This window comes from Salvelinus fontinalis, chromosome 14 (genome assembly GCF_029448725.1).
Source record: "Salvelinus fontinalis isolate EN_2023a chromosome 14, ASM2944872v1, whole genome shotgun sequence".
NCBI lineage: Eukaryota > Metazoa > Chordata > Actinopteri > Salmoniformes > Salmonidae > Salvelinus > Salvelinus fontinalis.
In genome coordinates, this window is record NC_074678.1 from 55979356 (window position 1) to 56051444 (window position 72089).

Here is a 72089-nt window from a genome sequence, read left to right on the forward strand (position 1 = left end):
CCGGGAGCACCCCCCACCTCCCCCACCAGTAAAAAAGCTGAATAGCATAGCTAGCATAGCGTCACAAGTAAATAGTAGCATCTAAATATCATTCAATCACAAGTCCAAGATACCAGATGAAAGATCCACTTCTTGTGAATCCAGGGAAGACACAATATGTAAATCTATTAGCTAACCACGTTAGCAAAAGACACCATTTTTCTTTGTCCGCCATTTTTTCTCTCCACCAGTAGCTATCACCAATTCGGCCAAATAAAGATATTGATAGCCACTAACCAAGAAAAAACCTCATCAGATGACAGTCTGATAACATATTGATTGTATAGAATAGGTTTTGTTAGAAAAATTTGCATATTTCAGGTAGAAATCATAGTTTACAATTGCACTCACCATCACAACTCGACTGGAATAAATACAGAGAGCAACGTGTATTACCTAATTACTAATCATAAAACATTTCTTAAAAATACACAGCGTACACTAATTGAAAGACACAGATCCTGTGAATCCAGACAATATTTCAGATTTTCTAAGTGTCTTACAGAGAAAACACAATAAATCGTTATATTAGCATACCACATGTGCAAACATTACCCCAGCATTGATTCACGGCAAAAAGAGCAATAGCATTATCACCACCAAAATGTATAAATTTTTTCACTAACCTTCTCAGAATTCTTCAGATGACACTCCTGTAACATCATATTACAACATACATATAGACATACTCCAAAAAGTTCTGGGATACTGTAAAGTCCATGGAAAACAAGAGCACCTCCTCCCAGCTGCCCACTGCACTGAGGCTAGGTAACACGGTCACCACTGATAAGTCCGTGATAATCGAAAACTTCAACAAACATTTCTCAATGGCTGGCCATGCCTTCCTCCTGGCGACTCCAACCTTGGCCAACAGCCCCGCCCCCCCCCCGCTGCTACTCGCCCAAGCCTCCCCAGCTTCTCCTTTACTCATATCCAGATAGCAGATGTTCTGAAAGAGCTGGAAAACCTGGACCCATACAAATCAGCTGGGCTTGACAATCTGGACCCCCTATTTCTGAAACTGAAACTGTCTTTCGACTCTGTCAATCACCATATTCTTATCGGCAGACTCAATAGCCTCGGTTTTTCTAATGACTGCCTTGCCTGGTTCACCAACTACTTTGCAGACAGAGTTCAGTGTGTCAAATCGGAGGGCATGTTGTCCGGTCCTCTGGCAGTCTCTATGGGGGTACCACAGGGTTCAATTCTCAGGCCGAGTCTTTTCTCTGTATACATCAATGATGTTGCTCTTTCTGCGGGCGATTCCCTGATCCACCTCTACGCAGACGACACCATTCTGTATACTTCCGGCCCTTCCTTGGACACTGTGCTATCTAACCTCCAAACGAGCTTCAATGCCATACAACACTCCTTCCGTGGCCTCCAACTGCTCTTAAACGCTAGTAAAACCAAATGCATGCTTTTCAACCGTTCGCTGCCTGCACCCGCACGCCCGACTAGCATCACCACCCTGGACGGTTCCGACCTAGAATATGTGGACATCTATAAGTACCTAGGTGTCTGGCTAGACTGCACACTCTCCTTCCAGACTCATATCAAACATCTCCAATCCAAAATCAAATCTAGAGTCGGCTTTCTATTCCGCAACAATGCCTCCTTCACTCACGCCGCCAAACTTACCCTAGTAAAACTGACTATCCTACCGATCCTCGACTTCGGCGATGTCATCTACAAAATAGCTTCCAATACTCTTACTCAGCAAACTGGATGCAGTTTATCACTGTGCCATCCGTTTTGTTACTAAAGCACCTTATACGACCCACCACTGCGACCTGTATGCCCTAGTCGGCTGGCCCTCGCTACATGTTCGTCGTCAGAACCACTGGCTCCAGGTCATCTACAAGGCTATGCTAGGGAAAGTGCCGCCTTATCTCAGTTCACTGGTCATGATGGCTACACCCACCCGTAGCACGCGCTCCAGCAGGTGTATCTCACTGATCATCCCTAAAGCCAAAACCTCATTTGGACGCCTTTCCTTCCAGTTCTCTGCTGCCTGCGACTGGAACGAATTGCAAAAATCTCTGAAGTTGGAGACTTTTATCTCCCTCAAGAACTTTAAAAATCTGCTATCCGAGCAGCTAACCGATCGCTGCAGCTGTACATAGTCCATCTGTAAACTACCCACCCAATTTACCTACCTCACCCCCATACTGCTTTTATTTATTTACTTTTCTGCCCTTTTGCACACCAGTATCTCTTCTTGCACATGATCATCTGATGATTTATCACTCCAGTGTTAATCTGCTAAATTGTAATTATTCGATTTATTGCCTACCTCATGCCTTTTGCACACATTGTATATAGATTCTCTTTTTTTCTACCATGTTATTGACTTGTTTATTGTTCACTCCATGTGTAACTCTGTGTTGATGTCTGTTCACACTGCTATGCTTTATCTTGGCCAGGTCGCAGTTGCAAATGAGAACTTGTTCTCAACTAGCCTACCTGGTTAAATAAAGGTGAAATAAAAATAAAATAAAAATAGAGTTTGTTCGAAAATGTGCATATTTAGCCACCATAATTGTGGTTATACAATGAGAAAAGCAGCCAAGCTGGTCAGAAAATGTCGGGGGCCATATTGGACAGTGATCTTGTCTAATGCATAAATACTCATAAACTTGACAAAAAAATACAGGGTGGACAGCGATTGAAAGACAATTTAGTTCTTAATGCAATCGCTGAATTACATTTTTTAAATTATCCTTACTGTTCAATACAGGTTGCGCCAAAGCGAAGCTACCCCAAAGAAAATGGCGGCATAAGCGTTTAACATTTTTCGACAGAAAAACGATTTATCATCATAAATAGTTCTTACTATTAGCTGAACTGCCATCAGAATCTTGGGCAATGAATCCTTTCTCCGGTCTAATCGTCTTTTGGTCGAAAGATGTCCTCTTGTCCCGTCGAAATGGCCACTAACGTTCACCATGTACTAGAAAAGTGCCCAGCTCCTTGAAGTGCGTCACACAGAAATGCCATAAAATCGCCCTAAACGGATATAAATTGCTATAAAACGGTTTAAATTAACTACCTTATGATGTTTTTAACACCTATAACGAGTTAAAACATGACCGGAGATATATTACTGGCTAAACAACAGCTTGGAAGGAGGCCAGTCCGACGTCCATCGTGCGTCAGGCGCAGAGACGAAAAGACATGTACTTCCGGTCATTGGTCTTTTATACAGGCCCTGATTGCGCAATCGACTCCATTCAAAGTGTCACCACGTACTGACATCTAGAGGAAGACGTAGGCAGTGTTTGTATCCTCATAGCATTTACAGGGACCTTAAAACTGACCTGGGAACAGGGGCCAAGATTTCTGAAATCTCACTCCCTGTCATGAAAGTGCTGTAGAAGGATTTCTTTTTCACTCAGAGACATAATTCCAACGGCTATAGAAACTAGAGAGTGTTTTCTATCCAATAATAATAATAATATGCATATTGTACGAGCAAGAATTGAGTACTGGGCAGTTTAATTTGGCAACGTCCAGAAAAAAAAAGTGCTAACAGCTCCCCCTATTGAGTAGAGGTTAAAACCTGTTAAGGCTAGGGGGTGCTGTTGTCACTATTTATGGAAATCGTGTAATTTTTGAAACGGCTTCCTACAAAATTCTTGATCGTACAATATGCATATTATTATTATTATTGGATAGAAAACAGTCTACAGTTTCTATAGGCGTTGACATTTTGTCTCTAAGTGGAACAGAACTCATTCTACAGCAATTTCCCTGACATGGAGTCAGATTTCACACATTTTGGCCCCTGTTCTGGAGTCAGTTTTAAGGCCACTGTTATTCCTATGAGTATACGGACACTGCTTACGTCTTCCCCTGGATGCCTTTACGTGATGACGCTTTGAATGGTATCGATTGCCCAATCACAGCCACTATAAATGAAAAAACCCTGTAGGTAGGAACTCTATTCTTGGTGCGTCATGCGCGCGGAGGATACCGACCTACTGTTTTTCCAAGCATTAGTCTAGCCAGTTATATTTCTCCGGTCATATTTTTACTCGTTATAGGAGTTAAAAACATCATAAGGTAGTTAATTTAAAGTGTTTTATAGCAATTTATATCCGTTTAGTGCGATTTTGGGACATTTATTTCTGAGCCACTGTGAATCTCTGGGCACCGTTCCAGTTCATGCCGAACGCAATGTGCATTTCTGCATGGCAAGAGGACAGCTTTCGACCAAAAGACGATTAGACCCAAGAAAGGATTCTTTGACCAAGATACTGATGGAAGAACAGCTCAAAGTAGGAACAATTTATTATGATAAATCGTGTTTCTGTCGAAAAATGTTAGTGGCTTAGGACGCCATGTTTTTTGACTTAGCTTCGCTTGGCGCAAACTGTATTGAAAAGTAAGGATAATTAAAAAAATGTAATTCCGCGATTGTATTAAGAATTAAATTGTCTATCAATCGCTGTCCACCCTATATTTTTTAGTCACGTTTATGAGTATTTATGTATACGACTAAATCACTGTCTAATATGGCGCACGACATTTTCTGACCAGCTGGGCTACTTTTCTCATTGTCTAACCATGATTTTGGTGGCTAAATATGCACATTTTCGAACAAACTGTATATGTATGTTGTAATGTGATGTTACAGGAGTGTCATCTGATGAATTCTGAGAAGGTTAGTGAAAAAATTAATATATTTTGGCGATGTTTACGTTATCGCTCACTTTGGCTAGAATCAATGCTGGGGTAATGTTTGCACATGTGCTATGCTAATATAACGATTTATTTTGTTTTCGCTGTAAGACACTTAGAAAATCTGAAATATTGTCTGTATTCACAGGATCGGTGTCTTTCGATTAGTGTATGCTGTGTATTTTTATGAAATGTTTGATGATTAGTAGTTAGGTAAACACGTTGCTCATTGTAATTATTCTAGTCCATTTGTGACGGTGGGTGCTATTGTAAACTATGACATCTACCTGAAATATGCACATTTTTCTAACAAAACCTATCCTATACCATAAATATGTTATCAGACTGTCATCTGAGGAGCTTTTTTCTTGGTTGGTGGCTATCAATATTTTAGTTTAGCCGAATTGGTGATAGCTACTGGTGTTGGTGGACGAAGAAAAAATGGTGGATTATGCTAATGTGTTTAGCTAATAGATTTACATCTTTACATATTGTGTCTTCCCTGTAAAACATTTTAAAAATCGGACATGTTGGCTGGATTCACAAGATCTGTGTCTTTCATTAGCTGTATTGGACTTTAATGTGTGAAAGTTAAATATTTAAAAAAAATATTTTTTTTGAATTTCGCGGCTCTGCCTTTTCAGTGGGGGTGGGGGGGGTGTGCCGCGAGCGGCCCCCCCGGGCGAGACAGGTTAATGTGTGAAAGTTAAATATTAAAAAATATATATTTTGAATTTCGCGCCCTGCACTTGAGCTGGCTGTTGTCATAAGTGTACCGACGTCGGGCTTGCAGGCATGAGAAGTTAATGCAACCGCCGTGTTAGATTATTGAAAAATAACTTTACCATAACAAACAGCTTACGTTATAACGAGACAGCGCCCGCCAAAACGGCGGATAATAGGACTCAACATTTTCCACAGAAATACGAAATAACATCATAAATTGTTCTTACTTTTGCTGAGATTCCATCAGAATCTTGTACAAGGAGTCCTTGGTCAAGAATATATCGTTGTTTGGTTTTAGAATGTCCTTTTCTCCTGTCGAATTAGCAACCTTAGCTAGCCATGTGGCGCGAACATGCCCATCTTCTCTTTTTTTTTTTTTTTTTTTTTTTCTTTTTTGGGGTGGATCAGCTTAATATTGCGGAAAGAATGTTGCTTCCAATGTAATTGTCTGCATCATTTCCAATCCCCCATATTTTTTGGGGTAAATATATATATCCATACACGCATGCATACATATATACATACACATACCTATATAGACATACATACTTTTTTAAAGAATATACCTTTATTATTATTCCCCGCAACCCTACCACCGCTCCCCCAATTGGAGTAAACTAATAAACACTTCTGCTTTTACCTTCAATTTATACATCTTATACGTATTTTACAGACACAGACTACTTTATAATAGTTCTCTCTTGTTTGTTCTTAGTCCTTCCTCTATTTCTGTTGTCCATCCAATTTTATTTCCACTTGTAACTGTGCTATTTCACAAAAGCTCCGCACCTATACACATTTCACAGATCCCGTATGCCATACATTATCTTGTTATTAGTCCCACCCTTCAGTTCCACTCAACCCTTCCCATCTATCTTCCAACATCATCCATTTCGGATTTTTATTTGACATATATTTTTCAACTGTGCTGTGATGCTTCACAAAAGATTTGAACCTTCCTATTCTCATAGCTTCTACAGATTGTAAATTAAAAATAAACATTTTTGCTAAAATAATTATTATATTATTGATTGATTGACTATGGCTTTTCAAATCCCCCAGTATTGCTATCTGTAGCGTTAGTTCTAGGCAAATGTTGCAATTCTTCAGCCATTCCTGGACCTGTGACCAAAAACGAGCTACATATGGACAATACCAAAATAAATGATCTAATGACTCTGCCTCCTCACAACAGAATCTGCAGAGCTGGGAAGATTGTATACCCCATATATATAACATTCTATTAGTTGCAAGAATTTTGTACAGTAATTTAAATTGAAAAATTTGAAGTTTTGAATCCGGCGTTGTTTTGCGTATCAATTCATAAATTCAATGCCCATCTTCTCTTGATGCATAGAACGGAAAATTCCATAAGTCCAAATAAACGTTGAATAAACTGATAGAACTCGTTGAAAAAACCTGCTTTACGATGTTATTATCGCATGTATCAAATAAAACCATAGCCGGAGATATTAGCCGTGTATAACAAACGCTTATCATAAGACAATATGGAGGTGCTTCCCACGCCTAGGTAGAGAAAGGAAATTCTGGACAAGTCATTCCAAAAGCTCTTGTTCGACCTCAGATCAAGCTAGACACCACCTTCCACTGCCTGTTGACATCTAATGGAAGGTGTATGAAGTGCATGCATATCAATAAATAAGGCAATTCAATAGGCAGGCCCTGAAACAGAGCCTCGTTTTCAGATTTTTCACTTCCTGTCTGGAAGTTGCTGCCAAATGAGTTCTGTTTTACTCACAGATATAATTCAAACAGTTTTAGAAACTTGAGAGTGTTTCCTATCCAATAGTAATAATAATATGCATATTGTATGATCTAGAATAGAGTACGAGGCCGTTTAAATTGGGCACGATTTTTTACAAAGTGAAAAGAGCGCCCCCATATTGACAAGAAGTTAATGTAAAACACATACTAAATATGGATTGCAAACAACATTTGACCTGTTTCTAAGACCTGTAATGGAACTTTTTGAGTTTTTGTCTGGATGGATTGTTCGTGCATCATGAAATGGATTCCTGGGATTAACATGCTAACAACAAGTGGCTAAATGATGGGCTTTATGGAACTTTTCAGTCATTTATTGTCGATCTGGGAATCCTGGGAGTGCCTTCTGATGAAGTTATTCGAAGGTAAGTGCATAATTATAGTGTTTTTGTAGCTTTTGTTGACACCAAAATGGCGATTATTTCTTTGGCTGGATTGTGCTCTAAACGCCGTTCTCAGATGAATCTTTTTCCGTAAAGTTTATTTTGAAATCTGACACAGCGGTTGCATAGAGGATAGGTTTATCTTTAATTATGTGAATAACACTTGCATCTTTTATCAATGTTTATTATGAGTATTTCTGCAAAATCACCAGATGTCTTGGAATCAAAACATTACTGCATGTAACGCGCCAATGTAAACTGAGATATTTTTTTTATATATATATATGCACATTATCGAACAAAACATAAATATATTGTGTAACATGATGTTATATGACTCATCTGATGAAGAATTTCAAAGGTTAGTGATTCATTCTGTGCTTTTTTGTATTTGGTGGTGCGCTAACATAAATATACGTGGTGTTTTCGCTGTAAAACATTAAAAAAAACGGACACGTTGGCTGGATTCACAAGATGTTTATCTTTCATTTGCTGTATTGGACTTGTTAATGTGTGAAAGTTAAATATTTCAAAAAAATATTTTTGAATTTCGCGCGCTGCCTTTTCAGTGGAATGTGGGGGCTAGACAGGATAAGCGTACTCTATGGTCTCCATTGCTGTGTTTGTTTACCTCCAACCAGAATAATGTTGCCTTATACTGTGTTTTCGGGACCTGAAGACCTAACGCTTTCGAACTAGCCAATAGTTTAATTCTCCCTGCTCACCCAAAGTCTTTAGTATCACCCTGGGTGATGGAAGCACATTTCCCCCCAAAATAACACTAAAGCAACATTAACATAATCACCAGAGACACTCCTGGTATGGAAAAAGGCAAGTGTTCCTTTTTTAATGCCTTGACAGAAAATTGTGAAATTTGCCTAGAAGTTTGGTTGAATTTGTGTGGTGGAGGTCGGAGGAACCCGCTGCATTTGTTGTTAATGTGTTAATGATGCCAAGCCATACACAAGGTCAATAGGTCATGGAACTTACCGATGAAGTAATAATTCACCTACAGAAGCATCACAGGTGTGGCCACTGGAAAGCATCCCAAACCAAACAATTTCCTATTGGTTACTTTATCATTAGAAGGCATGGGCCTGCAGTCATATTGTGCCTATTCATTCAACTTCCAGTGTTAAGGTGTGGGCAGAAAGATGGCATATAAGCCCCCCTCAAAGCTATTATTTGTATACCTTGCCACTCGACAGCCCTGGCCTATTGACTTCTCCTGGCTCTCGTCCTGGCACTCGAAAGACACCTCACCTTGAGTGAGGTAGCGAAGGAGAGAGAATGGAGGCAGGGAGGGGAGAAGACAGAGGGGTACTTTGGAATGCCACTCAGGTTTTCAATTGGCGAGCAGAGAGGATCCTCTTTGGGATGACTGAGTGTCTGGGGGATCCGGAGGGAAAGCCAACCAAAATAAGGGGATGGCATGGTTGCAGCTTTACTGGGGGAGGGCGAGGGTGATGGATGATGGTTGTTAGATACAGTAATTGTGTTCAGGTAATTGCCTGCCCCCCCTTCCCTAGATATAAAATCCTCACCTTCTTTCCGTCGCTGTCTCTCCCGCAGGAGAAAACATCAACTAAGGAGTCAGCAAGGCTAAGCCTCATAGCCCTGGCATTTGGTCTCGATTATCAAGCTTTGACTTTAGTGGGATGATGGTTGACACACGACTATGTATGTGACTAAAATTCTTGATTCTCAAGTCAATTTAACAAATAAACAATTGGGATATGATTATTTGCTAGTAACTTTTCAGTATAGACAGTTATACATGAAGTCGTAACAGTTATTGCTGTAGTCAATGAGTTTCTATGGTAAAAACATTTAGGAAAGATGGAAGGAAGACAAAAGCCACGCTGAAGAGGTGGCGGGGCTATACTGTTCATACTCCTTTCCTGCATCAGCAAACTTAGGAGGTATTAGGCCGAGGTCCTGTTTTAATAAACTGGTGAATATACTGTATCTCAATCTATGAGCCACTGATTCACGTCTAGTGCTGCAGTCAGATGACAAGGCTTTACTCGGAATTGCGATGTTCGTAATTCTCTAGCCCAGATCAGTGTGTTTATGTCCTGTGATATGCACATCATGGTCACTGTGAGAGCAGGCATCCACAATGTAAAAAAAGTCAAGTTCAATGATTTTCACTGTCGTCTAGGGACTTCTCTCTTGTTCCTTCTCATGACTTGATTACTGTTGATAATTACAATATCCTAGAAGCTGAATTATGAAAAGCAATGCTTATAGTAATTCCTATTCCTACACCTTCAATATGTCCATCTCCATCACCTTCTTCTCAGTTTTTCACATCTTGTAGCTACTTTTGCTAATTAGAATGTTTTAGACTGAATGAGCTGTGCACTGAACACAACAGCACAAATATAATCGTTATATAATCTAATCCAAAACTCTACCCCGAGACTCTCATTCTTAGTGATGTCAGATTGACTATCAAGAAAGCGGAAGATTTAATTATAGGCAATCTAGAGCCAGTGAACTTTTTAGCACCACTTTTATGTCCACCGACCGACTTCAAGAACGCTATGATGTCATGCTATTGACAGTAAACACTTGGTCATCTGCGTTAACAGCCCATTTAAGATCCTTTTATACTACAGTTCAATCCCACTTTTAAGGAATTCCCCATAAAGCAGCCCAATGTCACCCCTTACCACGGATGATAAAACAACCTATTCCCAACTCATCAGGCCATTGAAGGTTCTCTGCTTTTGGCTTGCAATTACATCAGAATGACCAATCAAAGTCTTAATACTGAAAGTGAGTTGTGGTAGATTTGACATATCAGAGGCAATGAAAGCGTCTTCAGAAAGTATTCACACCCCTTGACTTTTTCTACATTTTGTTACAGCCTGAATTTAAAATGGATTAAATTGAGATTCTGTGTCACTGGCCTACCTATGTACACACAATACCCCTGTAATTATGGGGCGGTGAGTCGGAAACAGGTGCAACGTTTTAATAAAACAAAACCACGACACTAGCATAAGGCCGTCGCTGGAGGCTCTGGACTGCCGACCGTCTCAGGACGTTCCGGACCGTGGGACCGGCTCAGGAGCTTCCGGACCGTGGACCGGCTCAGGAGGTTCCGGACCGTGGACCGGCTCAGGAGGTTCCGGACCGTGGACCGTCGTTGAAGGTTCCGGACCGTGGACCGTCGTTGGAGGTTCCGGACTGTGAAACGTCGCCGGAAGATCTGGTCTGGGAGCTGTCGCCGGAAGCTCTGGACTTGGAACTGTCGCCGGAAGCTCTGGACTTGGAACTGTCGCCGGAAGCTCTGGACTTGGAACTGTCGCCGGAAGCTCTGGACTTGGAACTGTCGCCAGAAGCTCTGGACTTGGAACTGTCGCCGGAAGCTCTGGACTGGGAACTGTCACCGGAAGCTCTGGACTGGGGATCGTCGCTGGAAGCCTGGTGTGTGGGGCCGGCACTGGTGGTACCGGGCTGGTGACACGCACCTCAGGGCGAGCGTGAGGAGCAGGCACAGGACGTCCTGGACTGTGAAGGAGCACTGTAGGCCTGATGCGTAGAGCTGGCACAACGCGTCCTGGACAAAAAACCTTCGCATGGCAAGTGCGGGAAGCTGGCACAGGACGCACTGAGCTGTGAAGGCGGACAGGGGACACAGTGCGTAGAGCCGGCGCAGGATGTACTGGACCCTGGAGGCGTACTGGAGACCGGGAGCGCTGAGCCGGCACAACCCGTCCTGGACAGACACCCACTTTAGCACGACAGGTGCGAGGAGCTGGCACAGAACCCACCGGACTGTGGATGAGACACAGTGCATATCACTGCAAAACATGGTGCCTGACCGGTCATTCGCGCCCCGCGGTGAGTACGGGGAGTTGGCTCTGGTTCAAAACCTGGCTCCGCCAACCACCCCATGTACCCCCCCCCAAAAACATTTTTGAGGCTGCCTCTCGGGCTTCCGTCGTGGCCGCAAACCCCGGTGTCGTCGTTGTTGTTCCCTCGCTGCCTCGTCTGCTCCCATGGAAGGCGATCCTTTCCGGACAGGATCTCCTTCCAAGCTCTCTTATGGTCAGGGCGTGACAAGAACACCGACACACAAGCACAATACCAACTGGTGAATGAACATGGGAGAATGAAATGATGAAGCTAACGAAGTCCAGTTGTGAATCATGACTAAAAGTTGTGCGTAATGATGAATCCCAGGACCGGTGGTTAGTACTCTGGTGATGTCGTATGCCAGAGGGGAGGAGCAGACATGACAGTACCCCCACTCTGATGTGTGGCTCCAGCCGCAGAACGGCGCCGACCAAGGGGGGGGGAACCTTGCACGGCCCCACAAACCGGGGGCTCAGTTTCTTGCAGGGCAGGCGGAGTGGGAGGTTCCTGGTAGAGAGCCAGATGCGATCCCCAAGATGGAACACAGGGGTCTCACTGCGGTGACAGTCTGCCTGTTCCTTCTGACGATGGATGGCGCGCTGGAGTCTCACGTCTGCATTGTTCCACACCTCCTCTGCACACCATAACAACTCATCTACCACAAGAGCCGTGGTCTGGCCGGGGTCCATGGAGCCAGGGCCGGCTGGAAACCCAAAACACACTGGAAGGGGGTCAACCCAGTGGAGGAGTGATGTAGAGATTTCTGGGTGTACTCTACCCAAGGAAGGAAACATTCCCACTCACCCTGCCAGTCCAGACAGTGACTCCTCAGGAACCTCTCCAGCCCTTGATTCCTCCTCTCCACCTGCCCCAGATGTGAGGCTAACCTTGACCCCAAGCTTCTCCAAGATGGCCTCCATACTTGGGAGGTGAATTTGAGGCCACGGTCCAAGACGATGTCCTCCAGAAGGCCATAATGCCGGAAGTCCTGCTGGAAGAGTGCCTCAGCGACCTGTAGAGCAGTGGGAAGACCAGGAAGAGGGATTATTAATTAATCGACATGACTTGGAAAATCTATCCGCTACCACCAGAATGGTGGTGAAACCATCAGAAGGGGGAAGATCAGTATCAAAGTCAATGGATAGATGGGACCAAGGTCGCTGAAGCACAGAAAGTGGCAGGAGCTTCCCTGCAGGAGCATTCTGGGGGGACTTGATTTGAGCACACAAGTAACAGGAGTTGATACACCGCGTAACATCCTGCACCAAAGTAGGTCACCAGTATTTCTCAGTGAGGGAATCAATGGTGCGAGAAAGGCTTGGATGTCCAGTGACGGCAGCTGTGTATGCAGCCAATCCCTTATCCCTGTGGGAACGTTGAGGGGCGTGGAACGACAATTCCGGGGTACGGGCTCCCTCTCTAGAGCCTGGCGAATGTCCACATCACAAACCACTGGACTCGGGATAGGGCATCGGCCTTGAAGTTCTTAGAATCTGGGTGATAGGTCAGCGTGAAGTCGAACCTGGTGAAGAAGAGGGCCCACCTGGCTTGGCGCGGATTCAGTCTCCTTGCTGTCCATATGTACTCAAGGTTCCGATTGTCGGTGAGGAAGATGAATCGTTCCTTGGCGGCCTCCAGCCAGTCTCTACACTCCTCTAATGCCAACTTCACCGCCAAGACCTCCCGATCGCCGAAGTCAAGATTCCTCTTTGTGGGGAACAGTTTCTTGGAGAAGACACAAGGATACAAAACTGACCTCCAATACATCTACCTCAACCACAAAAGGTAGCGTGGGATCTGGATGCTTTAGCAAGGATGCGGACGTGAATCTCCCCTTGAGGAGTCGAAAGGCATCGTCGGCTGCTGGAGACCAAACCAACCTACGAGGCTCACCCTTGAGGAGGGAGATGATAGGGACGGCGACGGCGCTGAAGTTCCTGATGAAGCGGTGGTAAAAGTTAGCGAACCCCAAAACCTTTGTAACCCCTTGATGGTGGTTGGGACTGGCCATCACCTTACCACATCTACCTTCTTGTCCTCCATCCTCACTCCCTGCAGGCTGATTTGGTAGCCCAAGAAGGAGACAGCCCTCTGGTGGAATTGGCACTTCTCTGCCTTGACGAATAGGTGGTTGGCCAAGAGGCGTTCCAGGACTGCTCGAACATGAGTGATGTGATCTTCCAGGTTGGTCGAGAAGATCAGGATGTCAGCAATGTACATTATCACCTGATGTCTGAGCATGTCCCTGAAAATCTCGTTGACAGATTCCTGGAACACTGACGAAGCATTGGCTAAGCCAAAGGGCATAACCAAGTACTCGTAGTAACCAGGCATCATGCTGAACGCCATCTTCCACTCATCCCCCTCCCGGATGAGAATGAGATTGTAGGCACTCCGCAGGTCCAGTTTGGTGAAGAACCGGGCCCCGCGGAGCTGCTCGATGGTTGATGGCACCAGCGGGAGAGGGTACCAATACTTCGTGGTGATGTCATTTAGTCCACGGTAATCGATACAAGGGCGTAATTGTCCCTCCTTCCTGGCCATGAAGAAGAAACCAGCTGATGCCTCTTGAATATAGTCCTCCATGCCTTGGGTCTCAGCCACTGACAGAGGGTAGATGCATCTGCGCGGAGGTGTAGCACAGGAAAAACAGGTCAATGGCACAGTCAATGGCACTGGTGTGCTGACTCGTTGGGTAGACTGGCTATAAAATATCCTCCCCTGTTGAGACGTTGTAGACTGCGGAGAACATCTTCCATGGCCGTCCCCAGTTGAGCCAGCTGATCATGGTGTTGATGAAGAAGGTGACCTTGTTCATCGATCGTCTGGAAGATGTCTGGTTGTCCTGCTGCTTCCATATTTCGAGTTCGTATTCTGTAATGATGAGTATTCTGTAATGGTGAGACGGAAGTATGTGCAGGTGAAACGTTTTAATAAAACAAGCAAACCAAGAATATGACACTAATATAAGGCAGACCGCTGAAACATAAGAACAATACCAACTGGTGAATGAACATGAGAGTGACATGTAAAGGGGAGGAAATGATGAAGGTAATGGAGTCCAGGTGTGAATCATAATGACTAACAGGTGTGCGTAATGATGAATCCCAGGACCAGTGGTTAGTACTCTGGCGACGTCGTATGCCGAAGGGAAGGAGCAGGAGCAGATGTGACAATCCCATAATATCAAAGTGGAATTGTGTTTTTAGAAATGTTTACAAATTAATAAAACAGGAAAATCTGAAATCTCTTCAGTCAATAAGTATTCAACCCCTTTGTTGTGGCAAGCCTAAATACGTTTGGGGGTACACATGTGCTTAACAAGTCACATAATACGTTGCATGGACTGTGCAATAATAGTGTTTAACATGATTTTTTTATGACTACCTCATCTCTGTAGCCCACACATACAATTATCTGTAAGGTCCCTCAGTGGAGCAGTGAAATTCAAACACATATACAACCACAAAGACCAGGGAGGTTTTCCAATGCCTTGCAAAGAAGAGCACCTATTAGCAGATGGGTAAAAAAACAGACATTGAATATCCCTTTGAGCATGGAAAAGGTATTAATTACACTTTGGATGGTGTTCTAAAAGACCAAGTCACTACAAAGATACAAGTGTCGTTCCTAACTGAGTTGCAGGACAGGAAGGAAACATAATTATATCCTCCTGATTCCTGCTTATAAGCAAAAACTAAAGCAGGAAGCACGTGTGACTCGGTCAATAAAAAAGTTGTCAGATGAAGCAGATGCTAAGCTACAGGACTATTTTGCTAGCACAGACTGGAATATGTTCCGTGATTCTTCCGATGGCATTAAGGAGTACACCACATCAGTCACTGGCTTCATCAATAAGTGCATTGATGACGTCGTCCCCACAGTGACTGTACGTACATACCCCAACCAGAAGCCATGGATTACAGGCAACAGCCGCACTGAACTAAAGGGTAATGCTGCCACTTTCAAGGAGCAGGACTCTAATGCGGAGGCTTATAAGAAATCCCATTATGTTCTCCGACCAACCATCAAACAGGCAAAGCATCAATACAGGACTAAGATTGAATTGTACTACACCAACTCCGACGCTCGTCGGATGTGGCAGAGCTTGCGAACTATTACAGACTACAAAGGGAAGCACAGCCGCAGCCGCAGCCCAGTGCCACGAGCCTACAAGACGTGTTAACTTCTCTAGGGTATGCGGGACGGTAGCGTACCACCTCGTCAACAGCCAGTGAAACTGCAGGGCGACAAATTCAAAACAACAGAAATCCCATAATTTAAATTCCTCAAATGTACAAGTATTTTACACAATTTTAAAGCTACGCTTGTTGTGAATCCAGCCAAAGTGTCTGACTTCAAAAAGGTTTTACGACGAAAGCACACCAAACGATTATGTTCGGTATGAGCCAAGTCACAGAAAAAGATAGCCATTTTCCAGCCAAAGAGAGCAGTAACAAAAAGCAGAAATAGAGATACACTAACCTTGGATGATCTTCATCAGATGACACTCATAGGACTTCATGTTACACAATACATGTATGTTTTGTTCGGTAAAGTTAATATTTATTTCCAAAAATCTGAGTTTAGGCGGGACGCTGCTGTCTCACTTGGCAAAAAGCCTGAGACAATGCAGAGCGCCATATTCAAATTAATTACTAAGAAAATTACTATAAAATCAAACTTTCATTAAATCACACATGAAATATACCAAATTAAAGCTACACTGGTTGTGAATCCAGCCAACATGTCAGAATTCAAATAGGCTTTTCGGCGAAAGCATACAATGCTATTATCTGAGCATAGCACCATAGTAAACAAAAGAGAAAACATTCCAACCCTGCAGGCACGACATAAAACGCAGAAATAAAAATATAATTCATGCCTTACCTTTGATGAGCTTCTGTTGTTGACACTCCGATATGTCCCATAAACATCACAAATGGTCCTTTTGTTCGATTAATTCCGTCGATATATATCCAAAATGTCCATTTATTTGTCGCGTTTGATCCAGAAAAACACAGGTTCCAACTTGCTCAAATGTGACGACAAAATATCTCAAAGGTTACCTGTAAAGTTTGCCAAAAGATGTCAAACTACTTTTGTAATACAACTTTAGGTATTTTTTAACGTTAATAATCGATAAAATTGAAGACGGGATGATCTGTGTTCAATACAGGAATAAAACCAACCGTAGCATGCCTTCTGCTCACGCGCTTAGATCAAACAGGACACCTAGAGTGACTCAACTTCAAGATGGCCGTATTTCTTCATCACACAAAGGAATAACCTCAACAATTTCTCAGGACTGTTGACATCCAGTGGAAGCCGTAGGAACTGCAAGCAAGTCGCTTAGAAATCTGTATTCCCAATGAAATTTCATTGAAAAGAGAGTGACCTCAACAAAAAAAAAAGAATCTGAATGGTTTGTCCTCGGGGTTTCGCCTGCTAAATAGGTTATGTTATACTCACAGACATGATTCAAACAGTTTTAGAAACTTACGAGTGTTTTCTATCCAAATCTACTAATAATATGCATATCTTATTTTCTGCTGATGAGTAGCTGGCAGTTTAATTTTGTCTATGCTTTTCATCCAAAAGTGAAAATGCTGCCCCCTACCCTAGAGAAGTTAAATTACTTCTACGCTCGCTTCAAGGCAAGTAACACTGAAACACACATTAGATCATCAGCTGTTCCGGATGACTGTGTGATCATGCGCTCCATAGGCAATGTGAGTAAAACCTTTAAACAGGTAAACATTCACAAGGCCGCAGGGCCAAACGGATTACCAGGACGTGTACTCCGATCATGCGCTGACCTACTGGCAAGTATCTTCACTGACATTTACAACCTGTCACTGACTGACTCTGTATTACCAACATGTTTCAAGCAGACCACCATAGTCCCTGTGCTCAAGATCACTAAGGTAACCTGCCTAAATGACTACCAACCCGTAGCACTCACGTCTGTAGTCATGAAGTGCTTTGAAAGGCTGGTCATGGCTCACATCAACACCATAATCCCAAAAACCCTAAACCCAATCCAATTTGCATACCGCTCCAACAGATCCAAAGACGACGCAATCTCTATTGCACTCCACACTTCCCTTTCCCATCTGGACAAAACACCTATGTGAGAATGCCATTCATTGACTACAGCTCAGTGTTCAATACCACAGTGCCCTCAAAGCTCATCACTAAGCTAAGGACCCTGGGACTAAACACATCCCTCTGAAACTGAATCCTGGACCCCAGGTGGTAAGGGTAGGTAACAATACATATGCCACACTGATCCTCAACACGGGGGCCCCTCAGGGGTGCGTGCTCAGTCCCCTCCTGTACTCCCCGTTCACTCATGACTGCATGGCCAGTCATGACTCCAACACCATCATTAAGTTTGCAGATGACAAAACAGTGGTAGGCCTGATCACCAACAACAGTGAGACAGCCTATAGAGAGAAGGTCAGAGACCTGACCGTGTCGTGCAAGGACAACAACCTCTCCCTCAACATGATCAAGACAAATGAGATAATTGTGGACTACAGGAAAAAGAGGACCGAGCACGCCCCCATTCTCATCGACGACGCTTTAGTGGAGCAGGTTGAGAGCTTCAAGTTCCTTGGTAACCAACAAACTATCATGGTTCAAACACACCAAGACAGTCGTGAAGAGGGAACGACAAAACCCATTCGCCCTCAGGAGACTGAAAATACCTGGCATGGGTCCTCAGATCCTCAAAAGGTTCTACAGCTGCACCATCGAGAGCATCCTGACTGGTTGCATCACTGCCTGGTATGGCAACTTCTCAGCCTCCGAAAATAAGAAGAACACAAGATAGTAAGAAGCTATATTCAGGTTCAGTTCCAATAACATATTTCAATATATGCACGGATACATGAGTGATAGAGGTACATATAGTGCATTCGGAAAGTATTCAGACCACTTGACATTTTTCACATTTTGTTAGGTTACAGCCTTATTCTAAATTGGATTAAATAAAAAATGTTCCTCATCAATCTTCATACAATACTCCATAATGACAAAGCGAAAACAGGTTGTTAGCCATTTTTGCAAATTTAATAAAAAAATATAGGTTTTATTTATACGCTATGAGACTGGAAATTGAACTCAGGTATATGCTGTTTCCATCGATCATATGTGAGTGAAAATTACGAATTTACTAGATTTGTTTAAATACTTAACCTGTTGAGGATGGGGGCGCTGTTGTGACTATTTATGCTAATCGTGTAATTTTTGAAACGGCTTCCCACAAAGTTCTTGATCGTACAATATGCATATTATTATTATTATTGGATAGAAAGCAGTCTATAGTTTCTATAGGAGTTGAAATTTTGTCTCTAAGTGGAACAGAGCCCATTCTACAGCAATTTCCCTGACATGGAGTCAGATTTCAGAAATTTTGGCCACTGTTCTGGAGTCAGTTAAAAGGGCACTGTTATTGCTATGACTATACGGACACTGCTTACGTCTTCCCCTGGATGCCTTTACGTGATGACGATTTCAATGGGGTCGATTGCGCGTTCACAGGCACTACAAATTAAAAAACCCTGTAGGTAGGAGCTCCTTTGCAGCTGCGTAATGCGCGTGGAGGACATCGACCTGCTATTTTTCCAAGCGTTAGTTTAGCCTGTTATATTTCTCCGGTCATCTTTTTACTCGTTATAGGAGTTAAAAACATCATAAGGTAGTTAATTTAAAGCGTTTTATAGCAATTTATATCCGTTTAGTGCGATTTTGGGACATTTATTTTTGAAACGCTGTGAATAGCTGGGCACGGTTCCAGTTCATCCCGAACGCAGTTGGCATTTCCACATGGCAAGAGGACAGCTTTCCACCAAAAGACGATTAGACCCAAGAAAGGATCCTTTGCCCAAGATACTGATGGAAGAACAGCTCAAAGTAGGATATTTTTATTATGATAAATCGTGTTTCTGTTGAAAAATGTTAGTGGCTTAGGACGCCATGTTTTTTGACGTAGCTTCGCTTGGCGCAAACTGTATTGAAAAGTAAGGATAATTTAAAAAATGTAATTCCGCGATTGTATTAAGAATTAAATTGTCTATCAATCCCTTTCCACCCTATATTTTTTAGTCACGTTTATGAGTATTTATGTATAAGAGTAGATCACTGTCTAATATGGCGCACGGACATTTTCTCACCAGCTGGGCTACATTTCTCATTGTCTAACCATGATTTTGGTGGCTAAATATAAACATTTTCGATCAAACTCTATATGGATTGTGTAATATGATGTTACAGGAGTGTCATCTGAAGAATTCTGAGAAGGTTAGTGAAAAAATTAATATCTTTTGGCGATGTTGACGTTATCGCTCACTTTGGCTAGAATCAATGCTGGGCTGCTATGTGCTATGTGCTATGCTAATATAACGATTTATTGTGTTTTCGCTGTAAGACACTTAGAAAATCTGAAATATTGTCTGTATTCACAGGATCTGTGTCTTTCGATTAGTGTATGCTGTGTATTTTTACGAAATGTTTGATGATTAGTAAGTAGGTAAACACGTTGCTCTATGTAGTTATTCTAGTCCATTTGTGACGGTGGGTGCAATTGTAACCTATGCCATCTACCTGAAATATGCACTTTTTTCTAACAAAACCTATCCCATACCATAAATATGTTATCAGACTGTCATCTGATGAGTTTTTTTGTTGGTTAGGGGCTATAAATATCTTAGTTTAGCCGAATTGGTGATAGCTACTGGTGTTGGTGGACAAATAAAAGATGGTGGATTATGCTAATGTGTTTTTAGGTAATAGATGTACATCTTTACATATTGTGTCTTCCCTGTAAAACATTTTAAAAATCGGACATGTTGGCTGGATTCACAAGATCTGTGTCTTTCATTAGCTGTATTGGACTTTAATGTGTGAAAGTTAAATATTTTAAAAAAATATTTTTTTTGAATTTCGCGGCACTGGTTTTTCAGTGGGGGTGGGGGGGGAGTGCCGCTAGCGGCACCCTCATCCTAGACAGGTTAAGAGGGCCACAGCTGAGGTAACTAGCAGGACTGAGTTGAGTTGATAAGAGTGTCCTTAAGTGACGTATCCTTGGACATATTTGTTAATTAGCCAGTTGCGGCAACCAAATGCCCAGATCCGTGGTACTGGGTTGATCACAGTAGGACTGGTGAGGTTAATGTGTAGATGTAGAGCAAGGGACTAGAGTGCGAGTGACGTCTTACGAGGCCACCTGAAAATGTTTTGTTAAAACTTCTTAAGGCTAGGGGGCGGTATTTTCACGTCCGGATGAAAAGCGTGCCAAAGCTAAACTGCCTGCTACTCAGGCCCAGAAGCTAGGATATGCATATTATTTGTAGATTTGGATAGAAAACACTGACGTTTCTAAAATTGTTTGAATGACGTCTGTGAGTATGACAGAACTTATTTGGCAGGCGAAACCCTGAGGACAAACAGTCCAGGATATTTTTTTTTGAGGTCACTCTCTTTTCAATGAGGTTTCAATGGAAATCTAGAATTGTAAGGCAGTTGCTTGCAGTTCCTATCGCTTCCACTGGATGTCAACAGTCTTTAGAAATTGGTTGACATTTTTCCTTTGAGAAATGCAGCCCTGTTGAGAACGAGGGTCGAGGGAAGTGTACTATTTGATAGAGGCGCGTGACCCGAAAAGCACGCTCCACTTTGTTTTCCTCCGGTATTGAACGCAGTTTATCCCGTCTTAAATTTTATTGATTATTTACGGGAAAATAATGCCTAAATTTGTATTAAGAAAGTTGGTTGAAATGTTTGGATAAAGATTACAGGTAACTTATGAAATATTTTGGAGTCATGTTGCGCTTGTTGGAACCAGTGATTTTCTGGATCAAACACGCCAAAAAAATTGACATTTTGGATATATATCGATGGAATTAATCGAAAAAAAGGACCATTTGTGATGTATATGGGACATATTGGAGTGCCAACAGAAGAAGCTCGTAAAAGGTAAGGCATGAATTATATCTTTATTTCTGAGTTTTGTGTTGCGCCTGGCGGGTTGAATTATGATCGTTTGTTTGATGGGGTGTTGTCCTCAGATAATAGCACGGTTTGCTTTTGCCGTAAAGCCTTTTTGAAATCTGACACGTTGGCTGGATTAACAACAAGTGTAGCTTAAATTTGGTGTATTGCATGTGTGATTTCATGAAAGTTTCATATTTATAGTAATTGAATTAGAATTTTGCGCTCTTCCATTTCACCGGATGTTGTCAAATTGATGCCGCTAAAGGGATTTGATCCATAAGGAGTTTCACTCTTCTTTAATGCTTTTTCGGGTAGCATCAGTCATGGACAGAAACTTCTGAAACACAGAATTATTGATGTACATTGGTAAGCAACATTTGCCTCAGGATCCATCCCAGTTGTTATTCTGTGCCCACTCGTGGTATCTCTCTTCGGTTACACATTCTTGGAATTGCAGAACAGCATAACGGTCCGGACGGCCCTTGCTGTTCCTGGTGAGCAGTTGGTCAAGTTCTGTTGTCAGAAGAGGAATGGAAATGTCAGGGTGAAACGACAACCTGACGAACCCGCCAGGTATGTTGACTCTGCCTGTCGGAGGTGGAGTTCCAGAGCTCACAGGTGAGCCTGGCATGGATTGTGACTCAATCTTGTTCCCCGCCCTCTTCAATGCTTCATTCTCCGCCTGACTCTCCGCCAATGCCACCTGACTCTCTGCCAATGACCAGTGACTCTCTGCCAATACCGCCTGGCTCTGAACCATTGCATTAGCTGTTGCCCGTATCTCTGCCCTCATATAATTTTTGTCTTTCAGCTGGTCTGCCTTCAACGACTTGATCTCGGACTTCAAAGTTTCAATCTGATCCATGTGCACCTTCATCAGATGAGCAGAATGGTACCACCCTGAGCCACCCTGTCCTATGATAGAAACGGTAGATCAATTAAGAATTAAAAGTGACTCCAACATACAAGTGCTGCATACACATTTTCAGAATCTAGCAAAACTAACACATTTCTTGGCAACCATACATTTTTTCGTTGTGGCCCATTGTCCAGCCCTTTGTCCACTGATCTCCACGGATGGTTGTCGGCATGTTTGTATGCTCTGTAAAAACACAGTCATGTTTTTAGTACCCAACCATTTTTTTAATTTAAAATGTTTATTTAACCTTTATTTAATTTTCGATTTTATTACACAGTATGCCACATTGATAGGCTATATAAAAATATATATTTTAAAGAAAATGCACTGAAACCAAAATACCTTTTATTTTTGGTGATCATCTCAGCTCCAGCTCATTTTCAAGTCCTCTCGTGGTGGTCCTAACCCTGGAATGGATAGCACCATAGAAAGAAGATGTTGATGAAGAAATACTGTACTGCTGTTTTGAGTTAGAAATGTAACACTTTAGAGTACTTAACCTCTAACGAGTCACAAACCCGGATGACTAGCATAGCATAGCCTAGCCTAAAGCCACAGGGATATCATATAATAAAATGTTCATGAAATCACAAGTCCAAGACACCAAATGAAAGATACACATCTTGTGAATCCAGCCATCATTTCTGATTTTTAAAATGTTTTACAGGGAAGACACAATATGTAAATCTATTAGCTAACCACGTTAGCAAAAGACACCACTTTTTTTACTCCACCCTTTTCTTAGGGCATCAGTAGCTATCACAAATTCGACCAAATAAAGATATAAATAGCCACTAACCAAGAAACAATTTCATCAGATGACAGTCTGATAACATATGCTATACAATAAATATGTTTTGTTAGAAAAATGTGCATATTTCAGGTATAAATCATAGTTTACCATTGCAGCCACCATCACAACTCTCACCAAAGCAACTAGAATAACTACAGAGACCATCGTGTATTACCTAATTACTCATCATAAAACATTTCTTAAAAATACACAGCGTCCAGCAGATGAAAGACACAGATCTTGTGAATCCAGCCAATATTTCAGATTTTCTAAGTGTTTTACAGCGAAAACACAATATAGCGTTATATTAGCTTACCACAATAGCAAACATCACAACAGCATTGATTCAAGCCAAAAATAGCAATAACGTATAAACCACCAAAATATATTAATTTTTTCACTAACCTTCTCAGAATTCTTCAGATGACAGTCCTATAACATCATATTACACAATGCATATAGAGTTTGTTCGAAAATGTGCATATTTAGCGGCACAAATCGTGGTTATACAATGAGAAAAGGAGCAAAGTTGCCCAGAAGATGTCAGGAGAAGTCTTTGGAGAGGCACCTATTCTAAACAGTAACTAATCCAAAACTTGACTAGAAAATACAGGTTGGACAGCAATTGAAAGACAAATTAGTTCTTAATGCAATCGTTGTGTTACATTTTTAAAATTAACGTTACTTCAGCATACAGCGTGCGCTAAAGCGAGGCTGCACTGCAATTAATGGCGGCTTATGCATTTGATATTTTTCAACAGAACAACGAATTATCAGCATAAATAGTTCTTACTTTTTGATGAACTCTCATCAGAATCTTGGGAAAGGTGTCCTTTGTCCAAAATAATCGTTGCTAGGTTGTAGAACGTCCTCTTCAACGTTGCAATTAGCAGTAAACATTAGCCATGTGGCAAAGACGTGTCCGACTCACTAAAACGCAGTGCAAATAAATATCCGAAAATCGCAATATACCGATATAAACTGATATAACTCGGTTTAATATAACAACATTATGATGTCTTTAAAGCCTATATCGAATAAAAACACAGCCGGAAATTTCTAAGAGCTATAACCGATGGTTCTAGTACAATAGCCAAGGTCCTCAGTGTGTCAGAGCGAAGAGGGAAAAGAACAGACACGTCCTTGCCAAGTGATTTATAACATTTCAGATCTACGTAGAGACTCCACTTCAAGTCTCCTTATTCGCTAACATCCAGGGGAAGGCGTATGCAGTGCATCTCAACCAATAGAAGACAGGCAGATTTATACACAGGTCTCAGAACAGCCAGCAAAATTTTGCATTCTCACATCCACATAGGAAAATTGCTCTAAGTCCAGTTCTGTTTCACTCACAGATATAATTCAAACGGTTTTAGAAACTAGAGAGTGTTTTCTATCCAATAGTAATAATAATATGCATATTGTACGAGCAAGAATTGAGTACGAGGCAGTTTAATTTGGGAACGTCATTATTACAAAGTGCTAACAGCTCCCCCTATTGACAAGAAGTTAAGCATCGAATACATTGCAGGTAGGGGGATGTTCACACCTACAGTAGCCGGGCTATGAAGAGTCTATTGTCCTGCTAATCAGGCTACTGTAACGACTGTCGCTCTCCTCATCCTCGGACGAGGTGAGGAGAGAAGGATCTTCAGACCAAAATGCAGCTTGTGGGAAATAAGCCATCTTTTTATTTATAAACGAAAAACTGATGAAGATGGCAATACGAAAACAAACACTATAACAAACTTACAAAATAAGAAAACGACGTAGAACGAAACCTGAACATAAACTTACATAACTAAACATAAACTCACGTACAGGAAACAGACGACATCGAAACGAAACGAAACAAACAAACGCTACAGTCCCGTGTGGCACGAACATACATACTGACACAGGAGACAATCACCCACAACGAACACTGTGACAACGCCTACCTAAATATGACTCTTAATTAGAGGAACGCCAAACACCTGCCTCTAATTAAGAGCCATACCAGGTAACCCAAAACCAACACAGAAACAGAAAACATAGAATGCCCACCCAACCTCACGTCCTGACCAACTAACACACATAATAACTAACATAAATAGGTCAGGAACGTGACAGCTACAAGTGTTTGAAACCCTGTTTTCAAAATGCCACCAGCTGTCCATCACTACTGTACATAAAAACACCGCATCTTGTTTACATTCTTTATTGTAACCACAATGTCACAAACCATTTGTATCTACCCTTCCAATTAATTTTAGAGTTTGGGATATATTTGATTAATATTATGGTGTTTCTAATCTATGAAAAACGAAAAACACTCTGGGTTTCCATCAGGATGGAATGGAAAATATGGCAACGTACAATGTGATGGTCGGGAGTACAGTACTGGGCTATTTAGCTAAAGAATACCCGTGTCGTGCGAGCACGTCTTTGTAAATAAGAATTTGTTCTTAACTGACTTTCCACGTTAAATAAAGGTTACACTAAGAGCATAACATTTCTATACCCTAATTTTCTAATTCTAGTCTAAACAATACCCAAAAGTATATTCAGTGAAAATTAAAATCTCATTGATTTATCAAAACCAGTCCCCATGCTTGTCTCAGAGCAGTGCGAAATGGTGCTAAAATAGTTGAGGCTATTGATTCAAATCCTGTTGCTTCTAACTTCAATCTGCTCTTGAAATAAATAAACCACCACCACTTTTAACAGCACCTTACTCAACACTAGTGAGACTCATGTCGCCTATGGTAGGCCTACAGTATATCAAAAAATATGATGTGACTCTCCGGCTATAATTACATATTGGAGGATATTTCTGTAATTCAGTGATATTTATTCCCATATTAATTCCTTATAGATCCATAACTAAATAAATATTGACATTTTGAAAGAGTGTTTTTGCCCCTTAAAGTGTTGCCAGTGTGGCAGGCACTCCCCCTTTCTTCCCCATGGGCTAGATCGGTCTTCTGTGTACGGCTCTGCAGCCCATCCCATGCCCCCTGCCCTCCTTGCCTTGAACCTTGCACGCTTTCAGCGGATACAGCTGGAGAACTGCAAGCCAATCCTATTGTGCGCGACTCGGGAGCCATGACCAATATGACCAATATATACTGTCCTGCTATTAACAGGGTTAATTATATATCTGTGAGAATATCCAATGGGCTTTAACTTCTTGGAACTATAGGGGGTGCTGTTCCGCATTAGCATATTTGTGTCTCCAAATTAAACTGCCTCGTGCTAAATTCTTGATCGTACAATATGCATATTATTGTTATTATTGGATAGAAAACACCTTCTAGTTTCTATAGAAGTTGAAATTTTGTCTCTGAGTGGTACAGAACAATTTCTACAGCACTTTTCATGACAGGGTTCAGATTTCAAAATTTTTTACCTCTGATCTGGGGTCTGTTTTTAAGGCGACAGTGAATGCTATGAAGAAACCGACACTGCCTACGTCTTCCTCTGGGTGTCTGTACGTCATCACGCTTTCAATGGAATCGATGGGATATTCACAGCCAGTATAAAAGACCAAAATGTATAGAGACCGCCCTTTCTCGTCGTGCGCCTGAAGCGTGAAGGGCATCGGACCTGCCTCGTTCCAAATCGTTTTCTAACCAGCAATATTTCTCCGGTCATGTTTTTACTCGTTTTAGGTGTTAAAAACATCATAATGTAGTTAATTTGAACCGTTTTATAGCAATTTATATCCGTTTAGTGCGATTTTGAGGAATTTATTTGTTGTGCACTCTGAAACTTTGGACACGTTTTGGGGTGTCGGTCGTTGGTGGTGGACATTTCGAAGGACAGAGGACATCTATCGACCAAAAGACGTTTATAACATAGAAAGGATACATTGCCCAAGAATCTGATGGAAGAACAGCTCAAAGTAAGCAATATTTAATATGATAAATCGTGTTTCTGTCGAAATATTTTAAACGCATATTTCGCCATTTTGTTTGGTATAGCTTCACTTGGCGAACCCTGTATTGAAAAGTAAGGATAATTTTAAAAATGTAAATCAGCGGTTGCATTAAGAACTAATTTGTCTTTCGATTCCTGTAAACCCTGTATTTTTTAGTCAAGTATATGATTAGCTATTAATTAAACTAGATCACTCTGAAAGATGGCGACCGACATTTTCAGGCTTGTTTTGCTACTATTTTCATTGTGTAACCACGGTTTTGTATGGCTAAATATGCACCTTTTCGAACAAACTGTATATGTATATTGTAAAATGATGTTACAGGAGTGTCATCGGAAGAATTCTGAGAAGGTTAGTGAAAAAATTAATATCTTTTGGCGATGTTGACTTTTATCGCTCACTTTGGCTAGAATCAATGCTGGGCTGCTATGTGCTATGTGCTATGCTAATATAACGATTTATTGTGTTTTCGCTGTAAGACACTTAGAAAATCTGAAATATTGTCTGTATTCACAGGATCTGTGTCTTTCGATTAGTGTATGCTGTGTATTTTTACGAAATGTTTGATGATTAGTAGTTAGGTAAACACGTTGCTCATTGTAATTATTCTAGTCCATTTGTGATGGTGGGTGCAATTGTAACCTATGGCAGCTACCTGAAATATGCACATTTTTCTAACAAAACCTATCCCATACCATAAATATGTTATCAGACTGTCATCTGATGAGTTTTTTTCTTGGTTAGGGGCTATAAATATCTTAGTTTAGCCGAATTGGTGATAGCTACTGGTGTTGGTGGACAAATAAAAGATGGTGGATTATGCTAATGTGTTTTTAGCTAATAGATTTACATCTTTACATATTGTGTCTTCCCTGTAAAACATTTTAAAAATCTGAAATGGTGGCTTTATTCACAAGATCTGTATCTTTCATCTGGTGTCTTGGACTTGTGATTTAATGATATTTAGATGCTACTATCTACTTGTGAAGCTATGCTAGCTATGCTAAACAGTGTGTGGGGGGTGGGGGGTGCTCCCGGATCCGGGTTTCTGAGGCAGTAGAGGTTAATATAAATCCAAATTAGTAATAATAATAATAACAATCGCTTTGTTTGAAAAATAACAATATTTTGGAGTGTCACGCTCTGACCTTAGGTATCTATGTTTTCTTTATATTTTGGTTAGGTCAGGGTGTGACGAGGGTGGGTATGTTAGTTTTTGTATTGTCTAGGGTTTTTTGTATGTCTATGGTTTTTGTAGGTCTAGGTGATTTGTATGTCTATGGTGGCCTGATATGGTTCCCAATCAGAGGCAGCTGTTTATCGTTGTCTCTGATTGGGGATCATATTTAGGTAGCCATTTCCCTTTTGGTGTTCGTGGGTTCTTGTCTATGTGTAGTTGCCTGTCAGCACTCGTGTGTATAGCTTCACGTTTCGTTTTGTTATTTTGTTCAGTGTTTCATTATTTTAATGAATAAGAATGTATGCATACCACGCTGCACCTTGGTCCCCTCCTTACAACGGCCGTGACAGAAGAACCCACCACAAAAGGACCAAGCAGCTTGTTCAGGAGGAATGGACATGGGAAGAGATTCTGGATGGAGCAGGACACTGGACGCAGGCGGGGGAGTATCGCCTTCCGAAGGAAGAAAAAGAGGCAGTGAAAGCGGAACGGTGATATTACGAGGAGAAATAAAAACGAGGCAAGCACGAGAGGCAACCCCAATAATTCTTTTTTGGGGGCGGGCACACGAGGAGATTGGCTGAGTCAGGTTGGACACCTGAGCCAACTCCTCGTGCTTACCGTGGGGAGCGTGTGACTGGTCAGACACCGTGTTACGCAGTGATGCGCACGGTGTCTCCAGTTCGCATTAATAGCCCGGTGCGCTCTATTCCAGCTCCTCGCATTTGCTGGGCTAGAATGGGCATCCAGCCAGGACGGATGGTGCTGGCTCAGCGCTCCTGGTCTCCAGTATATCTCCTTGGACCAGGATATCCTGCGCCGGCTCTGCGTACTGTGTCTATGGTGCGTCTGCACAGCCCAGTGCGTCCTGTGCTAGCGCCCCGCACTTGCCGGGCTCAAGTGAGCATCCAGCCAGGACACATTGTACCAGCTCTACGCTCCAGATCTCCAGTGCGCCTCCACAGTTCAGTACGTCCTGTGCCTCCTCTCCGCACTCGCTCTGAGGTGCGTGTAATCAGCCCGGTATCAGGTATCAGACCTCCATCCCAGGTATCAGACCTCCAGTGCGCCTCCACAGTCCAGTATGGCCTGTGCCTGTTCCTCGCACTTGCCCTGAGATGCGTGTCATCAGCCCGGTACCACCAGTTCCGGCACCACGCATCAGGCCTCCAGTGCGCTTCCACAGTCCAGTATGGACTGTGCATCTTCCCCGCACTCACCCTGAGGTGCGTGTCCTCAGCCCGGTACCACCAGGTCCGGCACCACGCATCAGGCTTCAAGTGCGCTTCCACAGTCCAGAGCTTACGACGACAGTTCCCAGTCCAGAGCTTCCGGCGACAGTACCCAGTACCGGTGACAGTACCCAGACTAGAGCTTCTGGCAACGTTTCACAGTCCGGAACCTCCAACGACGTTTCACAGTCCGGAACCTCCAACGACGGGCCACAGTCCGGAACCTCCAACGACGGGCCACAGTCCGGAACCTCCAACGGCGGGCCACAGTCCGGAACCTCCAACGGCGGGCCACAGTCCGGAACCTCCAACGGCGGGCCACAGTCCGGAACCTCCAACAGCGGGCCACAGTCCGGAACCTCCAACGGCGGGCCACAGTCCGGAACCTCCAACGGCGGGCCACAGTCCGGAACCTCCAACGGCGGGCCACAGTCCGGAACCTCCAACGGCGGGCCACAGTCCGGAACCTCCAACGGCGGGCCACAGTCCGGAACCTCCAACGACGGGCCACAGTCCGGAACTTCCAACGACGAGCCACAGTCCGGAACCTCCAACGACGAGCCACAGTCCGGAACCTCTCCAGCCCGGGGTCTCCAGCGACGGACCCCAGCCCGGGGTCTACAGCGACGGTCCCCAACCCGGGGTTTCCAGCGACGGTTCCCAGTCCGGGGTTTCCAGCGACGGTTCCCAGTCCGGGGACTCCGGCGATGATCCACGGTCCGGTTCTACAAAGGCGGAGGGATCAGCGTAAGGAAGGGGGGCTGCTTCTAGAACCGGAGCCGCCACCGAGGGTAGATGCCCACCCGGACCCTCCCATATAGGTTCAGGTTTGCGGCCGGGAGTCCGCACCTTTGCATGGGGTACTGTCACGCCCTGACCTTAGATATCTATGTTTTCTTTATATTTTGGTTAGGTCAGGGTGTGACGAGGGTGGATATGCTAGTTTTTGTATTGTCTTGGGTTTTTTGTATGTCTAGGGTTTTGGAGGTCTAGGTGATTTGTATGTCTATGGTGGCCTGATATGGTTCCCAATCAGAGGCAGCTGTTTATCGTTGTCTCTGATTGGAGAACATATTTAGGTAGCCATTTCCCTTTTGGTGTTCGTGGGTTCTTGTCTATGTGTAGTTGCCTGTCAGCACTCGTGTGTATAGCTTCACGTTTCGTTTTGTTAGTTTGTTCAGTGTTTAATTATTTTAATAAATAGAATGTACGCATACCACGTTGCAATGGCCGTGACATGGAGATTATTTTGTTTTCAAATAATGTAAAATGAGCAAGAAAAAGGCCATTGTTGAACATGGGGTGAGACATTGTTACTAATTTGTAAATAAAGCCAGTTTGTTATATCTGTTTTTAGAGGGAGAGAAACCAAAAACCTACAATCATCTCATGAGTCTCTCAGTCGAGGGCAGCACGGGTATTTAACCAGCATCTGCAGTGTCTTAGACCGTTGCGCCACTCAGGCGCTGTATTACGTCACCAGTCGCGACTGGCCTACAGTACTACTGTAAGAGCAAAATAATCCTAACAAAATAAAATAATAAAAACCTACATGTAACAACAGTTTTAGTAAGTAATACTGAAGTCGTGCACAATTATCAGTTTATATTTAGGTTCATGTCGCCCAATTCATTGTCAGTTCGAGACACAGTAGGACCCAAAAGCATATTTAGTGCTCTAACTCCCCCTTGTTCTGGTCTGGAGCAATGAAGTGGTGACGCAGGGTACCGTACTAAACCACAAATTACCTCTAAGTCCCATAGCATAATCGCAACACTTTTAGTGGAGCAACCACTGTACGTGGGCCATCAGCTGAGGTGGAGGCCTTATCTGGACCAACAGCTTTTGTAGTGGATGTGTCCAAACAGTGCCTTTTGCGCTGGGGCATCTCTGTGTCTCATTGTCAGAGTCAGGGTCATCGGAAGAGCTCTCGCACCCGCACGAGACATGACGCGGTCAAGGTACTTTTTCCTGACATAGCCAACTAGATAGCAAGCTACTTCATTTTTAGCAGACTTTTTTTTATGATATGTTTTAATTGTTATTTTCTGATGTTTTTCTATTCCGTTCTATTATATTCAATATTTTTATCATCTATTATATTCTGTCTATTTATTCAAAATTCTATGTGTTCAATATTCTAACCTAAAAGCTAAGTTGGGCAACTTGAAAGAAAGTAAACAATAGCTACTTAGAAACATCCTACGTGGGGAAATAGATGGTGGGAAAAACAAAATGTTTGTCTTTTAGGATATTGGTCTCAAAGTACTCCTAGACTTTAAAATACACATATATAGGAAAAGTCAGGGACGGGTGGGTTCAAGATATTAAAATTAAGTTTAATAAAAAAAAATGAAAATTGTCAGTTTGACCATTGTAGCAGTTCTAGTGTTAGCCACGGTATTTGATTGCCTTATTTTGGAAAAGGAACAAAAAAGGTGGGGAAACAGGAAAGCAGCATTGTTTGTTCTTGAATCCTGACCCAGTGTGGCTACTAAATAAAATAAAATCAAACGTTATTGGTCACATACACATATTTAGCCCATGTTATTGCGGGTGTAGCAAAATGTTTGTGTTCCTTGCTCCAACTGTGCAGTAGTACCTAACAGTTCACAACAATACTCACAAATCTAAAAAAATAAATAATGTATTTAAGAAATATTTAAACATTAGGACGAGCAATGTCCGAGTGGCATTGACTAAAATACAGTAAAATAGAATACTGAAGTATTCAGACCCCTTTACTTTTTCCACATTTTGTTACGTTTACAGTCTTAATCTAAAACTGATTGAGATTCTTCAAAGTAGCCACCCTTTTTCCCTTGATGACAGATTTGCACACTCTTGGCATTCTCTCAACCAGCTTCCTGAGGTAGACTCCTGGAATGCATTTCAAGTAACAGGTGTGCCTTCTTAAAAGTTGATTTGTGGAATTTCTTTCCTTCGTAACATGTGTTTGAGCCAATCAGTTGTGTTGTGACAAGGTTGGGGTGGTATACAGAAGATAACCCTATTAGGTAAACCATCTAGCGCTATGATGAAACTGGCTCTCATAACGACCGCCACAGGAAAGGAGGACACAGAGTTACCTCTGCTGCAGAGGATAAGTTCATTAGAGTTACCAGCCTCAGAAATCAGCAATTAACTGCACATCAGATTGCAGCCCAAATAATGCTTCACATAATTCAAGTAACAGACACATCTCAACATAGTCTGTTCAGAGGAGACTGCGTGAATCAGGCCTTCATGGTCGAACTAATTCAAAGAAACCACTACTAAAAGGTAACCAATAATAAGAGTTTCTTGGGCCAAGAAAAACGAACTATGGACACTAGATCAGTGGAAAGGATCAAGAAGCTACCTCCACATTTTCCTATTTTCCCATTGTAGGAAGTAGAGTTCCATTCTGTCCTGATTGGAGGAGGATGAATGAGAAGGCCTGCAATAAGAAACAGAGGACGGGGCCAGATTGCTTTAACTGTAATAAAACAATGAGCCGTCTCCTCGGGGCATATGGGCAACTGAGATATGGAACATTATTTAGGCAAATAGCCACCGGCGGTTTTAGATGGAGATTAGATTTGGAGGCAAATTCCCTTTTTAACCGAGCCCAGAGGAGAGCTGTAAACAAGCTTGCTCTTTCGTTTTTTTCACTCCCTCTCACAGCAGACTGAACAGGAGTGTGGTCTGAATACTGATCTGGATAGATAGAACAGGTGAAGTTATGAGACAGGTGAGAGAGTAAGGCTGGAGTGTAGGAGAGCTCTGGTGAATGCCTAATGTGTTCCTGTAGTGGTAGGCTAAGGGGCTGTGGGGTTGAAGCTTTCGGTGTTCCCTGATTAATAATCACACAACTCTGCCTGCAGGGAGCAGCAGGTTGCTTTGTGTGTGTGTGTGTGTGTGTGTGTGTGTGTGTGTGTGTGTGTGTGTGTGTGTGTGTGTGTGTGTGTGTGTGTGTGTGTGTGTGTGTGTGTGTGTGTGTGTGTGTGTGTGTGACAGAGTGGTTGTCTCTAACCAGTCCAGTTCCCACACGTCTGCCCTTGAGATGCAGAATGGTTAAAATTGATATTTAACTTGTATGTAACAGCCTATATATAGGGAGGAGGTCAGAGACCTGGCAGTGTGGTGCCAGGACAACAACCTCTCCCTAAACGTCAGTAAGACAAAAGGAGCCGATCGTGGACTACAGGAAACAGAGGGCAGAGTATTTACTGGACTGTGGAGGCGCACTGGAGATCTGGAGTGTAGAGCTGGCACAATGTGCCCACAATCACATCGACGGGGCTGTAGTGGAGCAAGTTCCTCGTTCTCCACATCACTAAGGATCTACCATGGTCTAGACACACCAACACAGTCGTGAAGTGGGCACGACAACTCCTGTTCCCTCTCAGGAGGATGAAAAGATTTGGCATGACCCCTTAGATCCTCAAAAAGATATACAGCTGCAAACGAGAGCATCTTGACGGGCTACATCAGCTATGGGTATGGCAACTGCTTTTCATCCGTCTGCAAGGCGCCACAGAGGGTACTGCGTTCGGCCCAGTACATCACTGGAGCAAAACTCCCTGCCATTCAGGACCTCTATATCAGGTGGTGTCAGAGGAAGGCCCAACAAATTGTCAAAGACTCCAGCCACCCAAGCCACAGACTGTTCTCTTTGCTACCGCATGGTAAGCTGTACCGATTCACCAAGTTTGGAACCAACAGGACCCTTAACAGCTTCTAGCCCCAAACCGAATGACTTCTAAGCAAGACCGCTAAATAGCTAATCAAATTGCTCCCCGGACTACCTATATTGACCTTATTTTGTATTAACTCTCTTGCACCTTGCACTGACTCTATGCATACACTCACACATGCTTTCTGTCAAATGTGCTCCCCCTCCGGCATCTAGGTCACCAGGTTGCTCATTATGGCGCACACCTGTCACCATCATTACGCGCACCTGTGCGTAAGACTCACCTGGAATCCATCACCTCCTTGATTACCTGCCCTATATACACTGCTCAAAAAAATAAAGGGAACACTTAAACAACACAATGTAACTCCAAGTCAATCACACTTCTGTGAAATCAAACTGTCAACTTAGGAAGCAACACTGATTGACAATAAATTTCACATGCTGTTGTGCAAATGGAATAGACAAAAGGTGGAAATTATAGGCAATTAGCAAGACACCCCCCAAAACAGGAGTGATTCTGCAGGTGGTGACCACAGACCACTTCTCAGTTCCTATGCTTCCTGGCTGATGTTTTGGTCACTTTTGAATGCTGGCGGTACTCTCACTCTAGTGGTAGTGTGAGACGGAGTCTACAACCCACACAAGTGGCTCAGGTAGTGCAGTTCATCCAGGATGGCACATCAATGCGAACTGTGGCAAAAAGGTTTGCTGTGTCTGTCAGCGTAGTGTCCAGAGCATGGAGGCCCTACCAGGAGACAGGCCAGTACATCAGGAGACGTGGAGGAGGCCGTAGGAGGGCAACAATCCAGCAGCAGGACCGCTACCTCCGCCTTAGTGCAAGGAGGTGCACTGCCAGAGCCCTGCAAAATGACCTCCAGCAGGCCACAAATGTGCATGTGTCAGCATATGGTCTCACAAGGGGTCTGAGGATCTCATCTCGGTACCTAATGGCAGTCAGGCTACCTCTGGCGAGCACATGGAGGGCTGTGCGGCCCCACAAAGAAATGCCACCCCACACCATGACTGACCCTTCGCCAAACCGGCCATGCTGGAGGATGTTGCAGGCAGCAGAACGTTCTCCACGGTGTCTCCAGACTCTGTCACGTCTGTCACATGTGCTCATGTGCTCAGTGTGAACCTGCTTTCATCTGTGAAGAGCACAGTGGCGAATTTGCCAATCTTGGTGTTCTCTGGCAAATGCCAAACGTCCTGCACGGTGTTGGGTTGTAAGCACAACCCCCAACTGTGGACGTCGGGCCCTCATACCACCCTCATGGAGTCTGTTTCTGACCGTTTGAGCAGACACATGCAAACTTGTGGCCTGCTGGAGGTCATTTTGCAGGGCTCTGGCAGTGCACCTCCTTGCACTAAGGCGGAGGTACCGGTCCTGCTGCTGGGTTGTTGCCCTCCTACGTTCTCCTCCACGTCTCCTGATGTACTGGCCTGTCTCCTGGTAGCGCCTGCATGCTCTGGACACTACGCTGACAGACACAGCAAACCTTTTTGCCACAGTTCGCATTGATGTGCCATCCTGGATGAACTGCACTACCTGAGCCACTTGTGTGGGTTGTAGACTCCGTCTCATGCTACCACTAGAGTGAGAGCACCGCCAGCATTCAAAAGTGACCAAAACATCAGCCAGGAAGCATAGGAACTGAGAAGTGGTCTGTGGTCACCACCTGCAGTATCACTCCTGTTTTGGGGGGTGTCTTGCTAATTGCCTATAATTTCCACCTTTTGTCTATTCCATTTGCACAACAGCATGTGAAATTTATTGTCAATCAGTGTTGCTTCCTAAGTGGACAGTTTGATTTCACAGAAGTGTGATTGACTTGGAGTTACATTGTGTTATTTAAGTGTTCCCTTTATTTTTTTGAGCAGTGTATTTCACTCCCTTTAGTTCCTTACCCAGGTGTTTCTGTTTCAGTTTCCTGTCTGTACGTTGTTTGTGTTTCTTGTTTTGTTCATTTGTTTATTAAATTATGCACTCCCTGAACTTGCTTCCCGACTCCCAGCACACGTTACACTTACACCCCAACACATACACACACACAAACAACATGCACACACATGCATACTGATGCCACACACGCACATACACACACTTTGAGACTCACCACATATGTTGCTGATACTGTTTATTATCTATCCTGTTGCCTAGTCACTTTACCCCTACCTATACAGTGTATTCAGACCCCTCAACTTTTTACATATTTTGTTACGTTACAGCCTTATTCTAAAATGGATTCAATATTCTTTCCCTAATCAATCTACACACAATACCACGTAATGACAAAGCAAAAACAGGTTTTTACAAGTTTTTGCAAATATATTCACATTAATAACTATCACATTTACATAAGTATTCAGACCCTTTACTCAACACTTTGTTGAAGCATCTTAAGCAGCAATTACAGGCTCGACTCCTGTTGGGTATGATGCTACAAGCTTGGAACACCTGTATTTGGGGAGTTTTTCCCATTCTTCACTACAGATCCTCTCAAGCTCTGTCAGGTTGGATGTGGAGTGTCGCTGCACAGCTATTTTCAGGTCTCTCCAGAGATGTTTGATCGGGTTCAAGTCCGGGCTCTGGCTGGGCCACTCAAGGACATTCAGAGAGTTGTCCCGAAGCCACTCCTGCATTGTCTTGGCTGTGTGCTTAGTGTCATTGCCCTGTTTGAAGGTGAACCTATGCCACAGTCTGAGGTTCTGAGCACTAGGGAGAAGGTTTTCATCAAGATCTCTCTGTACTTTGCTCCATTCATCTTTCCCTCGATCCATAGTCTCCCAGTTCCTGCCACTGAAAAACTAAATGTGGAAAAAGTCAAGGGGTCTGAATACTTTTCAAATGCACTGTACAGTATAGCCATGTTATTTTTACTCTTTATTTTTATTCGTTATTCACTGTGTTTATTACTCATTTCACTATTTCTAATTTTATTAAATGTGTTATCTTATCTTCAACTCTGCATTGTTGGAAATGGACCCGCAATTAAGTATTTCACTGTTAGTCTCCACCGGTTGTCTACGAAGTATGTGATCATTTTCATATCAATATTTTATTTAGGCCTACGCATAATAAACCTATACATGAATATGGAACACTATCTTTAAATAAAATGGACTTTGACACACACACACACACATACTATTACACTTACATAACAAATAAAACACACATATGCTTGCACAAACTAACACACAAACACCTAGCTCTCTACTGCCAATCCTCTTCATTGACAAGTATCAATATCTTCTTGGCCTGACAAGCTTCACTGATGCTTCTGACCTCTACCCCTTCTTTCCCTCTCCTTCTCACTCTCCCCTTCTGGAGCTCTAGGTAATCTCGTTACAAAGCCACGCAGGTCATGCTTTAGCGTGCACTTTACCGGGACACAGGCACAGGCAATAACATCTGCTAAACACGTGTATGTGACACATAACACTTGATTTGATATCGGGGCTGAATCGCTTGTTTGCTCAGTCCCAATGACCGCTAGAATTGAGCAACAGTTTGAGTGTGCAATCTGTTTTTTTGTGAAAGTTTGGCTACTGTGCATAGCAAATATTTACCCAGTCTCTTAATTCCGGGGTTTTCCTATGTACTTGTTGCCTTGGGCCACGTTCTATTTAACGTTAACCTGGGATGTGTGGGAGAGAGAACAGGTGGCATGTTAATGATCATTCAACGTGCTTTAAGTGGACAACCACACAGAGGAAACATTCTTTGTGCGCTTGTTCTCATTGTCTTTTTCTTCTCTAACCTTTCTTCTAAGCCACTCAGCCATGTCCTGCCCAGTTTATTAGGATTCCTACACAGTCCTGATGAGCTCATTGCAAGATCTTATCATAAATGTAATTGCTTCTTAGCTAGCAGACCTAATGAACTACGAGCCCTAGGGTCACTGCCAGGCAAGATTACAATCACGGCGAGGCAGTGTTACATGAAAAAAAGTGGTACAGGGAAGCAAGGCCAAGACTCCATGCTTCCAACAAAGGTCACCCACCTCACGCCACAGCCTGTGTTGCCCATGGGCTGTGAGTTCTATCGTGAAGTCCGAAGCATGGTGGGTAGGCAGCAGTAGCAGGGCAAAAGAGATATGAGCACTGAAAGGGATAAGACGCCAAGTCCACTTGCACATGAAGCTGCTCTCTCTCAGTATCTAGGTCCACTGCTCCAGTCTCAGGTCACTGAACTGCAGTAAAGGTTTATCAGAGCAAGAAGTCTTAGAACAGCATGGATGCCCCGGTGCACTGAGTCTTAATTGGAAAAAGAGGGGGAACGATAGAAAGAAGGAGGAAGACATAAAGAAAGTAAATAGAGAAGAGGGAAAGCAGGAACAGGCCGAAGAGTTGGTTGGAACGAGGACGATTGGGTGAGCACAGGAGGTCAGGTGGAGGACAAGGAGAAATGTCAGATGTTTGAAGTGATTTGCAGTCCCCTGAGTTTTTGTCCATAGATGGCATTGGAGCTACGGAGCTGAGAGCTAGAGCTCAGCATGCAGCGCTGGTGATGAAGTAGGAATACAGTCAAATGCAGAGAGGAAAGGGACATGAACAGAGGGGCCATGACAATATTTATGATAAAATATTTAAGATAATGTTTTCTACAGCATTAAAGGGGCAATATGCAGGCCTCTGGATCGGGAATTGTAAATCTTGTCTAATGCTGTCAAAACTATAAATGCATTTGAGAATTTTTAAGGCAGATGTGCATTAATTTCAATTCACTGACAGGCTACATTGGAGTGGTTTCAACTAAATTATAATTCAGCCTATTTAGTGTAGTAAGTGGATGATTGCTGCTGTCTTGAACAAGTCTTTCTTGACATTGAGACAACCTGTATAAATACATAAAAAATGTATATTTATCTTTATTTTATTAACCTTTCTCGCCCCGGGGATCCGCTAGCGGAACACCCACAACATTACACTGCCTTCGCAGAGCGCGAAATTCAAGAAATATATTTTTTTAATATTTAACTTCCACACATTAACAAGTCCAATACAGCAAATGAAAGATAAACATCTTGCGAATCCAGCCAACATGTCCGATTTTTTTAATGTTTTACAGCGAAAACACAATATATATTTATGTTAGCTCACCACAGTAGCCAAACACACAACGCTATTTATCCACCGCATAGGTAGCTTTCAAAAAACCGACAAAATATAGATATAATTAGTCACCAACCAAGAAACAACTTCATCAGATGACAGTCTTATAACATGTTACACAATACATTTATGTTTTGTTCGAAAAATGTGCATATTTGAGGTATAAATCATAGTTTTACATTGCAGCTACAATCACAAATAGCACCGAAGCAGCCAGAATAATTACAGAGAGCAACGTGAAATACTTAAATACTAAATCATAAAACATCTATTAAAAATACATGGTGTAAGCAAATGAAAGATAAACATCTTGTGAATCCAGCCAATACTTCCGATTTTTTAAGTGTTTTACAGCGAAAACACAATATAGAAATATATTAGCTTACCACAATAGCCAAACACACAAACACATTTATTCACCGCCAAGATAGCTTTAGCAAATCCAGCAATAAATATAAAATAAATCACTAACCTTTGGACAACTTCATCAGATGACAGTCTTATAACATCATGTTACACAAAACATTTATGTTTTGTTCGAAAATGTGCATATTTAGAGCTGAAAACCGTGGTTATACATTGTGTAAATGTAGCAACTTTTTCCCAGAATGTGCAGATATATTTCTGACACTCACCTAATCTGACCAAATAACTCATCATAAACTTTACATAAAAATACTTGTTGTTTGGCAAATGAACGATACACTGGTTCTTAATGCAACTGCTGTGTTAAATTTTTAAAATAACTTTAGTACAACATACAGCTTGCGTTATTGCGAGACAGCGGCAGCTAAAAGGGCGGAGAATAGGACTTAACATTTCACACAAAAATACGAAATAACATCATAAATTGTTCTTACTTTTGCAGAGCTTCCATCAGAATCTTGTACAAGGAGTCCTTGGTCTAGAATAAATCGTTGTTTGGTTTTAGAATGTACTTTTCTCCTGTCGAATTAGCAACCTTAGCTAGCCAAGTGGCGCGAACATGTCCATCTTCTCTCGACGCAACCAACGGAAAACTCCAAAAGTCCCGATAAACGTTGAATAATCTGATAAAACTTGGTTGAAAAAACATACTTTACGATGATATTATCACATGTTTCAAATAAAATCAGAGCCGGAGATATTAGCCGTGTATACCGAACGCTTTTCAGAAGGCAATCTGGGGTTCCTTCTCGTGCCATCGAAGACAATGAAATTTCCAGACCTGTCACTCCAAAAGCTCTTGTTCGACCTCAGATCAAGCTAGATACCCCATTCCACCTCCCACTGCCTGTTAACATCTAGTGGAAGGCGTATGAAGTGCATGTATATCGATAGATATAAGCCAGTTGAATAGGCAGGCCCTGGAACAGAGCCTCGATTTCAGATTTTTCACTTCCTGTCGAAGTTTGCTGCAAAATGAGTTCCGTTTTACTCACAGATATAATTCAAACAGTTTTAGAAACTTGAGTGTTTTCTATCCAATAGTAATAATAATATGGATATTGTACGACCAAGAATAGAGTTCAAGGCCGTTTCATTTGGGCACGATTTTTTCCCAAAGTGAAAATAGCGCCCCCTACACACTAACAGGTTAACACTAGAACTGCCATATGCGAACGGCCACTGACATTTGATTTTGTAAATAAATAAAAATCAACCCAAAAATTAAAGCAACCTCCTTTCCTCACTTTTTCTAAATGTTTGTATTTTAAATTGCTAATTTGTCATAATTTTGAAATCACAAACAGAACAGTATTTAGAACCTTTTATCAGTTTTTTTCCCACACCTATTCCCAACTTAACCCGCCTAGAAAAGGTGCTGTATGACATTTGTACCCAGCCATGCGTTAATGCTTCTCACTCTCCTCACTGGATGAATGACAAATGGATGAATGGGCAATAATTTTGTACGTTACTTCACAATTTAATTTAAAAGACCAAACTGAATAATAAGGAGGGTGAAGAGGTTCATTTAATTTAGAAAGACAAGAGTAATGATGACTTTGTGTTATTTCTATTCATCAGGATTGGCGCTCATGTTTATAGCAAATATACTTAACAAAAATATACACGCAACATGTAAAGTGTTGGTTCCATTAAACATGTGATGAAATAAAAGATCCCAGAAATGTTCCATATGCACAAAAAGCTTCTTTCTCTCTAATCTTGTGCATAAATTTGGTTACAACCAAGTTAGTGAGCATTTCTCCTTTGCCAAGATAATCCATCCACCTGACAGGTGTGGCCTATAAAGAAGTTTATTAAACAATATGATCATTACACAGGTGTTGGAGACAATAAAAGGCCACTCTAAAATGTGCAGTTTTGTCACACAACACAATGCCACAGATGTCTCAAGTTGAGGGAGTGTGCAATTGGCATGCTGACTGCAGGAATGTCCACCAGAGATTTTGCCAGGGAATGTAATGTTAATTACAACCGGCCTCACAACCGCAGATCACGTGTAACCACGGCCAGACCAGGACTTCCCCATCTGGCTTCTTCACCTACTGGATGGTCTGAGACAAGCCACCCGGACAGCTGATGAAACTGTGGGTTTGCACAACCGAAGAAACAAACTGTCAAAAACCGTCTCAGGGAAGCTCGTCTGTGTGCACGTCAGGGTCTTGACCTGACTACAGTTTGGCGTCGTAACCGACTTCATTGTGCAAATGCGTACCTTCGATGGCTACTAGCATGCTGGAGAAGTTTGCTCTTCAAGGATGAATCCCAGTTTCAACTGTATCGGGCAGATGGAAAACAGCATGTATGGCGTTGTGTGGGTGAGCCGTTTGCTGATGTCAACATTGCGAACAGAGTGCCCCATGGTGGCGGTGGGGTTATGGTATGAGCAGGCATAAGCTACGGACAACCAACCCAATTGTATTTTACCGTGACGAGATCCTGAGGCCCATTGTCGTGCCATTCATCTGTCGCGAACACCTTGTGTTTCAGCATGATAATGTTGCAAGAATCTGATCCTTATTCTTTGGAAGCAGAAAAAGTTCTTCCTTGGCCTGCATACTCACCAGACATGTCACCAATTGTTTCGGGATGCTCTGGATAGACGATAGCGAGTTCCACTTCCCACCAATATTCAGCAACTTTGCACACCCTTTGAAAACGAGAAAGACAATATTCTATGCGAAGGTGATTAGTCGTGCTGCATGAGGCATATGGTGATCACACCAGATAATGACTGGTTTTCTGATCCACACCCCTACATTTTTTAAGGTATCTGTGACCAACAGATGCATATGTGTATTCCCAGTCATATGAAATCCATAGATTAGGGCCTAGTGAACTCATTTCAATTGACTGAGTTCCGTATATGAACTGTAACTCAGTAAAATCTTTGAATATGTTGCATGTTGCGTTTATATTTTTGGTCAGTGTAATTTGACTGTGCACCATGAGGGTTGATATCATTTTATTTGACATTTTATTTTGTAAAAATAAGCTGTTACGGGACTGTTTTATTTACTATAACTCTCTTCCTAATCTAATTTATTGTAAGGGAAAACGAAAGCACGCTACATGTTACAGTAGGCCTTTAGAATAATGCAAACGTTCTTCTACACCTGCATTGCTTGCTGTTTGGGGATTTAGGCTGGGTTTCTGTACAGCACTTTGAGATATCAGCTGATGTGCGAAGGGCTATATAAACACATTTGATTTGATTATCCTTGACTATCCGCGTTGATGAGCGAGGGGAATCAATTGATGCCAGCCCACTGAATGAATGACAAATGGATGAATAGGAGATAATTCTGCACATTACTTCACAATCAAATTTAAATAAGGCATAACTGAACTATAAGGAGGGTGAAGAGGTTGATTTAATTCAGAACAACAATAATGTAATGATGAGTTTCTGTTATGACAATTTATAAGCGTTGCGCCTACATGTTGCAGTAGGCCCATAGAATAATGCAAAACACATCCTTGACTCTCTCCAAGTTGATGAGCGAGGGGAAAGAAACGATGCCAGTCTGCCTGCGCAGCCGGCCATCAAAACTACACCGAAACTAATTGCACACATATTTCGAGTGACCCTAAGACAAGATTAAATTGACAATATTATGATGAGTGACAATATTATTAGTTGTCAAACTGTACATGAAGAGATGGGTGCAGCCTGTAATTGACAGATGCAGTTGATCAAATCCTCCTTCAGTCACACGCAGATAAAACATTTTTATTTCTATATAGTACCAGAAAGAGCATATTCTACAGTTTCTATGACACTTACCTTCGTCAATAAACTCTCAAAATTCAAGAGGTGCAGCTCTATTACCATATGTTCAGTACATGACCACTCGCACAGCTTCATTGCTCTGGCTACAAAGCAAAGACTAGTAACATAATAAAACGTATACAAAATTATATCCTGTTTTCTTTTAACTTATTTGGGGTAGGGGGCAGTATTTTCACGTCCGGATGAAAAGCATGCCAAAAGTAAACGGCCAGCTACAAAGCCATAAAAGCTAGAATATGCTTAGTATTAGTATGATAGTATGATGTCTGTGAGTATAACAGAACTCATCAAGGAGGCAAAAACCTGAAGAAAAATCCAACTAGAAAGTGGGAAATCTGAGGTTGGTCGATTTTCAACTCTGCTCCTATTGAAGATACAGTGGGATATTGGTAATGTTGCACTTCCTAAGGCTTCCACTAGACGTCAACAATCGTTAGAACCCTATCTGATGCCTCTACTGTTTAGTGGGACCGAAGGAGAGAAGAATGAGTCAGGTCTGCGATGAGGTGACCATGCTCTGACCATGCGCGTTCACGTGAGAGCGACCTCTGTTCCATCGCAATTCTGAAGACTACTCTGGTTGGAACATTATTGAAAATTCTGTTAAAAACATCCTAAAGATTGATTAAATACTTTGTTTGTCATCTTTTTACGGACTGTAATATAACTTTTTTAACTTTTCGTCCGTACTTTCCGCTGGACCTGCCCGAGCGTCGTGAGTTTGGAAAGTGTACTGAACGCTAGAACAACAAGGAGGAATTTGGACATAAATGACAGACATTATCGAACAAAACAAACATTTATTGTGGAACTGGGATTCCTGGGAGTGCATTCTGATGAAGATCGTCAAAGGTAAGTGAATGTTTATAATGTTACTTCTGACTTCTGTTGACTGCATATATGGCGGATATATTTGTGTCTTGATTGGGCTTTCAGCGCCGACTCAGATTATTGCATGGTTTGCTTTTTTCGTAAAGCTTTTTTGAATTCTGACACAGCGGTTGCATTAAGGAGATACAGTGGGGAGATGCATACTCCCCACTGTATGCATCTAAAATTCCATGCTTAACAGTTGTATCTTTTAGCAATGTTTATTATGAATATTCCTGTAAATTGATGTGGCTCTCTGCAAAATCAAAGGATGTTTTGGAACTTCTGAACGTAAGGCGCCAATGTAAACTCACATTTTTGTATATAAATATGAACTTTACCGAACAAAACATACATGTATTGTGTAACATGAAGTCCTATGAGTGTCATCTGATGAAGATCATCAAAGGTTAGTGATTCATTTTATCTATATTTCTGCTTTTTGTGAATCCTCTCTGGCTGGAAAAATGGCAGTGTTATTCTGTGAATAGGCACTCACCTAACATAATCGTTTGGTTTGCTTTCGTCGTAAAGCCTTTTTGAAATCGGACACTGTGGCTGGATTTACAACTAGTGTATCTTTAAAATGGTGTAAAATACATGTATGTTTGAGGAATTTTAATTATGGGATTTCTGTTGCTTTGAATTTGGCGCCCTGCAGTTTCACTGGCTGTTGAAGAGGTGGGACGCTAACGTCTCACATACCCTAGAGAGGTTAATGTTTTTCCTCATAACCCTGGACTATCGGACCACCATTTTATTAAATTTGCAACCGCAACAAATAATCTGCTCAGACCCCAACCAAGGAGCATCAAAAGTCATGCTATAAATTCTCAGACAACCCAAAGATTCCTTGATGCCCTTCCAGACTCCCTCTGCCTTCCCAAGGACGTCAGAGGACAAAAATCAGTTAACCACCTAACTGAGGAACTAAATATAACCTTGCGCAATACCCTAGATGCAGTTGCATCCCTAAAAGCTAAAAACATTTGTCATAAGAAACTAGCTCCCTAGTATACAGAAAATACCCGAGCTCTGAAGCAAGCTTCCAGAAAATTAGAACGGAAATGGCGCCACACCAAACTGGAAGTCTTCCGACTAGCTTGGAAAGACAGTACCGTGCAGTATCGAAGAGCCCTCTCTGCTGCTCGATCATCCTATTTTTCCATCTTAATTGAGGAAAATAAGAACAATCCAAAATGTATTTTTGATACTGTCACAAAGCTAACTAAAAAGCAGCATTCCCCAAGAGAGGATTGCTTTCACTTCAGCAGTATTAATTCATGAACTTCTTTGAGGAAAGGATCATGATCATTAGAAAGCAAATTACAGACTCCTCTTTAAATCTGCATATTCCTCCAAAGCTCAGTTGTCCTGAGTCTGCACAACTCTGCCAGGACCTAGGATCAAGGGAGACACTCAAGTGTTTTAGTACTATATCTCTTGACACCATGATGAACATAATCATGGCCTCTAAACCTTCAAGCTGCAAACCTTATTCCAACTAAACTAGTGAAAGAGCTGCTTCCTGTGCTTGGCCCTCCTATGTTGAATATAATAAACAGCTCTCTATCCACCGGATGTGTACCAAACTCACTAAAAGTGGCAGTAATAAAGCCTCTCTTGAAAAAGCCAAACCTTGACCCAGAAAATATAAAAAACTATCGGCCTATATCGAATCTTCCATTCCTCTCAATAATTGTAGAAAAAGCTGTTGCACAGCAACTCACTGCCTTCCTGAAGACAAACAATGTATATGAAATGCTTCAGTCTGGTTTTAGACCCCATGATAGCACTGAGACTGCACTTGTGAAGGTGGTAAATTACCTTTTAATGGCGTCAGACCGAGGCTCTGCATCTGTCCTCGTGCTCCTAGACAGACCTTAGTGCTGCTTTTGACACCATCGATCACCACATTCTTTTGGAGAGATTGGAAACCCAAATTGGTCTACACGGACAAGTTCTGGCCTGGTTTAGATCGTATCTGTCGGAAAGATATCAATTTGTCTCTGTGAATGGTTTGTCCTCTGACAAATCAACTGTACATTTCAGTGTTCCTCAAGGTTCCGTTTTAGGACCACTATTGTTTTCATTATATATTTTACCTCTTGGGGATGTCATTCGAAAACATAATGTTAACTTTCACTGCTATGCGGATGACACACAGCTGTACATTTCAATGAAACATGGTGAAGCCCCAAAATTGCCCTCCCTAGAAGCCTATGTTTCAGACATAAGGAAGTGGATGGCTGCAAACTTTCTAATTTTAAACTCGGACAAAACAGAGATGCTTGTTCTAGGTCCCAAGAAACAAAGAGATCTTCTGTTGAATCTGAAATTAATCTTGATGGTTGTATAGTCGTCTCAAATAAAACTGTGAAGGACCTCGGTGTTACTCTGGACCCTGATCTCTCTTTTGACGAACATATCAAGACTGTTTCAAGGACAGCTTTTTTCCATCTACGTAACATTGCAAAAATCTAAATCTTTCTGTCCAAAAATTATGCAGAAAAATGTATCCATGCTTTTTTTACTTCTAGGTTAGACTACTGCAATGCTCTACTTTCCGGCTACCCAGATAAAGCACTAAATAAACTTCAGTTAGTGCTAAATACGGCTGCTAGAATCCTGACTAGAACCAAACAAATGTATCATTTTACTCCAGTGCTAGCCTTCCTACACTGGCTTCCTTTTGGCTGGGATCCCTATAACGGGATCAATATGACAACAGTCAGTGAAAGTGCAGGGCACCAAATTCAAAACAACAGAAATCTCATAATTAAAATTCCTCAGACATACAAGTATTTTACACCATTTTAAAGATAAACTTGTTGTTAATCCCACCACAGTATCCGATTTCAAAAAGGCTTTACGACGAAAGCACAACATATCATTATGTTAGGTCATCACCTATTCACAGAAAAACACAGCCATTTTTTCCAGCCAAAGAGAGGAGTCACAAAAAGCAGATAGAGATAAAATGAATCACTAACCTTTGATGATCTTCATCAGATGACACTCATAGGACTTCAATTTACACAATACATGTATGTTTTGTTTGATAAAGTTCATATTTATATCCAAAAATCTCAGTTTACATTGGCGCGTTATGTTCAGTAATGTTTTGCCTCCAAAACATCCGGTGATTTTGCAGAGAGCCACATAAATTTACAGAAATACTCATAATAAACATTTACAAAAGATACAAGTATTATACATGGAACTTTAGATAAACCTCTCCTTAACCTCTTGAGAATACAGGGGGTGCTGTTTTTCCATTAGCATAATTTCCTCTACAGTTTAAACTGCCTCTTATTCAATTATTGCTCCTACTATATGCATAAATTAATACCATTGGATAGAAAACAATCTATAGTTTCTAAAAACCGTTTCAATTTTGTCTCTAAGTGAAACACAAGTCATTTGACAGCACTTTCCCTGATCAAGAAGAAGAATGCAAGATGTGTATGCTCGCTTCAACGCTCTGCCTATATATGGTCACGCCACCTATGACCCGAAACACACTACATTCGTCTTCCTCTGGGTGTCAAGAGGACGTCAGAGGAGAATTTTTTTGTTTATCTTGTACTGACGTGAAATAAGACCTATTTCTTTGGCGTGACCGACAACTTCCGGTTCTCTGATTCGCGGGATTTGCAGGTGCAATTGTATACTGTTTTGCTGCCGTTACGGATGAAAACTATCTCCGTCTCGAAGTTTGTTTGATACATGTGACCATATCATCTTAATGTATGTTTTTTCAATATAGTTTAATCAGATTATTTGAATTTTTTCGGGAGTTTTGCCGTGTTCCGTTCTGTGAGTTTTTTAACTTTGGACAGAACCGTGCCAGTCGACCGGTACCTATGCTAAATGAAGAGGGAAAGTTGCCATTGTGAATGGATTGAAAGACTCATCAGGACTAAGGACACGTTGATCAACATTCTGATGAAAGATCAGCAATAGTAAGACCCAATTTACGATGTTATTTCATATATCTGTCGTGCATGTGAACTGGTCGGGCGCGCCCAGCTGGTTCTGGCTGGCGTGGCTATGCTAATTTAGCGATAAATTTTGTTTTCGCTATAAAACATTTAATAAATCTGAAATATTGTTTGGATTCACCAGATGTTGGGCTTTCAATATCTGTACGCTGTGTATTTTTTCTGAAATGTTTTAAGACAAGTAATTAGTTATATGACGTTGGTCTCTGTAATTGTTCTGACTGCATCGGCACTATTTCAGATTGCAGCTGCAATGTAGAACTGTGATTTATACCTGAAAAATGCACATTTTTCAAAAAAAAACTATGCTATACCAAAAATATGTTATCAGACTGTCATCTTATGAATTTGTTTCTTGGTTAGTGGCTATATATATTTTCATTTAGTCGAATTAGTGATAGCTACTGACGCAGGAAAAAAATGTTGGAGTAAAAAAATTGTGTCTTTTGCTAACGTGTTTAGCTAATAGATTTACATATTGTGTCTTCCCTGTAAAACATTTAAAAAATCTGAAATGGTGGCTTTATTCACAAGATCTGTGTCTTTCATTAGGTGTCTTGGACTTGTGATTTAATGATATTTAGATGCTACTATTTAATTGTGACGCTATGCTAGCGATGCTAATCAGTGTGGTTGGGGTGGGGGGTGCTCCCGAATCCGGGGTAGGTGCTTGTTAGAGGTTAATGCAACCGCTGTGTCAGATTTTTTTTTAAACAACACCATCCTATAATTGAGTACAGCGCTCAGAGCCCAAACAAGCCATGAAGATATCCGCCATGTTGTGGAGTCAACAGATGTCAAAATTGCATTATAAATATTCACTTACCTTTGATGATCTTCATCAGAATGCACTCCCAGGGGGGATCACGTGACCCTTGAACGAGATGGCCGCATGAACTAAGAGCTCCGCACAAGTAGTTTCTAATTCCTAATCTTACCTCCACTTCAAGTTTAATCCCCTTTAGCACTAGTCAAAAAGTCATGGCGGCTACAAAAGGCGACATTTTTACCCGGACAAGCATTAGCGAGCATTAGCGATGGAAAAAGCCTCCAAGAAGCAGCTAGCTTTAGAAAAAGCTAGCGCCATTAGCCAGGATCAAGAGGACCCATTCCCCTCCGAGGCCCAACAAATGCCAACCTCACACTCTGTCGAAGACATCCTTCCTGAGTTGAGATCCCAACTTACAGAGCTCAACATTAAATTAGATGCCATTAACTCTCAGCTCAGTGCGATAGGGGGCAAGGTGACAATCCTAGAAAATGCTTTGCCTGACATCAACAACAAGATAACCATAAACGCGGGGCGCCTGGATGAGGCAGAGGGGCGAATCCTATCCATGAAAAACGTATTGACAGACGCCATGGAAACAATAGCATATGCTAAAAAGAAAATAGAGCATCTGGAAGAGAAAACAGAGGACCTGGAAAACAGGGGGCGAAGGAATAATTGTGTTCTATTAAATCTGGGCGAAAAAGAAGGAAACATGCCACTGATCCGCTACCTGCAAGAAAAACTTCCCGAATGGCTCCACCTGTCCACCGACAGGCCCATTGAGAGAGAGAGTTCACCGAGCACTGAGGCCCCCACCAGCAGCCAGACAACCACCGCGCCCAATCACCATACGTTTCCTGAGATTCACCGACAAGGAACGAGGCCTACAGGCGGCAAAAATCAACACCATTACTGTGGGAAACGCCAAACTCACTTTACACCAGGACCTGTCAGCTGGAATACGCCGAAAGAGCAGAGAGTTTGACGAGGTGAAGAAATACACCATTGACCGAGGCATCATCAGGGGATTCAAATACCTAAACGAGCTCAGGATTCTTCACCAAGGAGCCCTGCGACACTTCAAAACTCCCGAAGAGGCAAAACGTTTTTGAAAGACAATCCTGGTCAATGAGAAATGGACCAATGACTAAATGCGATTACTGTTATTACTAAAGGAGGTAAGACAACATATAGCCAATATCCAAAGACCCACCCGCCACGCTAAATGTTATTATAGCCGTCTAATCTATATTTATTTTCCTTTAGCTGAGAGGCATAGGCTCTATAGCCTAACCTAGGCCTACTAACGTTTCAGCCTAGTTTTATTTCCCTTTTTTTTGTTGCTATTATTACTTGTGATTCCCTATGTCCCTTGGGGGAGGTATATGTAGGCTGGGCTATTGATTTTATTTTCTCCCTCTTTTAATGTGGTCTGGACTGGGGCTACGTTGTCATTTACTCAATGCGAGGCGGAGTGGAGAGGATGTGGCATTTCTTTGGTGGGGAGGGGGAGACGTTTTGCTTTGCTAACTGTTCCCGTTTTTTGTTTTTTTTCGGAACACAGAATTGAGAATGAGCGGGGTAATAGATCCAACGGGATACGTCGAGTTGTTTGGGAACTCGGCTGGGGTGTTCAGAGATTATTATTTTATGTACACCATTTATTTTCCTTTTATGTGAACGCAGCTATAACTATTATCCACCTTTACCCAGAGATGACTTGCACTAATGTTCGATTACTGTTCGATGACGATGACTAGTACCTTAAATCTATTGACATGGTACTGCCATGGTCTAGGTCATCCAATAAAACGGAAAAAGATACTATGTGCTCTAAAAAAGGAAAAAGCAGACATCGCGTTATTACAAGAGACACACCTCTGTGATGCCGAACATGCCAAACTCCGCAAAGCTTGGGTGGGACAGGTGTATTTCTCATCTTTCAAATCAAACAATAGAGGTACAGCCATACTTATCCATAAGAATGTTTCATTCATAATTGACAAAAACACATCTGATCCGGAGGGGAGATTTATTTTGATAACTGGGTCACTGTATGGACAACCAATTACTATCTAAAACATATACACCCCTAACACAGATACTCCTGCTTTCATGTCAAAAATGATAACCCTGTTCAATGAGCATTGTGTTTCCTTTGGCGTGGTGGCCGGAGATTTTAATTGAGCCCTTAACCCAACCCTAGAGAAATCATCTCAAGTCCCCACCACAAATCCTAGATATGCAAAGATGTTTAACTCTCTTACCAAAGAGATGGGACTGATAGATATCTGGAGAGAGACTAAGAGCTCATCTATGGACTATACATACTACTCTAATGTCCATAACACCTACTCCTGTATAGATTACATTTTTATCCCAAAGAGTTTCATAAATTCAGCCACGTGTACAATCGGACCGATAGCACTTTCAGATCACGCCTTTGTCCACCTCCGCTTTGACGTCTGCAAAAACATCCCGAGGTCAAAGAGCTGGAAATTCAACAGCTCCATGTTATCAACCGAAGCGTTCCATACATTGGTAACTACATGGATAGAAAACTACACACAAGACAACAAAGATTATCCTGTTTCTCCGGCCACAATGTGGGACGCTGCTAAAGCCCCACTAAGAGGTCATCTAATTGCATATGCTTCCTCTAAGAAAAAAGAAATGGAAGCACACAGGCTAGATCTTGAGAGGGAGCTGGAACGCTGTGAAAAAGTACATAAACCATCCCCAGACAGCACCTCCTGGAGTCAACTTAAAGCAGCCAAAGCCAAACTGAATTTGGACTATAGCTGGGAGATAAAAAAAAGTTGTCTTTACTAAACAGAAATACCATGGGTATAGCAATAGGCAGAGTAGATTGCTTGCTTACCAATTAAAAAAAGAGCAGTCAGAGCGTACAATCATGGCTATCCGAACAGCAGAGGACGAGGTCACATGACCCAAAAAATATAAATTTAACCCATGATTTTTACTGCAAACTATATACCTGTGAGAGAAAACACACGGAGGCAGAACTCCACTCCTTCCTAGAGGGAATCTTACTACCTAAACTATCAGAGACCGACCAAGAAGGTTTCAACTCCCCCTTCACTTCTGAGGAGATCCTGGAGGCAATTACCTCCATGCCACCTAATAAGTCCCCAGGCCCAGATGGATTCCCCAGACAGTTCTACAAAGCTTTTTTGCCCCAGCTTAGCCCTATTTTCATACCAATGCTGGAGGATTTTTGCAAAAATTGAGTTCTCCCAGACTCAATGCACACAGCTCGCATTACAGTGTAGCTCAGAAAAGACAAGGACCCTCTATCCTGCTCATCCTTCCGGCCCATAAGCTTGTTGGATTTCGACTACAAAATAATTACCAAATTGCTCGCCAAAAGACTAAACACTCTTCTTCCCAAAATAATAAAAGCGGACCAAACTGGATTTATTAGAGACAGATACTCTTCAGATAACATTCGCCGTCTTTTTGATATAATTGATCAAGTAAACGCACAGAAGACCCCTGTCCTGTTGGCTTCACTGGATGCTGAGAAGGCGTTCGACAGGATGGAGTGGAGCTTTCTGTTTTCAGTCTTAGAAAAGTTCAATATGTGCCCAAACTTTATTCAATGGATCAAATCACTATACTCTCATCCAAATGCCATGGTGACTACTAACGGACTGAACTCTGACAGATTCCCTTTGGGACGGGGCACAAAACAAGGGTGCTCGCTGTCCCTCCTGCTCTACTTGTTGGTCGGCGGAGCCTCTGGCAGAGTTGATAAGGAGCAATCCAAGTATTATGGGTGTTTCTGCAGGTGGCCTGCAGCACAAGATTTCGCTTTACGCCGATGATGTCTTGCTCTACATATCCAATCTGAGAAATCCTTCCCATTTTAGACACAATTGCTCAGTATGGCAAGTGTTCAGGTTATAAGATCAATTTGAACAAATCCACTGTCTGCCCTCTCAATTTTACACTCACCAGCTCTATGAAGACACTATGTCCATTCCAATGGAAGACACAGGGTTTTCAATGCCTTGGGATCTTCAAAACAGCAGATCTGAATAGCCTTTTCAAGGAAAATTATCTTCCACTTCTGGATCAAATCAAGAACGATCTCCAAACCTGGATCTCCCTCCCAATTAGCTTAGTAGGAAGAATTAATGCCATCCGTATGAACATCCTCCCTAGACTGAACTATTTATTTCAGATGCTCCCATGCTATCTCCCAGTTTCCTTTTTCAAAACAACTAACCAAAGCATCACCAAATTTATATGAGGCAATAAAAAACCTAGGATAAAGTTCTCCACTCTATTGAAACTTGAATCTAAGGGTGGTCTTGCCCTTCCTTCCCTTCAATTGTACTACTGGTCTGCCCAAATCCGCAACATGCTAACATGGTTCACAAATAGACAAGAGTCAACTTGGATTCAGATAGAAGCCCAATCCTGTGGTTCATTGCCCCTAAGCTCAATTATATTTATTAATAACTTTAGTGAAGTGGGCAACATAGCCAAAAACCTTTTGTGATTTACAGCACCCTACTAGCGTGGGGGGACTGTAAGAATTACCTGGGCATTTCCTCCCAAATATGTTCACACTCGCCTATAGTAGGCAACCCAGACTTACCAAAAGCCCTGAGGGAAGCCAACTTTAATCTTTGGCATACTCTAGGAATCAGGACCTTTTCAGACCTATTTCATCAGAGAACCACTACACTGAAATCCTTTCAAGAGCTCTGCAGTGAATTCAATGTGCCAAAATCCATTTAAAAAAATATATATCTTAAAATTAGACATGTAATTTCCTCATTTACTTCCAAGAGGAGGTTTAGAACTCAGTTGAAGGAAGTTGAAACCCTCGCTGTAAAACATTTTAAAAATCTGAAATGATGGCTGGATTCACAAGATGTGTATCTTTCATCTTGTGTCTTGGACTTGTGATTTAATGATATTTAGATGCTAGTATTTACTTGTGACGCTATGCTAGTCAGCTTTTTTACTGATGGGGGTGCTCCCGGATCCGGGATTGTGATGAAGTAGAAGTTAAGGCAATTACATCACAATTCTTTCAAATAAAAATAGTAGTGTAAGTCAACACATTACACCAATACATATCTACAGTGCAAAATGTATAATATCACTTTACTGTACTCTACTGCACTATACTGTGTTGTACTCTACTGTATGCTCCTGAGCTGTAATTTTATGTCCAAACTTGTGAAACATACAGTTCTATGAAGAGGTATTTGCTCCCTGTCTGATTTTCTGCTTTATTTCACATTTTCAGATTGAATTTGCATCAGATCCTTTTGTGGGTTAGAGTAGTATATAGAGGGAGTCTGAGAGAAGAAAAAAATGACACCAAAGTTTGGTGCTTCTTTCATTTGTTTGGTGCGCAATGTAACCAAACATGGTCAGGTGTGAAAAGGTTAACTCAGCCCAATTAGAGTCAGCTGTTTGGGCCAGCCCTGATTTGGGCCAGCCCTGCCCAATATAAATCTGACTAACTTTGGCCCTTACCATCAGTAAAACCATTGTTACCATTGTCAACACACAGTTTCTAAAGGCACATCATGCCACAATCAAAATACATTTCTAAAGACCTTTGTTTTTGTGCCTATCAATCGGGAAAAGGTTTCAAATTAATTTCTAAGGCTCTGAGGCTCCATTGAACCACCGTCAGAGCCATATTGTCCAAATGAGACAGTGTGGGCAGTAGTGAATTTTCACAGGAGTGGCCGTCCTACCAAAATTTCTCCAAGAGCTAGGTGTAATATCATCCAGGAAGTCACAAAGAACCCTAGAATGAAAGACACTGGTCAAAAATGGGATTTGTCGCAGAGTAGCAAGGCTGAAACCATTGATCACTATGAAGAACATGTATGTTTTCCAAAAAGCACCTGGATGATCCTCAAGAGTTCTGGAACAATGTTCTATGGACAGATGAGTCAAAAGTGGAATTTGCTGGCCGACATGGGCCATAGTTATGTCTGGCGAAAACTAAACACTGCATTTCACAGGCAATCCGTCTGTGAAGCTGAAGCTGAAGCGTAGCTGGGTTATGCAGGAAGACATGAGTCAAAACAAGCAAGTCTACATCAGAAAGGTTGAAGAATAAGACATTTCAAGTTTTGGAATGGCCTAGTCAAAATCCAGCCCCATTTAGATGTTGTGGCAGGACTTGAAACGAACACTTCATGCTCGAAAACCCACAAATGTCACTGAGTTGAAACAGTTCTGTATGGAGGAGTGGGTCAAAATTCCTCCCTGTGCTGTGAGGGACTAACTAATAACTACAGGAAGCATTTGGTTGCAGTTATTGCAGCTAAATGTGGCATAACCAGATAGTGTCTAGGGGCAAGATTACTTTTTCTCAAATCAAATCAAATGTATTTATATAGCCCTTCTTACATCAGCTGATATCTCAAATTGCTGTACAGAAACCCAGCCTAAAACCCCAAATAGCAAGCAATGCAGGTGTAGAAGCAAGGGGGCAGTAGGTGCTGCATAACTTTCTTTAATAAATTAAATATGTATACATTTGTGTTATTTGTTCACTCAATGTCACTTTTCTATAATATCAGGTTTTGGTTAAATATATAATAACATTCAGTGTCAAATATGCAAAAAGGCAGAAAATAGGACAGGAGGAAAATACTTTTTCACGGCACTATTTCGTTTAGCCCATATTAAGCATGTTAAGTGGTAAATCAGCAAGCGATTCCTGCGTAGCTATAACATCTGGCTGTAGTGCTGACACGCAGACCAGCAAACCTCACAGAAGTCGCATTCTCTAATGGTCTGGCACGACTCCAGCCTCTCACATGTACAGTGTCTATATTAGGACAGTCTCAGAGTCACAAGAGTTGGTAACTCTAAACTATCCTAACATGGACATGTGAACATCTCTATCTCTGTCCTCATTCTCCTCAAGACAAGCATCAATGCAGACTTTCTTCTCACGGGTAACATTCCTACATCATCTGAAAAACTGAGTGAAAATCAATGAAATCCCAAGAATTAAACCCCATTAAAACCTCTTTATAACAAACTCTTTATTCTAGCTCTCGCCTAAAGGATTCCAATGCGCCCTCCACACATCTTACAATATAACACACGTATTAAATAGAAATAAAAGTCTGGATAGTGTGCGTATAAAGTTAATCTACTGCTTTAATATCTCTCGGTTTATTTAGGTGGTTGGTCGTCTCAATATCCTCTCAATTTGACTCCATTAGGGCGAAGCCCGGGGAGTAAATAGTCAGTAGTTCCCAGTGTCAGCGAGCTCGGATTCACCAGAGTCTATGAATTCAATCACAGCGTAAAGGATGGCCTTCGGAACAGGCGCCCCGGGTGCATTTATTTTAAAGAGTGACACATCATGCCTCCCTGAGTCATCCATTCCCCCTCTGCTTGCATACGTGCCCAGATGCACATATACACATGCAAGCATGTACTGTACACGCAGACACAAACACACACCTCTCCCACTTCACAGTCCTTGAAATTGATTGGCTTGTTTTCCATTACTGAGATGTGTAGGGCCAGGAGAAATCTAACAGCATTCAAAGATGCTGGACAATCCATTCTATAAAAAACATGCACCAGCACCTTACCTTTCCCCCTTTTTACAAATCAATTCTATTCTTTCAGTGTAGTCTGGCAAATAAGCGTATGCACTTCCACCGGGTCTCGCAAAGTAGATATGGAAAGAAAGAATGACAGATAGAAAGAACATGAAGGGCGGACCTTGGTTCAAGTACAATTGTTTTTTCTTTCAAATACTGGGCTTTCACTCCCCCTCATATAGCATACCTGATTCTACGTATCATTCTGCTCACTGTTACACAAAGGAATAGGATGTATAATTCAGCATTGAATCAGTAAAGTGTATGTATGACGTATAGGGGCCAGAGATAAATAATACTGTTTGTAACCCATAAGGTTCCATTGTGCCTTCCACTGAGTTCTGTGTGCTGGCTTTGGGCTCTGATCACACCTTACATGCTGACTACACAGAGCATGCGTGTGCGTCCGCCATTATATGCATGTTGATTTTGTCCATTCACACCAGACAAAATCAAGACTGGCAGGTTGAAATATCAAAACGAACCCTGAACCAACTTTATTACTTTGCCGACAGGTCGAAACACATGAAACATTCATGAATATTTAGCTAGCTAACTTGCTGTTGCTAGCTAATTTGTCCTTGGATATAATTAAACATTGAGTTGTTATGGTACCTGAAATGCATAAGGTCCTTTTTTTCCTGGATCTTTGTAGAATTTGGAACCATATTGAGTCACACAAAATTGTGTGTTCTCTACTCTGACAATTAATCCACAGGTAAAAAGGGAAAAAACCAAATTAATGTTTTGTTATCTGGCAGTTGGCAACCAACTTTAAGGTACATTCCCACCATCAACTGGTCTGGAGTCTGGACCTTAGTTCAGCTTTTAATCACACACATGGGTATTCTTAGTGATCCCTTCGCGCGCCAATCCCGTTAACGGGATTGATTTGACAACACCCAGTGAAATAGCAGCGTGCGAAATTCAAAAACAGAAATACTCATAATAATAATTCATAAATCAAGTGTTATACATAGGTTTCAAGATTAACTTCTTGTTAATCCAGCCACAATGTCAGATTTCAAAAAGGCTTTACGGCGAAAGCAAACCAAGCTATTATCTGAGGACAGCACCCCATCAAACTAACACATGAAAATCATGTTTCAACCCGCCACGCGGGACACAAAAGTCAGAAATAACGATATAATTCATGCCTTACCTTTGAAGATCTTCTTCTGTTGGCACTCCAATATGTCCATTAAACATCACAAATGGTCCTTTTGTTCGATAAATTCCAGCGTTATATCCCCAAAATGTCCATTTATTTGGTGCTTTTGATTCAGAAAATACACCGGTTCCAACTCGGGCAACATGACTACAAAGTATCGAATAAGTTACCTGTAAACTTGATCCAAACATTTCAAACAACTTTCCTAATCCAACTTTAGGTATTTTTAAACGTAAATAATCAATTAAATTTAAGACGGAATAAACTGTGTTCAATACCGGACGAAAAAAAAGTGGAGCGAGCTTTCAGGTCGCCACAACAGTACACTTGGCTCGACTCCCAGAAAGGAAATGGCTACTTCTTCATTTCTCAAAGGAAAAACATCAACCAATTTCTAAAGACTGTTGACATCTAGTGGAAGCGATAGGAACTGCAAGCACCTTGGAAATCTAGTTCCCCATAGAAAGTAATTGAAAATGGAGTGACCTCAAAAATAATTCCTGGATGGTTTGTCCTCGGTGTTTCACCTGCCAAATAAGTTCTGTTATACTGACAGACATCATTTTAACAGTAACTTTAGAGTGTTTTCTATCCAAATCTACCAATTATATGTATATCCTAGCTTCTGAGCCTGAGTAGCAGGCAGTTTACTTTGGGCACACTTTTCATCCGAATGTGAAAAAAGTGCCCCCTAGCCTTAAGACGATAAACACCTAAAAACCAATGAGGAGATGGGAGAGACTGGCTACACAGATGCTCGTTAAAGCATGCGAGCAGTTTGGATGAAATTATAGATTAACATGTACTAAATGTATTTTGCTGGTGCAGCGGTGTGGTCAGCATGTTAGCCACACTCATAGTCACTTCCAGGTTTCCAGGTTTGAATGAAATAGGAAGTGGGTGTGTCAGGAAGAGGGAAGCCATTTTGTGGTCATAAATGTTTTTATTACTGCTCCCTGAAGCTGATATCGGTGTTAAAGTAACTGTCTTTTGAAATTCTCACTTTTAAAAGTTAATATTCTGTTAAAACCTTTTCTCAATAGGGGGGCGCCATTTCGACTTTGTAAAAATTAGTTCCCAAATTAAACTGCCTCGTAAGAGAACAGAACGCTGCAAAACTCCCGAAAAATGTTCAATAATCTGATGAAACTATATTGAACAAACATACTTTACGATGATATGGTCACATGTATCAAATAAAATCAAAGCTGGAGATATTAGTCGCCTATAACGGAAGCTAAACAGAAGGAAAATCCATGTCCCCTTTCGCGCCTCCAGAAAACAGAAAATGGGCGGACACGTCATACAAAGAGCCTGTATTCCACTTCAGACCAAGATAAACACGAAATTTCTTCTCTCACCGCCTCTTGACATCCAGGGAGGGTCTATGAAGTGCACGTAGACTCTTACGTATCATGCCCATGTATAGGCAGGAAGAAGAACAGAGCCTCGATTTCAGACTTTCCACTTCCTGGTCAGGAAGTTTGTGCCAAATGAGTTCTGTTTGACTCACAGATATAATTCAAACGGTTTTAGAAACTAGAGAGTGTTTTCTATCCAATAGTAATAATAATATGCATATTGTACGAGGAAGAATTGAGTACGAGGCCTTTTGAAATGGGCACCTTTTATCTGGCTACTCAATACTGCCCCTGCAGCCCAAACAGGTTAATGCAATCGCCGTGTAACTTCATTACGATATGCAGTTTACGTTATGGCGAGAGCGTGCCCAAAACCTGGCCGCAAACGACTATTTCACATGTTCGACAGATATATGAAATAGCATCATAAAATGGGTCCTACTTTTGATGATCTTTCATCATTATGTTGTACAAGGTGTCCTTTGTCAAGAACAATCGTTGTTTGGATTTAGAACGTCCATTTTCCCTCTTGAATTAGCAAGCGCACTAGCCAAGTGGCGCGAAGCTCTCCTTCCTGAACAAAGGCACACAACGCAACACGCCTAACGTCCCGAATAAATTTCAAAAATCGAATAAAACTATATTGAAAAAACATACTTCACGATGATATTGTCACATGTATCAAATAAAATCAAAGCCGGAGATAGTAGCGACAGCTATTCAGAAGGTAAATCCAGGTCCAACTTCGCGCCTTCCTGAAAACAGAAAATGGGTGACACGTCATTCCAAGAGGACGTTTTCCATCTCAGACCAAGATAAACACTCAATTTCTTCTCTCACTGCATCTTGACATCCAGGGGAAGGTGTATGACATGCATGTATACTAATAGGTATCATGCCCATTTATAGGCAGGACCCAGAAGAGAGCATCGATTTCAGATTTTCCACTTCCTGGTCAGGAAGTTTGTGCCAAATGAGTTCTGTTTTACTCACAGATATAATGCAAACGGTTTTAGAAACTAGAGAGTGTTTTCTATCCAATAGTAATAATAATAATATGCATATTGTACGAGCAAGAATTGAGTACGAGGCCGTTTAAATTGGGCACGTTTTTCCCCCAAAGTGACAACAGCGCCCTCTGTCCTCATCAGGTTAATCCACTATAATTGAGAATTTCAATAAGCATTTTTCTATGGCTGGCCATGCTTTCCACCTGGCTACCCCTACCCCGGTCAGCAGCAAAGCACCCCTCACAGCAACTCGCTCAAGCCTTTCCCATTTCTCCTTCTCCAAAAACCAGTCAGCTGATGATCTGAAAGAGCTGCAAAATCTGGACCTCTACAAATCAGCCGGGCTAGACAATCTGGACCCTTTCTTTCTAAAATGATCTGCCGAAATTGTTGCAACCCTATTACTAGCCTGTTCAACCTCTCTCTCTTGTCGTCTGAGACTGCCAAAGATTGGAAAGCAGCTGCGGTCATCCCCCTCTTCAAAGGGGGGGACACTCTTGACCCAAACTGCTACAGACCTATATCTATCCTACCCTGCCTTTCTAAGGTCTTCGAAAGCCAAGTCAACAAACAGATTACCGACCATTTCGAATCCCACTGCACCTTCTCCGCTATGCAATCTGGTTTCAGAGATGGTCATGGGTGCACCTCAGCCACGCCCAAGGTCCTAAACGATATCTTAACCGCCATCGAAAAGAAACAATACTGTGCAGCCGTATTCATTGACCTGGCCAATGCTTTCGACTCTGTCAATCACCACATCCTCCTCGGCAGACTCGATAGCCTTGGTTTCTCAAATGATTGCCTCGCCTGGTTCACCAACTACTTCTATAGAAGTAGAGTTAGAGTTCATTGTGTCAAATCGGAGGGCCTGTTGTCCAGACCTCTGGCAGTCTCTATGGGGGTGCCACAGGGTTCAAGTCTTGGGCCGAATCTCTTCTCTGTATACATCAATGATGTCACTCTTGCTGCTGGTGAGTCTCTGATCCACCTCTACGCGGACAACATTATTCTGTATACTTCTGGCCATTCTTAAGACACTATGTTAACAACCCTCCAGACGAGCTTCAATGCCATACAACTCTCCTTCCGTGGCCTCCAACTGCTCTTAAATACAAGTTAAACTAAATGCATGCTCTTCAACCGATCGCTGCCTGCAACTGCCCGCCCGTCCAGCATCACTACTCTGGACGGTTCTGACTTAGAATATGTGGACAACTACAAATACCTAGGTGTCTGGTAAGACTGTAAACTCTCCTTCCAGACTCACATCAAACATCTCCAATCTAAATTTAAATCTAGAATTTGCTTCCTATTTTGCAACAAAGCATCCTTCACTCATGCTGCCAAACATACCCTCGTAAAACTGACCATCCTACTGATCCTCGACTTCGGCGATGTCATTTACAAAATAGCCTCCAATACCATACTCAATAAATTGGATGCAGTCTATCACAGTGCCATCTGTTTTGTCACCAAAGCCCAATATACTACCCACCACTGTGACCTGTACGCTCTCGTTGGCTGGCCCTCGCTTCATACTCGTCGCCAAACCCACTGGCTCCAGGTCATCTACAAGACCCTGCTAGGTAAAGTCCCCCCTTATCTCAGCTCGCTGTGAGTGGCTGCATGTGCACACTTTGATGAATTATTGCCTGCTAGCTGTGGAAGGTCTTGTCTGGGTTCTAAAAAGCCTTGGATCAACAAATTGGAACAAATAAGCTCGTGGCGTGCTTCGCTTCTGATTAACAGGCCTTTAACTGCCCATTAACCACCGCCAAAGTGCTCCCATCACCACACAATTACTCTGATGTCAATCTGCAATTACTCCCCTCTTAAATCCCATGAAAACACTGCACTGTCCATGTTTTGTTAGCTATTCAACACACGTGTATGCTCACACACACACACTCAATGAGGTTGCCGGGCGCTGTGAGTTAGATATTTCATGGGCCTTCCTCGCGGGAGTAATGGAGTAAATTGCGGGACAAGTTCCTAAATGGTTTCTGTGTTTTCATGGGGAAATGAAATGCCATTGGCTGCCCAGCAGGAATCCATGGCCCATTTGAAACTACATTGTGTCCATATGGGAGGCAGACAGACATACAGTATGATAAAGCTCTTAGCCCCATCTCAAGTTTATCCCTCTTGGGATACTGTGCGACCTCTCAAGGAAGGAGTGTGGTCAAAGGTCATCATTGGAGCTTGACTTAAATCTTTTGCCATGTGGGGAGCAGAGGAGCACATTTCATCCACAAATCCACAAATCCACAAATGTCCTCCAATGGGATCAGCGTTGGACAATATTTCCTTGATCCTCTCAAGCTGCCTTCTCTGAAACACTGTGGATTCCTGCTCCTCACCAACTTTAGCACGAGAAAGTTTTGCGCCAAACATGACAGAACAGTGGTAGGACCCGTATTCAGGAGACAGGGAGGCACACAGAGCAGCCAGGGGGCATTGGCACTGCTAGCCACCGCTCAACTCTGCTATGATGCAGCCTTATCAGGATTGGCACACACGGTGCACTGCAGCCGCTCTGCCCAGCTGTGGCAACCCTGGGTGCCACCTCTGCCAGGCAACACCAAACACCTGGTACACACACCACTGCCGTTCTGGAGAATAGTACTAAGTTCACAACATCAAACACTGGAATGGATGTCATCCATGTTGGATTGACATATAAAGAGATAGCAGGATATGAGAAGGTTGGAGTACTGTTACATGATGTTAGAGGTAGGGTAGGGCTGGATTTGTTTGCTTATGATTTTATTCAAAGCAACTACTATAAATGTCATACAGGTGAAATATTGCTAAACATATTAGAAATTCTAATTCATAGCTTGCAGCAGTGTAGCACCAACAGTCAGTTGATCTCGTTACAATAACTACAATATCTGACTGATCCACAACTACAATACCAAACTTCCAGTCACATTCTCCCATTGAAACCAATGAAGGATTCACACTTTAATTAGATTAAATTCTGAATCGGGCCCTTAGAGTATTTGTTTCCTCTTGAGACTTGTGAGTATGCCATCAGACTGGTTAAGAGAGAAATATAACCCAGAAATAAAACCACATAACCCATGCATGGTCCGATACTACGTGCTGTAGGCAACTTTTCTATCGTTGTCAAGCCATGACGTTTGCCATGACACCGAACAAACACAGAGAGGAGTTGGCTCAAGCACAAACATTCTCTTTATACATTTAATATATGCCTATTGACATAAGATAACTTTGGTGTCTGAACCCCATCTGTGGCTGAAAACAGTTGGCCCATTCATACTGACTATACCCTCCCTTTTGCCCTCAGAACATCCTCAATTCGTTAGGGAATGGTGTCGAAAGCGTTCCACAGGGATTCTGAACCATGTTGACTGCAATGCTTCCCACAGCTGTGTCAAGTTGGCTGGATGTCCTTTGGGTGCTGGACCATTCTTGATACACACGGGAAACTGTTGAGCGTGAAAAACCCATCAGTGTTGCAGTTCCTGACACAAACATGTGCACCTGGCAACTACTACCCCGTTCAAAGGCACTTCAATTTTTTGTCTTGCCCATTCAACCTCTGAAGGGCACACACATTATAAACAATCCATGTCTCAATTGTCTCAATGCTTAAAAATCATTCTTTAACCTGTCTCCACCCCTTCATATACAATGATTTAAGGAGATTTTAATTACGTGATATTAATAAGGGATCATAGCTTTCACCTGGATAGTCTATGTCATGGAAAGAGCATGTTGTGTATACTCAGTGTACAGTATATTCACTTTGCCAATCATATTCAAAACTTGTCCACTGAATCGTCTGAATTCAATCAGTATTTGCTTATAATATTATTAGGCTGACACTTCCCATAATCAATAACAGTGGGCAAAAGTCACTGTTAACCCGAATGACATTAAAGATGTCATGCTTCAAGCAACACTGCCCTGGTCTCAGGTCAAGTGTATAGCTTGTGGAAAATGTAATACCATAGACACTCTATAATGAATCACTCTATAATGAATCTGGTTTTACACCTAGGCAATTATAAATGTATCATCAATTAGTTGTGGGAAGTAGCTAATGCTGAGTGATTAGGGCTTTTCGAGGTCAGTTTGGTTTCCGTTCGAATATAAAAAACGTCATTTATATATATATGTATATATATATATATATATACACACTGCTCAAAAAAATAAAGGGAACACTTAAACAACACAAAGTAACTCCAAGTCAATCACACTTCTGTGAAATCAAACTGTCCACTTAGGAAGCAACACTGATTGACAATAAATTTCACATGCTGTTGTGCAAATGGGATAGACAAAAGGTGGAAATTACAGGCAATTAGCAAGACATCCCCAATAAAGGAGTGGTTCTGCAGGTGGTGACCACAGACCACTTCTCAGTTCCTATGCTTCCTGGCTGATGTTTTGGTCACTTTTGAATGCTGGCGGTGCTTTCACTCTAGTGGTAGCATGAGACGGAGTCTACAACCCACACAAGTGGCTCAGGTAGTGCAGCTCATCCAGGATGGCACATCAATGCGAGCTGTGGCAAGAAGGTTTGCTGTGTCTGTCAGCGTAGTGTCCAGAGCATGGAGGCGCTACCAGGAGACAGGCCAATACATCAGGAGACGTGGAGGAGGCCGTAGGAGGGCAACAACCCAGCAGGACCGCTACCTCCGCCTTTGTGCAAGGAGGAGCACTGCCAGAGCCCTGCAAAATGACCTCCAGTCGGCTTAACATTAGCTCATCATAATCACTACAACCTTCAAAAAAGTATTTTACACACATCATTTCTGTCCGTTAGATTCTAAGCAAGAATTGGAATGCATGATCTGTCACAAGTACTTGAAAACATGTGAATAAAACAGTCAATACATCATGCTCTATACACACAGTGTGCTACAGTAGAAACGACAACACGATATACAGAAACTATCATTATAACATAATGAGGCACTTACTTTGATAGGAACGCACACATATCCAAATGTATTATTAGTAAGGAAAAAAACTATGAAGGGAATAAGGGTGCAAGCCTGAATATGTGCCGGGGGAAAACGCTGCGCAAGTTCTGAAGTTCTGTTACGACTGGAGATGCACAAATGTCTGCATACTTGATCTGGGGAAACACTGGGGAAGTGCATGGGCTCTCATGGATGAGAGAAGTTTGTCAGGCTCAGTAATGCCTCAAATGTAAATTAACATCAAATGGGGCACTTCAATGTGAATTTATGAGGAGGTGGAATACACCTATTCAAACTGTTGTTTGAAAAATGTAACTTGTTAGAAAATTATTAGAAATTGACAAGTTGAAACATAGCCTATAGATAATCAGCAGGCAGCGTGCTTTGGTTTGAGGTCAGTGTCGGTTAACTGTCCTGTTGCATAACAATCACATTTTGTAACAGTGAGTGCATTTTGACATCACACGCATAAAAAGACCCACACTGGGCTGACCGTTCGAGATATTTGGAACTTCCATGTGAAAAAGTTAAGATGGCCATACCATGGATCATTTAGCTATTTGATTTTGAATGTTTATGTATAATTGTATTAGATGTTTTGTTATTTAAGAGTCTATTGACACAACTGTGCGTCAATCTCTAAGTAACTAAGTGGTCAGGGTGTGATTTGGGTGGGCATTCTATGTTAATTTTTCTATGTGTTGTATTTCTTTGTTTTGGCCGGGTATGGTTCTCAATCAGGTACAGCCGTCTGTCGTTGTCTCTGATTGGGAACCATACTTAGGTAGCATTTTCCCACCTGTGTTTTATGGGTAGTCATTTTCTGTTTAGTGTTTTCTGCACCTGACAGAACTGTTTGTTGTCGTTTCTTGTTTTGTTATTTTTGTTCTAGTATTCAGTGTTAATAAAAATCATGAACACTTACCACGCTGCGCTTTGGTCCGATCCTTCTTCATGCAACGATGACCGTTACATAACCATTTCTTTGTGGATTTTGATGCGTGCTTGGGGTTATAGTTTTGCTGGAAGATACACTTACTGCCATGTTTCAGCCTCCTGGCAGAGGCAACCAACTTTTGTAAAAAATATCCTGGTACTGGGTAAAGTTCATAATGCTGTTCTCTATGAGCAATTGTATTAGAATAAAATAATATAATTTCCCCAAAATGTTTTGGGGAAAGTACTCATACCCTTTTACTTATTCCAAATGTTGTGTTACAGCATAAATTATATATATATTTTTTTGTCCCGTTGGAACATAATTCTTTGCCCCAGTCTAAGGTCCTTTGCCCTCTGAAGCAGGTTCTCATCAAGGATTTGCCTGTATTTGTCTTCATTCATTGTTCCCTCTGTCCTTACCAGTCTCCTAGTCACTGCCACTGAAACGCTTCCCCATAGCATGATGCTCCCACCACCATACTTCACGGTAGGGATGGTGTTAGACGGGTGATAAGCTGTTCCTGGTTTTCTCCAGACATAGTGCATTGCATTCAGGCCAAAGAGTATCATTTTTGTCTCATCAGACCACAAAATATTTTGCATTATTCTCTGAGTCTTTCACATGCCTTTTTCCAAACTCCAGGCATGCTGTCACGTCTCGCCACTCCCATAAAGCCCAGATTGGTGAAGTGCTGTAGAGACTGTTGTCCATCTGGCATGTTCTCCCATCTCAACCAAGGAACTGTAGTTCTGTCAGACTGGCCATAGGGTTCTTGGTCACCTCCCTGACCAAGGTCCTTCTTGCCCACTTGCTCAGTTTGGTCGGACGGCCAGCTCTAGGCAGAGTCTGGGTATTTCCATATTTTTTCCATATCCCAATGATGGAGCCCACTTTGCTCTTGGAAACTTTCAACCCTTTAGAAATTGTTTTATAGCCTTTCCAGAAAAATGCCTCATCACAATTATATCTCTGAGTTCCTTGGACTTCTTGGTATAGTTTCTGCTCTGACATACACTGTCAACTGTGGTACTCTGTGTTTCTTTCTAAATCATATCCAAACAATTGAATTGGCCACAGGTGTACTCCAATCAAGTTGTAGCAATGTCTCAATGATGATCAAATTAAGTTGGATGCACCTGAGCTCAATTTGGAGTGTCATAGGAAAGGGGTGTGAATACTCATGTAAATTAGATATTACATTTTCAATACATCTACAAACATTTCTAAAAACATGTTTTCAATTTGTCATTATGGAAAATTGTGTGTAGATGGGTGAGAAACAAACCTGATTTAACCTGTTTGGGCTGCAGGGGGAGTATTGAGTAGCCAGATAAAAGGTGCCCATTTCAAACGGCCTCGTACTCAATTCTTGCTCGTACAATATGCATATTATTATTACTATTGGATAGAAAACACTATCTAGTTTCTAAAACCGTTTGAATTATTTCTCTGAGTGAAACAGAACTCATTCTGCAGCACATTTCCTGACCAGGAAGTGGAAAGACTGAAATCGATGCTCTGTTCTACCTCCTGCCTATACATGGGCATGATACGTAAGAGTCTACGTGCACTTCATACACCTTCCCCTGGATGTCAAGAGGCGGTGAGAGAAGAAATTTCGTGTTTATCTTGGTCTGAGGTGGAATAAAAGCTCTTTGTATGACGTGACCGTCCATTTTCTGTTTTCTGGAGCGCGCGAAAGGGACATGGATTTGCCTTCTGTTTAGCTGTCGTTATGGACGACTAATATCTCCGGCTATGATTTTATTTGATACATGTGACCATACCATCGTAAAGTATGTTTTTTCAATATAGTTTCATCAGATTATTGAACATTTTTCGGGAGTTTTGCCGTGTTCCGTTCTCTTCCGTTTGTTGACTTGGAGAGCTTTGTGCCACTTGGCAAGTGCGCGTGCTAAATCGAGAGGGAAAATGAACGTTCTGAATCCAAACAACGACTGCTCTTGACAAAGGACACCTTCTACAACATTCTGATGAAAGATCACCAAAAGTAAGAAACATTTTATGATGCTAATTCATATATCTGTCGTGCATGTGAATTAGTCGTGGGCGCCCAACTTTGGGGTACTCAGCTATACCGAAGCTGGATGTCGTAATGAAGTTATTTTTTAGAATTCTAACACTGCGATTTCATTAAGAACTAATGGATCTATCATTTCCTATACAACATGTATTTTTTACTTATGTTTATGAATAGCTATTTGGTCAGAATATGTGTGTCAGAAAACGTGTCAGAAAAATATCGTTGCTGTTTAGACGTTGTGGGAAAAAGATGCTACGTTAGCACAATGTGTAACCACTGATTTCAGCTCTAAATATGCACATTTTCGAACAAAACATAAGTGTATGTATAACCTGATGTTATAGGACTGTCATCTGATGAAGAAAATCAAGGTTAGTCAAAAATTATATATCTTTTGCTTGTTTGTTACGATCGCTAACTTTTGCTACTGGGAAATTGCTTGTGTTTTTGGCTATTGTGGTAAGCTAATATAACGCTCTATTGTGTTATCGCTGTAAAACACTTGATAAATCGGAAATATTGTCTGTAATCACAAGATGCCTGTCTTTCAATTGCTGTACACTATGTATTTTTCAGAAATGTTTTATGATGAGTATTTAGTTATTTGGCTTTGGTGTCTGTAATTATTCTGTCTGCTTTCGGTGCAATTTCTGATTGTAGCTGCAATGTAAACTATGATTTATACCTGAAATATGCACATTTTTCTAACAAAACATATGCTATACAATAAATATGTTATCAGACTGTCATCTGATGAAGTTGTTTCTTGGTTAGTGGCTATTTATATCTTTATTTGGACGAATTTTTGATAGCTACTGATGGAGTAAAAAACTGGTGGAGTAAAAAAGTGGTGTCTTTTGCTAACGTGGTTAGCTAATAGATTTACATAGTGTCTTCCCTGTAAAACATTTTAAAAATCGGACATGTTGTGTACCAAAAATATCTTTTGAATTTCGCGCCCTGCACTTTGAGCTGGTTGTTGTCATAAGTGTACCGGTGTCGGGCTGCAGCCATAAGAAGTTAATCAATTTTGAATTTAGGCTATAACACAACAACATGTGGAATAGTCAATCATTTCTGAAGGCACTGTAGCTCAGTATTTCAGTTATTTTTTTATACAGTCTTTTTTGCTCATTTTTATCAAGAGGGTAAATAATTTCGGACCCCACTGTATGCATACCAGTTCACTCACCTACACTAATTTGCACTTGACAGACACAATTAGGCAACAACAATTAGGCAACAAAGGAATTGTAAGGTTTTTCATACCAACCACACAAAACAGGAAGCATGTTTCCTTTTTCCACCCTTAAAGCACATTCAAAGACAGCAAGGTATTACAGACCAAAAATTTGCAAAATAATGTCTGCTCCAAATCAATTTGCCACAGACTGGCCAAAAACACTTGCAGCAATCCCACCTCAACAACTCCCGTAACCTCCAAAACACATCTTATTAACCCCAAATCCCACGCTGCTTCAGATCACCGTACTAACACTAATTTAAATTATTCTGCAGTCAGGAGTCATGCCTCGTATTCAAGTTTTAGCCTTAGCACATTTCTCATATTTTACCCTCATTTGTTACTATTATTTGTGTTCCAGGTGAGTGCATTCTAATTGGTGAAGGTGAGGCAGGACCACCTCATCGCCAATATTTTAGGCATGGTCACGCCTGATTGGATTTAGAGGGCTGTCTTGCTCTGCAGAGCTGAAACACATTAGGAATAAAAACATAGCTGGACAAAATATTAATGAACACAGTTAGCGCACGTGTGCAAACACATATTGTAGATGTGCACTCATTCTATCTCTTTGGCTGAGCCCTGGAAACCCAGTTGCACCATCACTTTGTTTTCTGATGCACACAGAGCAACTCCCTTTATCGCTCCTGTCACTCTTTTTCTCTTCTCTTTCTGTCTCTCTCTCTCTTTCTGATTGATTCGGGCTGTGATTCAGAGTGGATGTAACAATACGCCCACTCTATCTCCTTTCTTATCCAATTATCTGTCACAGTACTCTTACCATGTCTATTCTCTCTATCTGTGTGTGTACAGTATGTGTGCATAAGCCAGCCACATTCTACATATGCATGCACATAGCAGTGGAAACTCATGTCAAGTGTTTACATCAATGTTAGCATTTGATAAGCTCTCACAGACCTGACTTCTTATACTGTTTGTGCTGTTGCCTTTCCCACGAGAGCAAGAGGCATGTCTCTGTTTGTGTGGCCTGCACTCCCCCCCCCCCCTAAACACAACCTTGTGCCAGTAGGTTGGCAATGTACAACCGTAAACTAACCATGGGGGTCTAAAACATCCCAGAATCCTTTGGATTAGCATACGTCTCATGGCAACTCCCTCCCTGCTATTTGCCACCTCTGCTATCTCGCTGCTATAATCTGTGGTCTTCGCCCCTCGCAGCTTCCACATATTCATCTCTGGCTCCCTCCCCCAATCTGAATTCTGAAATTGCAAAATGGTAATAAAGAAGATGGACCGCAGGACTTTCCTATTGATCTGTCCTTCAATGTGTTCCTGTGATTCGTAATATTGCCCCTACTGACCAATATCGCCCGCAACCGACCGCTTTTGCAAATTATGATGGGGCGAGAATCACTTTCTCAGAGATTAAGCATCCTGTTGTTCCGATGGTTTAAATGACGGAGGGCATGTGCTTAGAAGAGAGAAAGAGAGAGAAAGAAAATGGGCTATGGAAGTGTGTGAATCCATTAAGCTCTTCGTATTGCTATGGAGGCTCAGGCTGCTGAGTATTGGACAGCATTGCATTAGTCTGGATATCTGTCTCTTTCTCCCTTTTGTTCTGTGTTGAAATCAGATGTGTGCACTGACATGAGACCCCATGTTTGATATGCGGGGCCGATTTCATTTTATTTAGTTTTAACATAGGGGAGATGCATTTTCCTTGGTTATTCACAGATAACAATGCATTTGGCACTTAGCATAATTGCTGGCAAAGAGATGGCGCGGGTCTCCGAGAGAGAAAGGGGGACAGAAAAGGGGAGAGAAAACAAGCAGCCAAGCACCCTTTCACTTTCAGGTCGCAGATCAGCAGTCTTGCACCAGCTTTGTCAAAGATTTAGTCCAACAAAAAAATCCCTCTTTCTATTTTCCCGTTCTTTCCCAATTACCATGTTTACAACGCGTTGGATTTAATCAAAAAAAATTCTGGTTTGAAAACAATGTTTGCTTCAGCAGCCCGGAGAGGAGAGGATTTTTGAAAAGATGTCACCAAGAGTGATAGCCTAAGAGGATCAGACATGCAGGAGTGGAAGACAGCCCCTTATGCGTTTCCAAAGACGGAACAAAGAGCAAATTATCATTTAATCCAGGCCTAGTTAGTATGAGGGGGAGCAGTAGGTGTGTGTGTGCGCGCGTGCATGCGTGCGTGCGAGGAGGAAGACGAGATAGGAAAGAGAAGGGTGTGTTTGTGTCCAAGTTCGTCTCCGATGCTGGGAATGGTGGCAGACAATGCCATGTGAAGGAGAGGAGAAAATGCCATCTACATCACAATAAAACCAAAAGGATCCCTATATGGTAAAGGAGGTCTTTATGCAATTTAAAGCAGGTAGAGTAGGTCTTTATGCACTTTAACAGTTGTTTACCTGAAGGACCGAGCAGTTTAGTGTTCAGGTTGAATGATTTTCCACTTCCCTTCCACTCTAGCAATGCAAAATAAAATTCTGTTCATGCCAAAAATGCAAAAGACCATCTGGCTTTCAGATTTGCA